We start from the raw sequence: 52454 nt of genomic DNA on the forward strand, positions 1-52454 counted from the left end.
AGTAGTTATCTACCAAGAGCTGAACATAACTGTAGTATAGTAAAAAAAAAAAAAGTGCCAGATACAACTGGATTCCTGTCCTCAAGTTATTTACTAGCTTTACTAATTTGAGCAGTTACTCATCTTTTCTGTTCTGCATTGGTAAAACTGTAACATCTACCCTGTGATCTGTGAAGATTAAATGAGTTAAGATCAGCAACATGGTGCCAAGTATTTAGCAGATAGTGAATAAATGTAGGTTCCTCTTTTTCAAAACTGCAGGAACAGATCCAGAGTAAAACATTTCATTGGCTATTTATTAAGCTGTATTTTTTGAGGATCTTTAGCCATAATTAGTGAAAAATCCAGTAAAGATGAAGTGCTAGAGGACAAGTCAAAATAGAAAGAAAAAATATGGATGCAAGTAAGGCTCTTAAAAGGGCCCCACACCAATGGTTCCCAGCATTTCAAAAGAGTGAGAGCAGTGACTCTCAGGACTCAAGGATTAATTACATCATGAAATAGCACACCTAATAAATGACAACACAGTGACTAACAATGAAATTCTTTTTTATCATTCTGGAGAAAGAAAACAGGGAAAAAGTCACACACATTAATAATCCATGATGCCAAGCTTTTGAAGAGTAAAAATCTCCCAGCTAGGAGGGATGTCTCCCTTAGTTTCTGTTTTATTAGTATGAATAAAAAGCACCTGCTCCTTCACCAATAAGTCTTGCACTCAGAAAGAACAGACCCAAGTGGGAGAACCATTTCAACTGTGAAGGGCTGAAGCCTCCTAACACAGTCACTGTTTTCTGCCGTCCATCTTCATCTCAGTGGTAACATGGACAATGACCAGGGGACCTGTGGCAGGGATCCCAGGGTGAAGCAGCAGCAGATGTCTATGAACAGTGTGGTGACAGTGGCTCACAGTCTCCGAACTCAGAGCTCTGCATGGTGGGCTTCTGCCTTCAACAATTCACTGGGTTTCATGAAGATGCCTTCCATGGCTTTCCAGTAGTTGTTCTGGCTTGGCTGAGCCATGCCATGCACCTCTTTTTGCCCACTGATGGGTCGACCATATTGTTCTCCTGTGACAGACAGCAGAACGTCGGTGGAAGAATGCTTGAACCGCACCTCACCATCCCTCACCCAGTAGGGCCCGTTACAGAGCACTGTCCAGTCATCCAGATAATCGCCTTCACCTTCTTCACCAAAAGCACTCACTTCCTGGAAGACACAGATGGTAGTAGCAACATTATCATGGCTAGCACATAGGCTTGGAAAGGGGAGGTAGGCAATAGGAAGAAAAATAAGACTACCCAAAAGTGAAAGGCTTTTGAGGGTGGTTTAAAAGTAACTAATTTAAACTGTGGGGAAAAAATAAGAAGACACAACGGACACAAAATTGGTTGTGATAAGACTATGGTCCAAATCACTAATTTTGCAAGTAACCCTTTATTTACCTTATATTTTCTATTATAGTCTTAAACTATTTTATAACTCTTGTTATTTGACTTTAAATATTCCTGCCTTATCTTTTAACTAGATTTTAAAAGACCTGGTGAGAAACAAGCTGGAGACAAGTAGACCCTGAATCTCGGCTCTATTCCTTCCTATGTAACTCCTTCAAGCCTTTACTTTCTCTTCTATAAAATGATAACATCACCTTACAAAATAATTATGATAATTAAGAAATATTGAGCAAATTATAGCAGATACTATCTTCCACTCCTAATCCCATTTAAATATTCAGTTTCTATCACAATAAAATAATTACTGATTCAGAAATATATAATTTAAATATATACTAATAACTATGTAATTTAAAATGATAAAAAGCGGTCATTTAGGAACAGTCTAAGACTAAAGGCAAAAAGAACTGCACATAATTAACAATTCTACTACTATACATGTATACTAGAATTGAACAAGTAGGTGAATGGAAGATAATGGAGCCAGGTATCTCACTGTTAGAGTGGGAATTTACAAAAATGTAAAGGGAGGAAGCTAGAATGATCTATGTGGTAATGGATTAGAATTGGAGACATCACTAAGAACGCATGTTTAACTTAATATACATACAGATGGTTACTTCACCTAAAGGAGGAGAAGCATAACTGCTCTCCCTCCAAGGAGCACACCCATGCTTCCCCCACCCCCCCAGGCACATTACTTTTCTCTCTCCTAAACATCAAGGGCCCTTCTTTTGCCTCTATAACTTGTTTCCTGAGCCTGTTTCTTCTACAGCTCACTTCTTCTACCTCTGTGACTTTCTAAATAAACTTTCTCTTACAGTTTGAAAAAATAAATAAAAAAGAAGCATAACTTCCCATTCTTAAATGTGGGCTGTGAAAAATAACTTCTTTGTATAGTATGGAAAGGAGGAAAATAAGAGTAATTTTACAGGAGAAACCTGCCAAATACTAATTCAGCCAGGTAATCAGTATCAACAGTCATAAATCACGTAGATAGTATGTATCCTTGTTATGATGTGATGAAAATGGCACTTTACCTCTGTGATCTTTCTCCCCAAAACCTTTACAAAGCCGGTCTAATCATAAGAAAAACATCAAATAAATTCCAATAGAGTAGAGAAGTACCCTATAATATACCTAACCAGCACTCTTCAAAACTGTCAAGGTCATAAAAACCAAGAAGAATCTGAGAACTGTCACAGCCAAGAGGAGCTGAAGGAAAAATGACAACTAAATGTAATGTGGTATCCTAGATAAGATCCTGGTACAAAAAAGGATAGTAGTAAAAACTAAGGAAATTGGAATGCCTATGGACTTTGGTTGATAACAATGTATCAATATTATCAATTAACGATAGCAAATCTACCATACTAATGTAAGATATTAATAGAGAAAACTGTGCACAGAGTGGGGTGGGAGGGAAGCAGTCATTACGGGGTTCCACACCCAAAAGCTAAAGGCTTAAAAAATGGCACAATACCTAATTCATTTTCCTAATGTGGTCAGTTGGCAACATTACAATAAGAATAATTCTTATTGCAAGTTTGGAAACCATTAGGTTTCTTTATTGTAGGATTTATCAAGAGGACATGATATGCTAACATATACCTATTCTATCTTTTCTCATTTCTTGATTTGATCTAGATATAAAGTCTCCATTTTGACCAGAAATAATTTCTTTCACAGGTATGAGACAAAGCCAATTCTCCAGGTCTGCACAAAAGAGAACATCTGCCCGGCCAGGAGTAGCTCAGTCGTTGCGCATCAACGTAAGATCCAGGAGGTCGCAGTTCGATTACCAGTCAGGGCACATGCCTGGGTTGCAGGCTCCATCCCCAGTCCAAGGGGTACAGGAGGCAGCCGGTCAATGATGACTCTCTCATCACTGCTGTTTCTCTCTCTCTCTCCCTTCCTCTCTTTGAAATCAATAAAGATATATTTAAAAAACAAAAAAGAGAACATCTACACCTGGAAAAGAAAGGACTAAGAACCAAGATATGAAACAACTCAACTGAGTAAAGCACAAAGCAGCAATGACCCATAGGATGTCACCTCACCTGGTTTCCAGAAAGAGGTGAGGTGAAGTGGTGACTATGGAGGTTTCGACCAGTGTTGACATGTGTCAGCCGAATGGGCTGGCCACATCTGATGGGTGTTCCCCTCTCACACACTGTGGAAGTCTTCCCCCGTATCCTCCAGTAACTATTGCTGTCATCCACAGAGGTTACACCTGTCACTGACTGCTGCCCACTACCTGCAGCCAAAAAAAGAAAAGAGGGTAAGTTCAACTGGACCCCTTTCTTTCCAATGGCCAATAATGTGCCCCATGTCATAAAATAGGCTTGGAGGGATAGGGAGAAAACCCTATGCTTGGTAATATTTTTTTCTTCTATAACACTAACATATATAAGAAATACTTAATGTATTTATATAGTGTTATATATGATAAACTATATTTAAGAGTGTACCGCCTGGCAGGTGTGGCTAAGTGGTTGAGCGTCAACCCATAAACCAAGAGGTTACTGGCTCAATTCCCCAGTCAGGGAACATGCCTGGGTTGCAGGCTTGATCCCCAGTAGGGGGTGTACAGGAGGCAGGCTATGGATGTGTTTCTCTCAGTTTCTATCTCTATCCCTCTCCCTTTCTCCCTCTAAAATCAACAACATTAAAAAAAAAAAAAAAGAGTAGACCGTATTGGGCCCTGGCCGGTGTAGCTCAGTGGTTGGAGCATCGGCCTGTGCACCAAAGGGTCACAGATTCGATTCCCAGTCAAGGGCACATACCTGGTTTGCAGGTTTGATCCCCAAGCCTGGTAAGGTGCAGGAGGCAACCAATTAACGTGTCTCTCTCACATTGATGTTTCACTCTCACGCACTCGCTGGCGCTCTCTCTTCCACTCTCTCTAAAAGCAATGGCAAACTATCCTCAGGTGAGAATTAACAACAACAAAAAAAGAGTGTGCCATATCAGAAAATTCAATAATTTGCATCAAAGGGCACTAAATAAATGAACACATGCAGGTTTTTTGAAGTACAAGCAGCATTTACTTATATATGCTAGCCTGGATAGCCCCTAGTACATGTCAGGTGTCTAATCATATAATTTTAACATGTTTGTAATATTATTCAATGTTTACTATGTATTACAATAAAAATTTTTTTAATCACATTTCACAATTAAAATGAGACTAGTTTTGCCCTGGTCAGCAGCTCAGTTGGTTGGAGCATTGTCCCATAAACCAAATGGTTGCAGGTTTGATTCCCTGTCAGGGCACATACCTAGGTTGTGAGTTTGCTCCCCAGTCAGGGTGAGTATGTGAAGCAACTGATCAATGTTTCTCTCTCACATCAATGTTCTCTCTCTATCCCTTCCTCTCTCTCTAAAATCAATTTAAAAAATCAATAAAAACATATCCTCAAGTCAGAATTTTTTAAAAATGAGACCAGTTTTTGCTGTCAACTTTAATCCAAACAGCCATACAACTCCTGAATTTTTTTAAGTCATCTATCAATATATTATAAAAGTATTGTTGAGTCATCTAAATTTGGTTAATACTGCCTAAAGTGGTATAATTCTGCAGGTTAAAAGGCACTGGGTTAAATATATAGCTACCCAGGCTTAAGAGAGAAAATATATATGTAATTGTTAGCTAGCTAATGTGTATTGAGCACTTACTACGTGTGAGATATAACCCAAGCCTTTTGATTGAATATTCTTATTTGATACATGCATCTATTTTCTGAGGTAGGTATTCTTTTTTTTTTTGAATCCTCACCCAAGGATATTTTTCCCATTGTTTTTTAGAGAGAGTGGGGGTGGAGCAGAGAAACATCAAAACATCAATGTGAGAGACACATATCAATTGGTTGCCTCCTACACACACCCTAACTGGGGCTGGGAATCGAACCTGCAACCCAGGTACGTGCCCTTGAGTGGGATTTGAATCCATGACCCTTTGCTGCATGGGCCAATGCTCTAACTACTGAGCCACACCAGCCAGTGCTGAAGTTGGTATTATTATTATTATTATCACTATTTTACACTGGAGTGTTAGAAAGGCTGAATAGTATGTCCAAAGTCACACAACTCCAAGAGACAGTGCTGGTATTTTGAATCTAGATGCCCTAACTCTAGAACTCATGTTCTTTTTTTTTTTTTTTTTTTTTAAATATATTGACTTCAGAGAGAGGGAGAGAGAGGGAGAGAGGGAGATAGAAACATCAATGATGAGAGAGTCATTGATCGGCTGCAGCCCACAACCTGGGCATGTGCCCTGACCGGGAATCGAACCCTGATCTCCTGGATCCTAGGTCGACGCTCAACCACTGAGTCATGCCCGGCTGGGCTACAACTGACATTCTTAACAATTCTATCACATGGCCTTCCATGAAGCTTTATTTTCTGTCAAATCCCCCAAATAGGCCACTCTTGCATATAAATACCACGGATATTCTCTTCCCTAGGCCTTATTCACTACACAATTCTTTAAAGGCACTCCCTATTTCCCATAAACTTTCTTCAGGTACTCTTGCCTATTCCTCCTACTTTTGCCTTCAAGTCTCTTGGCCCTGCCTTGACCACAGCCTTTATATGTGTGTGTGTGTGTACACACACACACACACACACACACACACACACAGTGATTTCAGAGAGAGGGAGAGGGAGAGAGAAACCTTGATGAGAGAAACATCAATTAGCTGCCTCCTGCACAACCCCCACTGGGGATCGAGCCACAACCTGGGTGGGTTATGTGCCCTGACATGGAATCGAACCAGCGACCTCCTGGTATGATGATCAACTAACTGAGCCACACCGGTCAGGCCTGACCACAGCCTTTTAATGACACTTCCCTTTTACCACTTAACACATTATGTCTTGTCCCAGTTATCTGGGTGAATGTTTGTAGCCAAGCTACCAGCTTCTCTCCATTGCTTCTTCCACTCAGCTCATGGTTTTTTACATCTTTAAAAATAAAAGCAAACCAACCTTTCCTCCTTACTTCTGGTTATTGCCTTACAGTTCTCTTGGTCCTTACTGCCCTGTTTCACTAAATCATGATCTATACTTTGTCTCCTTTTTCACTTTCTATTAAACTCTCCACTTCCTCTCCCATCCTTAAACCTTAGAATTACCCAGAGTTCTAGCCCTGGCCCTTATCCACCTTCATACTTGTTGGGGATCAGGACAAAAGCATTTATAAGTGCTTCAACAACTTTTCAAGTGATTCAAATTGACACCAAATTGAGAACTACAGCTCATCCTGGGCAATCTCATTACTCTACCCACATCTTTAACCACCACCTCTACAATGATGTTGAACAGATGCTCCTCAACTTATGACAGGGTTATGTCCTGATAAACCCAGTGTAAGTTGAAAATATCGTAAGTCGAAATGCATTTAATACCTAATCTACCAAACATCAGGGCTTAGCCTAGCTGGTTTCTACTGAATGCGTATTGCTTTCACACCATGGTAAAATCAAAAAATTTTTAAGTCGGGTACCATATGTACTTATCTCAGGCTCAGCACAGATCTCTCTTCTGAGCTCTAGACTGAACTTGGTTCTCAAATCTGGCTAGCCATCAGAAGCACCTGAAGAGCTTTCTAAACTTACAAGTTCCTGCTGGCAAGGCTCTGATTTAGTAGATCCAAAGTAGGAAACGAGATCAAATTTAAAAGTAATAAAGTGGACACATAGCAGGTGTTTGCTGAATGGTTGACCTAGGATTATTAAGACATCCCAACAATGACAACTCAGTTCCTTTCCAAGTCTAACTGGTCAAACAGGTTTTGAGACTCACGAACCACTGACTAGCCTCCACCTAAGAGAGCTCCTTCCTCTCTTAGCTATTAGTATCATCAGTCATCCAAGATAGAAACCTAGCAGTCATCTTAAATGGCTCTCTTCTCACTAGTACACTAACTTTTTTCTCTTTTTGTCTGTTTTGGTTTTCTTGTAACTGGCTGACTGACCACCATATCTCCTATATCAAGAATAACAATAGGCACATAGTAGGAGCTCATTAATGTATACTAAATGAACCTATAAATAATTGCTTAATTTTAAATGAACATGCAAACTAAGCATTTTAACTTCATTCAATAAAAAAACTCTCAGAAACAGTTTTCTCTCCAATTCCAGTGAGTGCTTTAGTTTAAATTCTTTACAAGAAGAATGGTTAAGGTTTGTACTTTTTTTTTTTTAATATCTTTACTGATTTCAGAGAGAGAAAAGGAGAGGAAGAGAGCGATAGAAACATCAATGATAAGAAAGTCATTGACTGGCTGCCTCCTGCACACACCCCCTTGGGGACTGAGCCCGCAATGCAGGCATGTGCCTTGATCAGGAATCAAACAGTGATCTCCTGGATCATAGGTCAATGCTCAACTGCTGAGCCACACCAGCCGGGCAATAAGGGTAAGGTTTGAATAAAAAGAGGCCAAAAGAAGAGTTGAAGATCAAGTGTCACTATGCAAAAGAGCTAGAACTAGAGGGTCAAAGGCAAAGAGTGAGCTCTTGGAATTCAAAACTTCAGAGATACAGCACTTATGTATATCTCTCCCACACTTGAGTAGTGCCAGCCCAGAGTATCGGAAAACAGACGTTGAACCTGGACAATTTGGATCGCACTCTGTCTGTCACTCACTATCTGCAAGGCTTTGAGTATGTGATTTATTTCTGAGTCTGTTTCCTCATCTTTAAAATGAGGATAACAGTAATCTCTATCTTGTAGGAATGATATAAATCTAGAAGAGTATATATGTAATGTATATACCTGGCACATAGTTCACCAGAATGAGGCTGGTATTATGATTAAGATGCCTTAGAACAATGCGGTATCACCTCACACTTGTCAGAATGGCTACTATCAATAAATCAACAAACAGCAACTGCTGGCGAGGATGTTGAGAAAAGGAAACCCTAGTACACTGCTGGTGGGTATGCAGACTGGTGCAGCCACTATGGAAAACAGTGTGGAGTTTCCTCAAAAAATTAAAAATGGAACTGCCTTTAGACCCAGTGACCCCACTTCTGGGAATAGATCCTAAGAATCCCAAAACACCAATTAGAAAGAATACATGCGCCTTTATGTTCATAGTAGCATTACTTACAATAGTGAAGATCTGTAAACAGCCCAAGTGCCTATCAGTAGATAAGTGGATAAAAAAGCTGTGGTACACAATGGAATACTACGCGGTTGTAAAAAAGAAGGAACTCTTACCCTTTGCGACAGCATGGATGGACCTGGAGATTATTATGCTAAGCGAAATAAGCCATCTAAGAAAGACAAATACCAGATGGTCTCACTAATATGTGGAATCTAATGAACAAAAACTGACCAACAAAGTAGAACTAGAGGCATGGATACAGGGAACAGACTGACAAATGTCAGAGGGGAGAACGGTGGAGGGGACTGGATAAAGGAAGGTGAAGAGATTAGCTAAAGGACATATATGCATAGCCCATGGACACAGACATTAGTATGGGGAGGGCCAAGGGAGACCGGGTGGGGGCTGGGTGGAGATGGGCAAACACGGGGGGAAATGGGGGACGTCTACAATAGTGTCGACAATAAAAAATTTAAATTAAAAAAAAAAAAAGGTGCCTTAGAACAACTCAATTCTCCGACTCCCTGCCTCCAGACCTCAAGAACCTCCCAGGGGCTCACCTAACCTTCCCAGGCCACACCCCTCAGCCTTTCTCCAGGCCCCGCCCCCTCCGGAGCCTACAAGGCCTTCCTAGCCCACCCGAACCCGGTTGGCAGTACCTGACCCATAGCGCACGTCGTGTGAATGCAGTCGCACGTTGTGGCGCGTATTGAGTAGCTTTACCACAGAACCGCATGTAACGACAGCCGGACTGGACGCTCCCACAGCACTCCACAAACCCCCAAACAACAGTAGCGATACCACAGCCATCCTGGCTGTGCCGCGGTGCCCTTAACCCACTAAGAAAACTCGGCCCCTCCCCGGAACCGGAAGCTACGAAAGGAACCAGAGAGAGGAGGAAATGAAGGAGCCCTAATTTGCTCTTTATGGTTCCTTTGGCTAGAGCGGCCTGAGGAACGGGCTAGGCCTGGTTACTTCCAATCCGCTAGCTCTGTTCCCGGGGCTCTGTTCTGAAAGCTGCCTTCCTGAACCGCTTCTGCCAGTTTTCGCTCTTTCTTGGTCAAACCCGGGGGAGCCGGGTGGGGAAGAGAGCAAGAAATGGCCCGCCCACTCCCAGTGACAGGGAGCCGGAAGTGACGTAGCACGTTGACGCAGCAGCGGCGGCGGTGGCGGCGGAGGGTCCGTGCGGTGGGTCCTTACTATCCCTTCCCAGTCTTGGTTTGACGACTCCATTTTCCTTGGTGGGGGCTTATCGCAACGGAGAAGCGGCGGACTTCAGGTAGGTGAAGTTCGGACTGGAAAGCGTGCTCCTCGAATGGGTCAGGTGGGGACCCAGGCTCCTAGGGCCTGGTCCCGTAAGGAAAAGGTATTGGGGAGTCGTATGCAGGAAGAACGGGGGCCCCTGGCCTTCCCAGCTCCATGAGGGAAAAGAAGAAGGAAAGCAGGGTAGTTACTGAGAGTCTCAAGGCTCTTCCGAACCCTGTGCCACCCAGAGTCCGTGAATTGGGCTGCCTGTTGGATCAACAGGCTTTTTCGGATACCGTCCTTCTGTCGTAGCTTCTGAAAACTGGGCCACACGAAAGCTCTGGAAATGGAATGGATCTGGGGCTTCTGAGACTGGATCAGGTGATTGAGTGGTTTGTTCTGAGGATGTGATACCTATGAAGCTTTCAGCAGCTCGACCATTAGGCTAGAGAGCTATGCCACATTCCATCTTTCCATACTGTTGAATAGTAAACTTAGACCTTTTTGTAGGTTGCTAGCTGCATCCACAAACACCTACCACAAACATCAGAATGGGCTATTAAGTTAAAACTGTTTTCTTGCAGTTTCTGCCTTCCTCTCCAGGCACTTCCCTGAACCAGCTGGAGTAGTTCATTTTCCTTGGTTGTTGCAAGAACTTATACTTATTTTTCTTTAAAAGGAGGCCTAAGCTTTCCGAAAATAATGCCCATGGAAATTCACTGCAATATCAGAAATAATAAGGGAGTATTAAGGTACACCATTGCTGTTAATAAACTTGGAGAGTATAAACAATTTTGGATTTGATTAATTTCTTGGGGGGAGCAGCTAGTTCCACTGTTTATCTGAAAGTTACCAGTTTTTAAGTCTTCATTGTATTGATTACAAAAGTAGGATTGCTTCCCCCATCAGTGCCCTTTTCCATAACTTCTGCCCCTTCAACCAGTACAAGCCCATTCTTACTCAGTTGGTTCACCTGGCTACTAGATTCAATTAGCATAGCATTGTTGCTCCCAAAGCAGTTTAAACCTCATCAAGAGATTAAGTCACATCAGGAACTGCAGTCTAGCAAGGCTCAGTCACATTTTATAGTTCTCCCTCAGTAGATGTTGACAAGTAAGGAAGCCTACCAAATATGGTGGAAACATACGGTCTTCGGAGGCAAATAAATTTGCTCTTGCTCCCATGTTCTTGGTGTCAATAATGGCACCACAATCAGAATCCTGTGTGTATAATCCTTAGATTTTTCCTCTGTTATTCCCAATAAAATCAATCACCAAATCCTGTAAAAATCACCTCTCTATAAAAATCTGTTCCCATCAACATACAAATTATGTTCTTTCTGATACTCCTCTTTTCTGCCTCCAACTACTATCCTACTTTTTTTTATTTCCCTTAATAGCCAGATTTCTACCTGTGCCATCTTTCTTGGCTTTTATTCAGTTTTTACGCTATACCAATCTGGTTTCTCTTCTGACCACACTGTTAAAATTGCTCTTATCAAGGTCACCAGTAAATATCCCAAACCTAACATGACAAAAAGAAAATTTTTGTTTTCCAGTCATTCCAAACCTGGTCTTCCCTGTATCACTTAGTACTGGCATCCACATGGTTACCAAAGCCAGACCTCTGAGAATCACCTTTGACCCTTCTCCCTTACTACCTCCATCCCCAAGTCTTCTAGTAAATCCTATCATGTCTATCTCCGGAGTATGTTTCATATCTGTCTTCTGTTCTTCATCTTCACTGCAACCACCCTGTTCCCAGCCACCATCATCTTTTGCCTGGACTTTACAAGAGTGTCCTCAGTTTTCCTTGCTTCCACTCAGATCCCCTTCTGATCTGTTTTCCATGTTGCAGGATCAGGTCAGATGAGATCATGTTTAAAATGTTTAAAATGCTCTAATGCCTTTCCATGGCCTTCATAGCCCCACTTGAGAAGGCCTCTCCCTCACATTTTGCTGCCTTTGCTGCTCTCTGGTCACACTAGCCTTAGGACACCATATGCCTGGTTCTTTCCTGTCTTTGCTACCAGGAGCCTCTTCCCAGGCTTTGCATACCACATCCTACCCATTCTTGGTATCTCAATCTAAACTCACCTTCTCAGAGGTGAGGGTGTTTATTTCCTTCCTAGCACTTATAACGGTCTATATAATTTGTCGTATTTTTCTCCTACACCAGAATATAGGTATCTGAGGGGCAGGAACTTTGTCTTGCACATGTCTGACATGCAGTAGGCACTCATTAAATATTTGTTGAATTGGCAAGTAAATCAGTTTTGTTTAAAACCCCTCAGGGGCTTCCCAGCACTTTTCAAATAGAGTCCAGAATCTTAACTTATCCTACCAAGACACTTATGACGTCACCTCGAACTCACTATGAACCTTTCTTTCTCTTCCTAAAGTAGCCATCACTGTTCCTGCCACAGCATATCCTGGGCTTGGTGCTGGGAGTGCTCTTCTCCAACACCACCACTCCTGGAACCACCTCCAAAGGAGCCAGCTCCTCCGCTTAGCTAGTTCCTCCTCAGTCTTAAAGTCTTTATTTAAAGTCACTTCCTCAAACCATGTTAAAACCCTCTATTACAGGCTCCCGTGGTACCTTTGTTATTAATTCTTTAAAGACCTCTACTTCTAAAACCTTTTTTTAATTTATTGATTTTAGAGGGAGAGAGGAAGAGGAGGAAGAGGGAGAGAAACATGGATTGTTCTCATCTGTGCATTCATTGATTGACCCTTCCTTGTGTGTGCCCTGACTGGGGATCGAATCAGCAACCTTGGCGTGTCAGGTGACACGCTAACCAACTGAGCTGTATGGCCAGGGCAGAAGATTGGAAGTCACAAAACTAACTCTCTTGGGGCAACTTAGATCATTCCCATTCATTATAGCTTGTCTATATCTGCTTTTGTGCTACAGTGGTAGGTCTGCCCTCTGTAATTTGCCAACCCCTGTGCTAGAGCAGGAACTGTAGTACTGTACATGTTTCCCAACTGTGGTACAAGGCTCAGTAGCTGTTACTCCCTCCTTGTGTGGCAGGGATTCTGAATCTGGTTACATATTTCAGTTGTTTCTGCTCTTCTCTTGCCCTTTTCTTGTTCCCCAAGGAAACTTGGTAAGTTTACTTAATAATTACTTATTATGTTAACCATTACTAGCAATAGTGCTTTCTGTACCCTGGCATTAAAAAGATTCTGAAATTAATTCTTATAAATATGGTGTGTGTACATGTTAAGATGATTATAGGTAGAAATAACCTCTTCTCTATTTTAACATCTTGATTTGGTGTAATTGGGATTTTTCATAACAGAGTTCTGAATCCCAAACTTGAAAGAACTTTGTATTACATGACTGAATACTTTTATTTATTAAACTTTTACATTTTTGGGTTCCAAATTGGGTAGTCATTCATGAAAATCTTTGAAATAGTCCTAGGCCCTCATTCATAAAATACAGAATGTCTTACCCTGGCCAGTGTGACTCAGTGGGTTGAAGCATCGTCCCATACACAGAAAGGTTGTGGGTTCCATTCACGGTCAGGGCATATACCTAGGTTGCAGAGTCAATCCCCAGTCAGGGTACTTATGGGAGACAACTGATCTCTCTTTCTCTCACATACCGGTATTTCTCTCTCTCTCTCTCCCCCCCCTTCTTCCTCTCCCCCCTCCTCTCTCTAAAATCAATAAACATATCCTTGGGTGAGGATTAAAAAAATACGGAATATCTTGTGGCTTAAACTCCACACCAAACTCCTGGGGCTATTCCCCAGGCCACTAGGCCCTTTCAGACCTAAGCCTTTGCTCATGTTGCCCTTTTCCAGACTATCTTCTTAACTCCTCTCAATTCAGGCATCACCTTTTCTGAGGCATTTCCTGACCTCCCTCTTCATATTACTCTCATAGTCTTGGTATATAACTGCCATATAACATTATGTTTTGTCATAACTTTATAAGTGTTTTGAGATAGGTTGTGAACTCCAGGGTAAAAAGTGTACTTTACTCATTTTTATATACGTAAATCCCAGGACAGAGCTTGGCCCTAAAAAAAAAGTAAATGTTAATTGAAGCTGCCAGTGGAGGGAATTAACAGACACATCTTTTTGCTCTGGTCTACTTTTAATTGTCTCCTACATCATCTTGTTCAAAGGGAGGGACTGCTGAGGGCCTCCCCTGTGGCAATCTGATCCCAACTCCATTCCTGTTCCAGAGAATGTTATGGTAACTGCCAGCCTATCCCTTTGAGCAACTGTGCTTCTGCCTGCAAAAACCTCCCTTCACCACCCCACTCCCCTTATGGACCTGTTTCAGTAGCAAATTTAACTTACAGTCTGAATATGGGGGAAATTCAAGAGCATAAGTACTAAATACAAAATCCAAACTATATCAGGCTCATCTCAGGTATCATATAGTAATAATAGGCATATACTAATAAGTAGTGTTTGTTCTGGAATAGTTGCCAACCTCAGCCTGCAGTGCTGCAGCAGCACCTTCTGCACATCTAGCTCCTGCAATTTGCAGCAAGTCAGGATTGTGTCTGGCACACCTCTTTTAACTGGAAGTCTTGGCAGTGAACTAGATTGGAGGCCTTCCCCAGCTATAGCACAGCATGTACTTTATTGCTAACGTAGGGAATGTGGAAAGCTGCATGCAGCACAGAGTATCAGCTACCCCCCTGATAGAAGAAAGCTGTTTTCATCAGGTAGGTTTTCTGTTTCACTCTGTTGAGTAGGCTGTAGGGCATCTGGTCTGCAGGAGCTAGCTTTTAATGTGAAGATGTTGAGGCCTTACAAGATTGAATTTGTGGGTCCGATAGCCTAATTAAAGCAAACTATGTGTGGAGGCTGCTGTACCCAAATCTATTTTTAATGGCTCAGTTCAGGGCTGAGGGGAAGCAATCTCAAAATTAAAATTAAAGCACCAGGTTTAATTGGCAGAAATTTTAGATATTCACTTTTGGCAGTAGTCTAGCTGTATGACCTTAAGGATACAGATTTTGGCGGGGTAAGAGCATAAATCTAACCCCAAGGCTTCCTATACCTTGCAGGTCCTATACAAAGGTCTAGTATAGTGGCTCTCAAACTTTTTGATCTCGGAACCCCTTTTTATGCTTCAAAATAATTTAAGACTCCAAAGAAATTTTGTTTATGAGTTATATCTATTGATGTTTATGAGATTTATATAGATGTTTACTGGATTAGAAATGAAAATGCGAAATACTCATGTAAGGCCATTGCAAAAAAAGTAGTCATTTTGCAATATACAAGTATATCAAATCAACACTTATACACCTTAAACTTATATACTGTTATTTGTCAATTATATCACATTAAAGAAAATAATAAGCCCACTACCTTTAAACATAAATCTTTTAATAATCTTCAGAACAAAAAAGTATAGTGAGAAGAGTGGCATTGTTTTACTTTCTGTTTGCTTGTTTGTTTTTAATATTTTTAATGTCTGCCTTAATAGAATAGCTGAATTTCTCATATTTGCTTCTACATTCAGTCTGTTGTGATACGACATGTCATTTAACCTCTGGAAAACACCGCTGTACACTCTTGAGAGAAGGGAGGGGGTGGTCCCCAGACTACATTGGAAACTACTAGTACAGTAGAAACAACTGACTTTGGAGTCAGACAGATCTTAACTCAGATTTCAGCTCTTAGAGTTTTTAATTGTGTTGCCTTTGAACAAGTGACTTCATCTCTCTGAGCCTATTTCCTCTGTTGAATGGAGAGAGAAGTGTGCTGTAACTCATAGGACAGTGTAGGGGTTAATAGGTATCTGTTAAGTGTATAGAACTTGGTGGGTGTGTGATAAACATTATTCCTTGGGGAACTTTTTTTTAAATTGCTTAAAGTACCCCAGAAAGACCTTTATTAGTTTTGGTTGGTTTTTGTGTGACTGTTATGGGTTGGTTTGTTTTCCAATTCTCTTCCTATGCCTGCTCTCTTCAAATGTCATAATACATAATTATTTTATGGTCCTTATTTGTTTTCATCTCTCTCTCATACTAGAAGTCAACTTCTTGAGAACAAACAATCCTGTTTCTCTTCAAATCCCCAGCTCCTAGCAGACTGTATGTTCATGGTAGGCATTCAATAAAGTTTGAAAAAAATGGCATCTGAAGCCTCAACCTAAAATTGAACATAAGACTATATGATTGCCCCTCCCTTTCTACCAGAACTCCATACCTTTAGTTTTGTTTCCTATAGCTTAGTTAATCTTAAGTTAATTGGTTATGGTATCAGTTGATATCAGTAGGGTAATTTTCTGGAGAATTAGAGCCACAGAACTTAAAGCTCCTCCGAGAGCTTAGATCACTTCACGCAACTCTTACCCACCCTCCTGTTCTCTCCCTTCCCACTGCCATTTTACTGGGAAGATGGCAACAATATGAAAAAAGAAGTACAATTTAACAGATATTTAGCAGTGCATGTTTTGTGCCGAGCACAAAGAAAGATACAGCTTATCTGGCACAGAATCACAAAGTATCTTGTGGTGCCTCTCAAACTGTCATTTATGTTTTCATGATTTTTAATAGCCCTTTAATAGGAGATGGTCTCTAACTTCCATAAGCTTATAGTGTAAGTGGGGAAAGTAGATATTTATACAATGGACTATAATTCAGAACAGGGTGAGGAGTGATGCTGAGTTTATCAGCAGCCAGCTTCAGGATTCCAGAAAGGAATCTTGATGTTATGATTTGTGTGATATATGCTGTTTTTGAAAGTCCTACTCAAGCCCAGCTGGGCGTGGCTCAGTGGTTGAGCATCGACCTAGGATCCAGGAGATCGGGGTTCAATTCCCAGTCAGGGCATGGGCTGCAGCCGATCAATGACTCTCTCATCATTGAGGTTTCTATCTCTCTCTCCCTCTCCCTTCCTCTCTCTCTAAAAAATCAATAAAAATATATTTAAAAAAAAAAGAAAAAAAGAAAAGTCCTACACAAGGCCCAGGAAGCTCCATATTCTGGTCCTGGCATTCTCCACTTCCATTTCCAGGCTTCAGATGAGTCTGAAATCAGGGACATAGACAGCAGAGTTGGGATTGGTTGGTACAAAATGACAGGATGCTAAGGAAAATTGGGCCTGGGATTCAGACTCAAACTTAGTTAACATTTATTGAAACAGTAAACTAGGTTCTTTCCCCTATCTCATGTAATATCCTCAACTACCCTGCAAAGAAGGTAGGGCTATTGCCATTTTCCAGGTGTAGAAATTGATATTCAGACACATTCAAACATTTGCTTAGGTTTATATACCTGGTACATGATGGGACCAGGATTTGATCTCTACCCTTAAGCTTAGCAATCTTTGCATTTAACTCTGTTTCCTTTATTTGGTAAGCTCTGTAAGTCTTTTTCAAAGTGTTGTGGGTTTTGTTGTTGTTTTCCTGGGGGAAGGGGTGGTAAGTGATAAAAATAGAGTTATGATTCTCATGTTTCTAAAGAGGCCCCCTCTCCACCCAAATGCTCCCAACCAGTACTCAACAAGTGGGCTCAAGTTCATGAAATGTTTAATTTGTTGAAAAGTATTTTTCTTTTGCCTCTGCCAATAGCCAGATATAGTGTATATGAAAGTGCCTGTCATTAAGTTGGCACTTACTGTTTTATAAACTTCTTGATGAGCGAGTCACATAATCTCAATACTACCATATCCCTACCTTTATAATTATTTCTACACGAATTTCTTTCCTCATCTGCCCATTCCTGCCCCCAAATGGTAAGTGAGATAAAGCTTTTGGGGAACCAAGATGGTATGTATAGAGAGAAGTCCAGTATAATCACCTTTTTAAAGGTACACATGAGAGGAGCAACCATGGAAGGAACGGAAAATAGAAGAAATGGAGCCATCTGAGTCTTACTCTTTCCCCCCCAGGTGGAATTGATTGAGTGGGCAGAGCAGTGGCATGTGGCTGAAAGTCCGTTTGTGGGAAGGTTTAAGGGCCCTCTGTAAAGTAACCTGTCATTTTTTAATCACCATCTCCCTTCTCTAGTCTTCAGGCAGGCTGTGAAAAGCTGCAGCGATGTCTGATTTTGTGGAAAGTGAGGCCGAGGAGTCAGAGGAAGAGTACAACGATGAAGGCGAGGTGGTACCCCGAGTCACCAAGAAATTTGTGGAAGAGGAGGATGACGGTGAGGATTCCCCAGCCTCAAGCTTCTACCCACTATTGCTAAGCTTTGGATAGTTGGATTCTTGCTGATGAGAGGCTCAGGCTAAGCACAGAAGTTATCACACATGAGGTACCAGCTTGAGAATTTTCAGTCATTCATAGAAAATATTTACTGAGTATCTACTGTATGCCAGGCATTGTTCCTAGAACTAAAAATACAAAATAAAGACCCAGGTATCATGGAGTTTACATTAAGGGGAGAGGACAAATAGTAAATAAATACATATGTAATGTTTCCCTCTTTTAGACACCTACTAGTATTGGTATTTATGCACCCAGTTTCCTATTTCTCTCTCCAAACCCAATCATTAGGGTCATCAGAATAGAACCATCAGCCCGGCTGGGCGTGGCTCAGCAGTTGAGCATCGGCCTAGGATCCAGGAGATCACGGTTCGATTCCTGGTCAGGGCACATGCCTGGGTTGCGGGCTTGATCCCCAGTCGGGGGCGTGCAGGAGGCAGCCCATCAATGACTCTCTCGTCATTGGTGTTTCTATCTCTCCCTTCCTCTCTCTGAAATCAATAAAGATATATTTTTAAAAAACACACTGAAATCTAGAGTTTAAAAAAAAAAAAGAATAGAACCATGAGATGGCTTTTATAGAAGGAAAGGGAAATGTAAGTTTCATCAAGAGAATCATGGATGAAAGAAGGAATATAGCTGCCGAGTTTATAAACTGAGAGGAAAGCAAAGATTATTTGGTGGCGGTAAAACCTCTAGTAAAGAGTCAAAGTAATTAGGAGGAAGATCATCTTGCCTGAAGACAGATGGTGAATACAAAAGAGAGAATTCTTTCCAGATGCTTCGGTTCTAAGTCAGTGGTCATGTTTTTACATGTTTAGATGAGGCAGAAGAGTTCGTTTGGCACCCAGGTTATTAGGTTCAAAGCAGATGGAGAAACACAGTTAAGCAGGTGGTCCTGCCCCACCTCCAGAGTGTTTTCCAAACTCTGTGCCTCAAACATGCATATTTTCCAGATGAGGAGGAAGAGGAGGAGAACCCAGATGACCAGGATGAACAAGGCAACCTGAAAGGCTTTATCAATGACGATGAAGACGAAGGGGAGGAGGATGAGGGTAGCGACTCCGGTGATTCGGAAGATGACGTCGGTCACAAGAAGAGAAAACGCAGTGAGTAGTAGTCTCCTCGGGTGAAGTGAGGCCAGGGTGGAAGCTGCAGTGGAGAAGGGGCCTCCCTGTCACCATGGGTAACATTTTGTTTCCTCCAGCATCTTTTGATGACCGCCTGGAGGATGATGATTTTGACCTCATTGAGGAGAATTTGGGTGTCAAAGTCAAAAGAGGAGTAAGTGTCGTTCTTTGTCTCTATCCCTGGGGGAGAAGGAAGAAGCCCTTGAAATTCGATGACTCCTGGGGAAGGGGGCACATCCAGAACAGTTTGGGGAACATCAGGGAAGAGAAAGTTGCTTACTATCACTGTGCTGTGGAGCCTAGATTAATATGTGAGATTTGGGTACCTGTTAGAAAACGGCTTGTCAGCATTTCAAGGGTAGGCTTTCAGGCTGAAAGTACCACTTAATGTGTTCTCTCCCATCTCCCTTGGTCAGCATAACTGGTGGGAAAATGTGAGTGAGACTGGAGAGCAGGCATCCTTATGCAATCCCCTCAGACCTTGATGAAGCAGGTTTTCCCACCCCTAGCAAAAATACCGACGTGTCAAAAAAATGTCAGATGATGAGGATGACGACGAGGAGGAGTATGGCAAGGAGGAACATGAAAAAGAGGCCATTGCAGAGGAAATCTTCCAGGATGGCGAAGGGGAAGATGGTCAGGAGGCTGTGGAGGCCCCCATGGCCCCTGCAGAGGAAGAAGAGGAAGATGATGAAGAGTCAGGTATGTGGCGTCAGGCAAGGAGGCCAATGTTCGGGTGAGTGTTGGGATTTCCTAGCCCGTAGGAATAGGGTGGGAAACCGGTTATCAGCTACAGGCCCCCAGCATTTGACCCAAAAAAGTTCTTTTTTAGGAGCCTCCTCTTCTCACTTGCCACTCATATAATAGGAACTAAAGCTACCTAGCCCTGGCTCATCTTCTGCCTCTGAGCACTAACCCCTCCTTTCCTACCCAGACATTGACGACTTCATTGTGGATGATGATGGACAGCCTCTGAAGAAACCTAAGTGGCGGAAAAAGCTTCCTGGATACACAGATGCGTGAGTGGGGTCTGATACGAGGTGGGGATGGTGGCATCTGCGTGACCCTAGTCATGAAGGTCAGAGACCTCTGCCAAAAATGGGACATTCCCAGTTCTCAGCCATTTTGCTTTCCTGCCTCAAATATCCTTTGCTAGGCAGGATATTTCAGCCTGCTTCCAGAAGGCCTGAGAGCTCCCTCTGCAACACTAGAAATACTATGGGATCGGGGTGGGCAAGGCTCCAATCTCTCTCTTCAACCTGTAGCTCCATGTTTATTCATTTATATATTGGCCTTCTAAATATAACTTTGTTGAAAGAAAAGTTTTGCTCTAAGGGAATAATGCCTTAGAAGACACATCCACTGAGCTGGATATGAACCCATTTGCCCTGTTGCTATTTGATCTGTGAGTAGCATTTGTCAAAGATGGGCTTTTTATCCTTCATAAATAATATCCCTAGAAATATCCCCCAGCTAAGCCTTTATTCCACAGTGAGTATGCTTTTTTATTTGCTCTCTTAACCTTCTTAGTTCCCTTGGGGCAAGTAAAGGTTCAATGCAGGGGCTGCATTTCTCTCCTCGTACCAGAACCTAGGCCAACACCTCTTGCTCTCACCCACAGGGCCCTGCAAGAAGCCCAGGAGATTTTTGGTGTGGACTTTGACTATGACGAATTTGAAAAATACAATGAGTATGATGAAGAACTGGAAGAAGAGTATGAGTATGAGGACGATGAGGCTGAGGGTGAGATCCGAGTGCGTCCCAAGAAGACCACCAAGAAACGTGTGAGCCGGAGGAGCATCTTTGAGATGTATGAGCCCAGCGAGCTGGAAAGCAGTCACCTCACAGATCAGGACAATGAAATCCGAGCCACCGACCTGCCTGAGAGGTTCCAGGTAAGAAACCACCAGCCTCTGTCCTAATGATCCGTCATCACCTGCTCTGAGCCTCTTTGCTGCAAAGGTTGTAGCAGAGAAACACTAACAACAATCTGATAGTGGATTGTATCTAGGAAATTAGCTTTGAATCCCATCTGACTAAGAGGTACGGGGAGTCCAGCTCTTAGAGGAGGGAAGATAGACTCTTGTGCTGCTTATGGCTCTTGAAATGCCACTTTCTCTTTAGTAAGATACGAAGTACCTACTTCTTGCCAGGATGACACTCTTCTGGGTATTGGAAATGTGTGCCTGCGGGGTACATGTTTTTGTCCGGAGTGGTGTATGTTTTTCCTACATGGGATAGGAAATAAAAGTTAGCCTCACTCTGTTGTCTTATCCCTTGCAGCTCCGCTCTATCCCAGTCAAAGGGGCTGAAGATGATGAACTAGAAGAAGAAGCTGACTGGATCTATAGGAATGCTTTTGCCACACCAACTATTTCTCTGCAGGTACCTCCCCAAAAGATCCTTATGTTTGACATGAACCATAAGTTGAGAAGCTCTTCCTCCCCTGCCCCAAACGTCTGTGTGCCTAGTGCAGAATTGTGTGTGTGTGCGCTCATATGCTCACAAGTGTCTGAGAGAAAATTTTCTAGGTTTCATCTGACAGGGTTATCCTGTAACACGAAGCAGTTTCATGTGGTGAGACAAGGCAAGTAACAATGTTGTTGTTGTTTCTTTTTTCTTCCTACTGTAGGAAAGCTGTGATTACTTGGACAGAGGGCAGCCAACTAGCAGCTTTAGTCGAAAAGGGCCCAGCACAATTCAGAAGATTAAAGAGGCCCTGGGCTTCATGCGAAATCAGCATTTTGAGGTAGCATCTCAAGCTTTAGTGGCCCATTCCAGTGGTTAGAAATTCAGTTAGGGGACAAGGGGAAAGATAACCCCCCTTTTCCTGTCCTCAGCAGTGGTCCCTAGACTCAAGAAGTGTGAGGACTAAAGGAGACCCCAGTGATTAAGAGAACAATGCTACCCCCTGTGCAGTATTTTTTTCCCTTGGGGTGGGAGAGCCTGCACCCTGGATGGGCCTGTGGGGGAGGCCAAACTCCCAAATGGATACATTTTCTGGAGCTGTCAATCCCTTTGGCAAATGGAATCCATACAGACGTTTCCCCTCTGGTTGACTGTAGTCTCCTTGCCACCCTAGGTGCCTTTTATTGCCTTCTATCGGAAAGAGTACGTGGAGCCTGAGTTGCACATCAATGACCTGTGGAGGGTGTGGCAGTGGGATGAAAAGGTAATGTGGATCCATGCTCCTCAAGGGGTTGAGGGCTGGATTGGTTACCACCACTACCAGGGCTCAACCTCTCTCAGCAGCCTAAACCCTCACCAGGCCTGTCAAGTTTCCCCAGGGTCTCCTGGTAAGGAACAGAACAGCCTTGGGACTCCAAGGCTGAACACCAGCCCTTACTGCTGCTCTATCCTGTCCTAGTGGACCCAGTTGAGGATCCGCAAAGAGAACCTAACGCGGTTGTTTGAGAAGATGCAGGCTTATCAGTACGAGCAAATCTCTGCTGACCCTGACAAACCTCTAGCTGATGGAATCCGGGCTCTGGACACCACCGACATGGAGAGGTAGCATTTGCAGGGTTTATTGCATGACAGGGAGCCCTTGGATTAGAGGCAGGCCCCCCCAGAAGAGCATAACCTTGCAAAATTATCAGCACGTGTATATTAAGTTACATGGGAAACCAAATTATATCCAGAAAGTAGTTTGGTGGGCCAGGAATCGGGGGTGTGAAAGGGGACCAGCTGACTGTAGTGGCCAGCACTGTGAATCGGGAGGAGGGACAAAGACTATCTCAAGGACTCCGAACTTTGCTGTGGACGTGCTGCCTTGTCTTCCTCTCCCTTTTTGTTTTCACCTTTGACAGCCACCAACCACCATTTGTTTACATGTTCATCCTTTAAGGTACATCAGTTGTGCCCTGGCCCAGTAGCTCAGTTGGTTGGAGCATCGTCCCGTACACCAAAAGGTTACGGGTTCGATTCCCAGTCAGGGCACATACCAGCGTTGCAGGTTCAATTCCCAGTCGGGGCACGTACGGAAGGCAACCAATTGATCTCTCTTTCTCCCCCTTCCCCTCCCTCCCTCCCTTCCTCCCTCCCCCGTCCTATCTCCCTCCCTCTCTCTCCCCCTTCCTCTCTCTCTAAAGTTAATAAAAAAACATATCCTTAGGTGAGGGCTGGAAAAAAAAGGTACATTGGTTGTAATTAAGTCATGGTCTGGACCATTGTGTGTCTATAATAATTGAGAATACTAGTTGGGATCTTGCCTAATGGGTATTGCACCTCTTATAGCAGAACTGGGGTATACTCTTCTTTGGTGACTATCGAGGTCTTATGTCCCTTCCCTCCAGGCTCAAGGATGTACAGTCAATGGATGAGCTGAAAGATGTCTACAGTCATTTCCTGCTTTATTATGGTCGTGATATCCCCAAGATGCAGAATGCTGCCAAGGCTAACCGCAAGAAGCTGAAGCGTGTAAGGGAAGAGGGAGATGAAGAAGGTGAGTACTGAGAAAGAAATCCCAGCAAGCTTGATGGCCATGGCATCTCCAAGGATGCCCTTGGCTGAGTGTCATTTGGGGTTTCTCTGTGTGTCAGATCCTTGGGAGTGATTGGAAACTGGAGCACTAACTCCTTTTTCCCTCCCAGGTGAAGGTGAGGAGGCAGAAGATGAGGAGCAGAGGGGGCCAGAGCTCAAACAGGCTTCCCGTCGAGACATGTACACCATCTGCCAGAGCGCTGGCCTAGGTAAAAGCTAGCTGTTATGACCTGGGCATTCCAGCCTTGAGCAAGGGGAGTTCCCTGATAGTCACTGGTGGGTAGAAAGAGGACTTAAGAAACATGTGAGCGAATCACCAATCCTGTTCTGAACACTTGCTCCCATGTGCCACACTCACCCCACAGTAATGATCCAGCCTCTCCCCAATTTCCTGAAGGAATTTGAAACTCACATGGTTAAAGGGAGACAGTCCATCCTCTCTTTGTGAAGTTCTTTTATTAATGTATAGCTTCCACCTTAGTTCTGAGCCCAGGAGTTAACATAGAAAATTTCTATTTCTTCTGCCTCATCCCATCAGATCTTTAGTCAGGTTTTTTTTTCATTGCTCTTTATAAGACATTCTAGTCCTGCTCATTCATGACACCTTTAAAGTTTAGTGCAGAGAATTGCTGCTGTTTACTCTAAGAGTCAAGAGCTCAGCTGTTACCTTATGTCTCACTCCCCTGTTTACTTTAGATGGCCTGGCTAAAAAGTTTGGGCTTACTCCTGAGCAGTTTGGAGAAAACCTCCGGGACAGCTACCAGCGGCACGAGACAGAGCAGTTTCCTGCAGAGCCCTTGGAGCTGGCCAAGGATTATGTTTGCAGGTAGGCTTGCAACAGGTGGCTGGCAAGAGGAGAGGCCTGAGGCCAAAGACACCCACATCCTGAGCTCCTCCATTTTTTCTACAGCCAGTTCCCTACACCAGAAGCTGTGCTGGAAGGTGCCCGCTACATGGTAGCCCTGCAGATTGCCCGAGAGCCTCTTGTCCGGCAGGTGCTGAGGCAGACTTTTCAGGAGAGAGCCAAGCTAAATATAACTCCCACCAAGAAGGGTAGAAAGGTGAGCTCTGGGTAAAGGGCTTTAATCCATCATGTGGCCCAGCTCTCTGATTGAGCTGAATTTCTTGTAGCTCAGCTGTATGCCTGGGAGCAGAGAGGCAGTCTTTTCTCACAGGGTCCAGTCAGCCTATCTTTAGGCTGATGATTCTCTCTTGACGACGTCTACAGGATGTGGATGAGGCCCACTACGCTTACTCCTTCAAGTACCTAAAGAACAAGCCTGTTAAGGAACTGAGAGATGACCAGTTTCTCAAGATATGCCTGGCTGAAGATGAAGGGCTGCTCACCATTGACATCAGCATAGATATGAAGGGGGTGGAAGGGTAAGCAAAGCTCTGGGGTAGGGCTCTTGGGGAGGGCTTGGTGATGAGTCTATTGAAGGAAGAGGTCCCTCAGAAATATGAACCCAGCCGTGGCTGGGAAGGTCAGTTGGTTAGAGTGTCATCCCAACACGCCAAGGTTGCAGGTTTGATCCCTGGTCAGGGCACATACAAGAAGCAACTGATAAAGGCATAAATAAGCGAAACAACAAGTCATTGTTTCTCTCGCTCTATCCCTTTCTCTCTTCTAGAAAATCAATAAGTAAAAATTAAAGAAAAAGAAAAAAAATGTTAACCACAATTTCAGAATTGAGCAAGCCATTGTCCCTGGCTCGCTTGCAGTTTCGTGTACATTTGGGCATCACATTTTCTCCATCCCTAACAACACAGTGTTGTTTCTTCTTAGCTATGGCAATGATCAGACATACTTTGAAGAGATCAAACAGTTCTACTACCGAGATGAGTTCAGCCACCAAGTACAGGAGTGGAACCGACAGCGCACTATGGCCATCGAGCGAGCATTGCAGCAGTTCCTCTACGTGCAGATGGCCAAAGAACTCAAGAACAAGCTGATGGTTGAAGCCAAAGAATATGTCATAAAGGTGAGAAGAAAAACTCATGATCTTTAGTTCTGTGATTTCACCAAATGAGCTGAGAGTGAAGAAATCCCTTGCCCTGGCCGGTGTGGCACGGTTAGTGCTCTGTAAAGTTGTGAGTTCAATTCCTGGTCAGGGCACACGCCTGGGTTGCAGTTTCTGTCCCCGGGCACATGTGGGAGGTGGTCGAAGGATGTGTCTCTCTCATGTCGATGTTTGTCTCTCTCTCTTCCTCCCACCTCAAAAAAAAAGAAACCCCTTATTAGTAGCTAATGGAGAAACACTGGTGGCAGGCAGAGCATAAGATGAGAGGCCTCAGGCCACTGCAAGACCTCCCCACTTGAGGAGCCTGTTTCCCCCCACCCTCCAATCCAAACATTCTTTGTTTATATTGCTGTCCTCTGTGTAGTCAACAGTTTCCAAAAGCAAGGTGTGCCTTCTTGTTGTAAGCCTGCCAAGTGCTAGGAACATGCGCATACAAATACAACCTTTGCACATGTGTGCCTGCATCTGTTTCCTTAGCACACTTGGTGAGTTCCTGATGGCTATAATGTCTGGTGTGTCTTCTCCACAGGCATGTAGTCGAAAGCTCTACAACTGGTTGAGGGTGGCACCCTACCGGCCAGATCAACAGGTAGAGGAAGACGATGACTTCATGGATGAGAACCAAGGAAAGGGCATCCGAGTGCTAGGCATTGCTTTCTCCTCTGCCAGGTAACTGCCTGTTCCTGCCCATCTGCCATCACCCTTACCTGTGCTCCTAATCTTATTCTTCTCTTATTCATGTCTTCATATTGCCAATTATCACACAGTTCTTTTTCTGTCTGGCTGACAGAGATCACCCTGTGTTCTGCGCCTTGGTCAATGGTGAAGGAGAAGTGACAGACTTTCTCCGGCTGCCCCATTTTACCAAACGACGAACTGCATGGAGAGAGGAAGAACGGGAAAGAAAGGCGAGTGGCTGGGGCAGGTTACCAAGTTTACATCTTGAGTACATCCTATAATTCAGTGGGGATAAATGTTTATGGTCCAAGCAACATTCCATGCAAGACCCTGATTATCTCTGACCTGGTTGCTTACCCCGCAAGTCCTGGGACAAGTCTCACTTCCATAGGCAGTAGATGGCACTGAAGTTCTGGTGCAGAATTTACTTCTGGCTTGAGGCCAATTCCTAAGCCTTGTGTGCTTGGGAGCTGCCCTTACTGCCTCTGTTCTTACAGCATCTGGGTCAGCCTGTTCCAGGAGCTGAAAGCCAGAGGCATTAGGCCAACCTTTTCCCTACTTTAGTCTTTCAGTGTCTGTTTTTCTAAAGAAAAGAATTTGAATTCATCTCGTGTATGCTTCTGATTTTTTCAACCTAATGGTATCTTCTAATTTTGTTAAGAGTGCCCATTTTAAAAAGTAATTTTTAACAACTTTAAAAAAAACAAAAAACCTCTTGCAGTGCAGATGAGAATAGTCCTGACTGCCAGGCAGTGGTTTATGTTAAGACAGAGCCAAGTATTTTTGGTAAACCACCACCCAAGTATAAGCCAGAGTAGAATAACCTTAGAAAATATTAACAGATGTATAATATTCCAACCAGAGATCCTATAGCCCCTTGTTTTGTGTTCCAGCTAGACAACATATGATATGTCATTATTCTCTGGTCTTGTAAGGTCTTGAGCAACTTATGGAGAGAGAACTTCCTAAAACCTCCCTATCTTCAGAGCCATTCAACTCCAATTTTCTTTCAATCCAGGCTCAAGACATTGAAACGCTGAAGAAATTTCTTCTGAACAAAAAGCCTCATGTGGTGACAGTTGCAGGAGAGAATAGGTAGGGGGGCACCAGGGAATTGGGCCAGTCCTGGTTTAAAGTCATTCATCTTTTATTGTTGAATCTGGCATGTGCCTGTGTAGATCCTTGATACTGTCACCGTCCCAAGGGGGTATCCCTGGGGATTTTTGTACTTTGTCTTCAAAGCTCTCTCCCCGCCCCGTTCACCCACCCCTTATCCGAGCCGTAAGACTGTCCATCCATGAGAAACTGTGCAGAAATAGCCCTGACCAACACCCCTCATCTCTCCAGGGATGCCCAGATGTTGATTGAGGATGTGAAGCGCATTGTACATGAGCTGGACCAGGGCCAACAGCTTTCCTCTATTGGGGTGGAGCTGGTTGACAACGAGTTGGCCATTCTTTATATGAACAGCAAGAAGTCAGAGGTAATGCTAGAGCCCTACCCTTAGGACCTGGACAACCAAGAGCTATCAATCCCAGAGTGATTTAATAGGAAAACAAAGGTTTATCGGGGCTCTTACCCATGAGAGGCTTTCCATTTTGTCAGTCCTGGTTCAGACTGGGAACCCCAGAGATTAAATTGGTCCCAGGAAAAACAGTCCCAGAAGAGAAGAGAAAGTGACTTAAAAGCCAGAATGGTTTGGATTTTCTCTTGTTGTTGGAGCTGAGACTTTATGGCCCTGCTGACCTTTGTGTAACTCCAGGCAGAGTTCCGGGATTATCCTCCAGTGCTGAGACAAGCCGTCTCCCTGGCTCGGCGCATCCAGGACCCTCTTATTGAATTTGCCCAGGTGTGCAGCTCTGATGAAGACATCCTGTGTCTCAAGTTTCACCCTTTGCAGGTGAGTAGGATTTGATAGGCAGGCATAGGTGGGAAGAATTGCACAGTAACCTTATCCCTGCATGCTATATATCGACAGGAGCATGTGGTGAAAGAGGAACTTCTCAACGCCTTGTACTGTGAATTTATCAACCGAGTCAATGAGGTTGGGGTCGATGTCAACCGTGCCATTGCCCATCCTTATAGCCAGGCCTTAATCCAGTATGTGTGTGGCCTGGGACCTCGAAAAGGGACCCATCTTCTAAAGGTAGGATTGGGTTGAATCAGAAAATAGGAAAAGTTCTCATATCCTTGAGCCTTTATACTATGAAAGTATGATTTGACAGGAAGACCAAGTTCAGAGGGGTAAAGGAACTTGTCCAGAGTCATCCAGCTAGTGAGAGAGAGTCAGAGTCAGACTTCAGACCAGGTGCCCACAGCTATGCTCTTCACTACTTTACTATAGCGTCTCATGGAAAAGATAGCCGTAAGCCATGATTGAAACAAATGGAGGAAGGTAAGAGCATACTAGACACAAGCCTCAGAATAGTGGGCTTTTTCCCAATGGGAAGCAAAAGGATTTCAGAGAGAGGCATGCAGGGAGATTCAAAAGTATTAGTAATATGTATTTATTTTAAGGTGAGTGGTGGGTACTTGAGTATATGTTTTATCATTAACTTTTAAGCCATATATTAGTTATATATTATCTTTGGTGGGTATAACATAGTTCATTAAAATACTATCTCTCCTGGGAGCATGCCCACACCTGCCTTCCCTCTCAGGCGTGCATCTCCTAAACTCTAAGGATCTCCACTCGACTTGCAACCAGGGGAGCAATGGGCAGTGGCAGCTCATCGTGGGCTAACCCCCAAACCTGTCTTCAAGGCCTCCTTTTTTCTTGACTTTCCAGTTAGCCAAAGCAGTCCACCTAGGCCCATTTTGTTCCTATAACATTTCTAGGGAGCCAAAGCAGCCCTGCCTGGGCTCTCTCCTATTGCTTCTTTTGTCCTAAACCCTTCCTTATCCCACTGTCCACAGCTTTACTAAACATACTCTCAAAATAAAATAACTTTTTAATAGCAGGCAGTATTGTATAGTGCTCAGATAGTAGGGCATAGGGACAGAATTCCTACCATGGAGGGTTTCCCAGAAACCTAAAAGCAGGCTGGGAGGTGGGGCCTGCCCACTGCTCTGGCTCACTCCAGGCCTTTCCCCTAGATCCTGAAGCAGAACAACACCAGGCTCGAGAGCCGGACCCAGCTGGTTACCATGTGTCACATGGGTCCCAAAGTCTTCATGAATTGTGCTGGCTTCCTCAAGATCGACACAGCCTCCCTGGGGGACAGGTGATGCCCTCTGCCTGGATAAACCAGGAGGAATTCCCTTGGGCTTTGTTTTGGGGCTTCAGGGGATTAGGACTGCCAAAGGGCCACCAAGCTATTTAAATTAGGAAATGTTTTAAAACAAAGGTGAGGAACCTTTATTCAGCCAAGAGCCTCTGACCTATGGAAAAGATCGGTTCAATAATGTGAAGCTTTTTTGTGAGAGAAACATAAGAACCAACTTAGTTTATAAATTAAGAATGGAAAACATACAATTTCACTCATTAAACGCATTTATTGTTACTATGGTATATCATGGCTTATAAGGGTGGGAATAGCAGAGGCACTGGAAAAGGAGTGTGGGGGTATGAGGAAGTAAGAAAGGGGGAGAGAAATTTAGTATGTTTTGAGATGATGTTATTGAGAGAAAGTTCTATTCACTTGGACTTTGGACTTCACTATTGACCTCTTCCTCTCCAGAAGTTATCAACTCAGTCTTTGGAGGATCTTTTCCACGGGCACATAGCTCCTCATTCAGTAATGGAAATCAGTGGGGAAATAGGCTCAAGTTCTAAAACTTCATTTTCCACCCAGCTTTGCTGTAACACTCCAAGAATAACATAGGTCCATGTGAGTGCACGGGCAAGACCAGCCTGGGAAGGCTTTATGGGGGAAAATAGCTGTCAGCAAATTCTCAAAGGTCTTTTCCCCCTTCTTGCTTTATCTTATTAAAAGACTTACATAAGTTCATTATATAAAATTCAACATATAGAAATATTATGCAGAAAGTGGAAGTCCCCCATAATCCCACCCCCCAGAGATAACTACTATAACAATTTGATGTATACTGCAACTTTTCTAAATTTTATTTTTGCGATGCATTTACTAACTACCCATTTACTGCAAAAATGGGATCATATGGTTCATAGTGTTTTGCAGTGCATTTTTCACGTATCAATGTATCATGGCCATTTTTCCATGTCAGCACACATAGATCTACCTCATTCTTTTTAATGGCTATATAGTATTCCATCGTATGGAGGTACCCTTATTTGTTTAACCAGTTCCCCATTGGTGGACATTTGGACTGTTATTAGAAGCTTCTCGTTATATATCCTGCCCCTTTTCTGCCTTTCCTTTAGCACTGACTCATATATCGAAGTCCTTGATGGTTCTCGAGTCCATCCTGAGACCTATGAATGGGCCAGGAAGATGGCAGTGGATGCTCTGGAATATGATGAATCAGCTGAAGATGCCAATCCTGCAGGAGCCCTTGAAGAGATCTTGGAAAACCCAGAGCGACTCAAGGACCTGGACCTGGATGCCTTCGCAGAAGAACTGGAGAGGCAGGTGGGTGACAGTGTAGAAAGCCTGGCGTAAAAACTATCCCAAGTGGCCTAGTTAGGAGATGACTCGGGCAGCAAGTCTCCAGGTGAACCCCTAATACTATTAGTGTGAGAGACTTGATTTTCCCTTCTCCGTCCCCATGCCATGCTGGATTACTCAAAAAGTTTTTAGTCTGCTTGTTAAGGAGCCAAGGCCACTACACTTGGGGGGGGAGCTACGTAGTAGATTTTCTTGCTAGGCCCTCCTCCTCCTTTCCAACAGTGCAGCTTCGTGTTTGTCCGTTTTATACATTGGGGTTCTGTGAAGACCTTTTATTATAGATTAGTGTTTCATGGGTAAGAAAAAGTTTGAAAACCTTCTTTAGTTCATCTTCGGGGAAAAGAAGCAAAGGAACCACCTGGCCTACTGCTTTCATTTAAAGGCTCAGGGCTTGGGTTGGGAAGCAGTTGCAAGGCTCTTCTTAATGGGCTTCTTCCCCAGGGATATGGTGATAAACACATCACCCTGTATGACATTCGGGCAGAGCTGAGCTGTCGGTATAAGGACCTCCGGACAGCCTACCGCTCCCCCAACACAGAGGAAATCTTCAATATGTTAACCAAAGAAACACCAGAGACCTTCTACATTGGTAAATTGTGGGTCTGTTTGTTTGTTTGTTTGTTTGTTTAAATATATCTTTATTGATTTCTGAGAGAGGAAAGGAGAGAGAGAGAGAGAAACATCAATGATGAGTCATTGCTCAGCTGCCTCCTGCACGGCCCCCCTGGCGAGTCCCCAACCCAGGCATGTGCCCTGACTGGGAATAGAACCGAGATCTGAATCACAGGTCGATATTCTACCACTGAGCCTCACCCACCATGCTATGGGTCTTTTTTTAGATGGAAGAAGATAAGTAGGGGTGGGGAGGATGCACTTACTATATACATTTAAACCAAGCAGTGATTTAAACAGAATGGGGTAGGTTTTTATTATACCAGGGGAGCTTTTTAAAAGATTATAGAGCCTTGCCCTGGCCGTTGTGGCTCAGTTGCTTCAGCATCGTACCATACACCAAAAGGACACTGGTTTGATTCCCAGTCAAGGCACAGGGTGAGTTGTGGACTAGATCCCCTGTAGGGGGCATGCGGGGAGGCAGCCAATCGATGTTTCTCTCTCTCCCTTTCTCTAAAAAAAATCAATAAAAACTTATTTTTAAAAAAGATTATAGAGCCCTGTACTGGGAGTCAAAGCTGAGTTCAAGGTCAAATTATGTTTTTAACCCACTGTGGAATCTTCATGAATTCACTTTTATAGGCCCCATTTTCCCATGTCATCAAATCAGGAAGATCTCCCTTCTCAAAGATGCAAGGGAAATTGCTATAAGACATGTTCTGTCACTAAAAAGTTGGTGAGAAGAAGCCGCCTCTCCAGTTCTCTCAGCCTGTACTCCCTGTTCTTCCCTTCCCTATTGTCCCCCCTTCCTCCAGGAAAGCTCATCATCTGCAACGTCACTGGCATTGCCCACAGGCGTCCACAGGGTGAGAGCTATGACCAGGCAATCCGAAACGATGAGACGGGACTATGGCAGTGCCCCTTCTGTCAGCAGGACAATTTCCCTGAACTAAGTGAGGTATGTGCTGCAGTGTTACTGTGGTCACTGAGTTTCCTTGAGTGAATGGTCTCAGTGCCCTCAAAAGGAGTAGGGAAAGGGGGTATTTGATAGTGCGCTGCCAGATGAATACACAAAGAAGGCAGAGAACTAGAACACATGCAGGCCTAACGTGAAGTCCCTCCGTATGCTAGTCAGAAATGATCTACGTGCTTGCTTCTGCTCTGGCTCAGCCCTTAATCCTTGTTTCTTTTCTCATTCTCTGGGCATCTGGCTCAACCAGGCTAGAGATATGAGGACATGCAATTCTTACCTGCAGGGTAGGCACAATGTCTGTGTGCTAGTTAGAAGGTATCTGTAGGCTCACTTCAACTTTGTTCTCCAAACACATTTTAATTTTTCCCACATTCTTCTAGACATCATCTGCCTTTCTCATGGTCAGAACTCATTAAAGCCACCCTGAAAGCTTTTTCTGGATCGTCAAATGTTAGGCAGATTATAAAAGATAATTTCTCCACTTTGCCAAATAAAAGAAGCTGGTGGGATTTGTCCAGAATATATAGAATGCCAAGGGGCAGCTGGCTTACGAGTTCTGAGGAGACTGACATTGATGTTTCTCATGCCCCCTAGGTGAGAACAAAGTGGGAGGGAGGGACCTCCATTTCAACTAGAAGAACAAATAGATTAACATAAAAGATTGATTTGATAGCCAGTGATGCCAAACATGAGTTATGAGTCAAAGAACATTAAGGATGTTCACATTGTATGTTGATAGGTGGCTAAATCATTGTTTTCAGACCATGATACCAGGTGTCAACATTAAAATAAATTACAACACCCTTGGCAGCTGTTTTCTGAACGTGTCATCTCCAGAATGTTAATGATCAAGCTTCTCTCCTGATGTCCTCTTTAGGTCTGGAACCACTTTGACAGCGGTTCATGCCCAGGCCAGGCCATTGGTGTCAAAACACGGCTAGACAATGGTGTAACAGGCTTCATCCCCACCAAATTCCTCAGTGACAAAGTGGTAAAGCGGCCAGAGGAGCGAGTGAAGGTAGGTGAATGACCGGGCTAAGGCATCAGTTTTCAGCTACCTAAATTGGGCTCTTGCTAACATTGGGCTGTCACCACCAGAAGTTAGGCTCTGTTCCCAGTGGCTGCTGGTGGGGAGAGAGTTTCAGGGGGATTTATAACTAGTTGAAAGAAGCCAGGGCAAGAAGCATCTGAATGCTTTTGTTCACTGCCTTGTGAAACTTCATCAAGTTGCCAGGCCTTTGGGAGAGGGCTCTCTCTTCCTGTGTGGGAAGCTGTGATTTAGTCCAGGGGGCAGGAAGCAGGGCCCAGCAATAAATGCTGGAAACACAAAGGCCAAGTTCCCTTTCTGTTCTCATATTCTCCTGCCATTAATTATGTATATACACTCTAGGTACTGGCACTTTACATTTATATATGTTGTTTCTAATCTCATCACCTGATGGGAAAGGAAATAGTACCTTCTCTTTTCAGAGACATTCAAGTGCCTTTTTGCCTTTTCCAGGATTACTCAGTTTGTAACATGGCAGGTCCTGGATCTGCCAAATTCTCTGATTCTATGTGTTGTGAACCCCGAGGACTGTAGACTTAGGAAGACTGGCAGATACTCTTTGTTCCTAATAAATGAAGCTAGAGAGATTTTCAAAAGGAGAGCTGTGCAAAGTGATTGGCTTTTGCCACTGTTTAGACCAGGGGTGGGGAACCTTTTTTTTGCCAAGAGCCACTTGGATATTTATAACATCATTCAAGGGCCATACAAAATTATCAACTTAAAAATTATGAAAAAAGCCCCTATATTTATTGAATTTCAAGTCCCGCCTGTGGTTGCCTTGGCAGGGCCAGACCAAATGATTTCTTGGGCCAGATGTTCCCCACCTCTGGTTTAGACAGGCTGAATTAAGTCAAGGGTAAAGTATAAAAAACAGCTGTTATTTTCCTTCCCCTCCAAAAAGGGCAGCCAGACTTTGATTACCTCCTAGGAGCAGTAACCAGGCAACTTTATGGGGAATGGGAATAGTGCTAGTGACAGTATAGGTCCCAGTAGACTCCAGGTAGTTTTCCTGCCTAGAGTAGGAGACTTCTATAAGATACAGCCTGTAGTCTGCAGACCAGACTCAACCCTGAACACTTCATCTTTCTGCCTGGACTTTGGTTTACTCAGATGTAAAATAGGGCATTGGGCTAGATCATCTTTGTCCCTTCCAGCTCAAATGTTCTGTGGATCTAGGTGGGAATGACTGTTCACTGCCGCATCATGAAGATTGACATCGAAAAATTTAGCGCAGACCTGACCTGTCGCACCTCAGACCTCATGGACAGGAACAACGAGTGGAAACTGCCCAAGGACACCTACTATGACTTTGATGCTGAAGCAGCAGACCACAAGCAGGAGGAGGACATGAAGCGGAAACAGCAGCGGACCAGTGAGTGTGCCCACCACCACGCCTGTGCACCCCAGGTCTTGGCAGCTCTCCCTCTGTAGGATGCACTTGCTGATGGCAGTTTCTCTGCTCAGCCTCCCGGTGGGAGTGCTCAGCTTTGAGGTACTGAGGCCCAGAGGCATCAAAAGGGAGTCATTGGCCAGAAACCAGGGTCTTCTTGGGTCACATTTCTTTTGCTAATGCAGTGTCACTTTTTTTTAAAATGTTTTTATTGATTTTAGAGAGAGGAAGGGAGAGGGAGAGAGAGAGGGAAACATCAGTGATGAGAGAGAGTCATTGATTGGCTGCTTCCTACACGCCCCCTAACTGGGGATCGAGCTTGCAACCTGAGTATGTGCCCTGACCAGGAATTGAACCGTGATCTCCTGGATCGTAGGTTGATGCACAACCTCTGAGCCATGCTGGCCAGGCTGTATTGTGACTCTTAAAGCTTCATTCTGTCAGTACCCTAGGAACCCAGGTGAACACATCTTGCACATCAAAGAATCCAGGCCCAGAGAGGGTGAAAGAGTGTCAGAATTCAATAGTGTGTCAGAAATTAAGCCACAGTTGTCCCATTGCTATTGGTCCCCAGTTCCATCACCTGATCTGTACTTCTTTCCTGTCCCCATCAGCATATATCAAGCGGGTGATTGCACACCCATCCTTCCATAATATAAATTTCAAGCAAGCAGAAAAGATGATGGAGACCATGGACCAGGGTGATGTGATCATCCGACCAAGCAGCAAGGGTGAAAATCACCTGACAGTGACCTGGAAGGTCAGCGATGGCATCTACCAGCACGTGGATGTGCGGGAAGAGGGCAAGGAAAATGCCTTCAGCCTGGGAGCCACCCTGTGGATCAACAGTGAGGTGAGAGCAAGCCCCCACTCACTTCCCATCCTCACTCCTAGCTTCAGAAACAAGCTATTTCTGGCCGCTTCACCTGTAATTAGTAACTTGTATGCATTACATGTATTTTAGCTACACAGAACACCAAATAGGAGGTTGGTTGTGAAATGAGTCATTTGATACTGATTTTTTGTATTTGCTCCTCCTTCCCTGTCCTCCAAATTTTAAAATACACTACCTAAAGAAAGCCAGTGGAAGAAGAGAAAATACACACGCAGGCACACATACTTATACACACACACATCAAGTTTCTCTGTCCTGTTTTCAATGGAGTGAAATATCATGAAGTTCCCTGTTGTTCCTAAGCACCAGGGGAGAATCAGAGTTATGATTTAAATGATTTTGTGCCTCGTAATCTTTAAATTTGAGCACAACTCAAACGGATGGATAAATTGAAGGGGCTTTGCAGTGGAGTAAGGCTATAGCAGAGCTGGGAAGTCCACCTCCTCCCATGAGTTTTATTCTGAGTAGATTTGATAAAGGGGGAGTCTCAGCTCTGGATATGATACTTGGGGCCTTTACCTTCTCCCCGCAGGAATTTGAAGACTTGGATGAGATTGTTGCCCGCTATGTCCAGCCCATGGCATCCTTTGCCCGGGACCTTCTGAACCACAAGTATTATCAGGACTGCAGCGGTGGGGACCGTAAGGTGAGCCCAGGGCCCCTTGAGGGATGACACCGCCCAGTCACTTAAGGATGTATGATTTCCCTTCAGTGTAGGGGTCCCTCAGCTGGTGAAGAAGGTGTACACGTATGCGCCAGACATTGTGTACCAAGGATGCTGCTATCCCAACCTCTCCCCCTCATTCTACCCCCAGAAATTAGAGGAGCTGCTCATCAAAACTAAGAAGGAGAAGCCCACCTTCATCCCTTATTTCATCTGTGCCTGCAAGGAACTGCCCGGCAAGTTCCTACTGGGATACCAGCCCCGGGGTAAACCCAGGTGAGCACTGGTGCTGAGAAGGTGCTGCCGCTGGGGTCCACAGACAGGCTAGTAAGGGAGTTGCCCTGGAGCAGTACTCTCTCTGGTTCTGCCTAACTGCCTTTCTCCTTTTATCTGTTTAGAGTAGAGGTGGAGGTTGGAGGTGGGGTAAGAGGATGATGACTTAGAGGCAAAAGGCAAAGATTCAGTAAGAAAGATACTTTTCTTAACCCTGTAAATTTAAAGAGTTCCCTATGCCTCTCCTTCCCCTCCCAAGGAGTGATCGAAACCATCAGATGCTCTATCCACCTGACTGGCAAAGATGGGAGCCAACACACTGGTCTCTCCTTTTCACTGTCTGTTTCATCCTCGTCAGAGCTTTCTGCACATGGGGACTAGCTGTTGCTATAGTGTGCTGACTTCTCCCCACACAGAAGGGGTGGGTCAGGAGAGCATCTCTTCTTCCTACCATTGACCTGCTCTGCTTCCTTTCTGTATGACTAACAGGCTGGCCTCCATAGGTGTTGTTTTATCTGGGACCCTCTTATGCTCACGCTGAATTGGACAAAGTCTAGTTTCCTTAGGTCTGCTTTCTTTGTGTTCGTTACCCAGACTGATAATTATACGAGCCTTTTCTCTGCTCCCATCCTCCCTTTGGCCCTTAGCCGAGGCCTATGTATTTCTGCTCTGATCCTTATGCCTGCACATGATGCACAGCATAGACAGTGTTAGTAAGGGACTTAGCGGCCAGATGACAAGAAGCTCTAGTCTCTGGACCCTCTATCATCTTGGGCACATCTGGAATATTATGCTCATATCTGAGAAGCCTTTTCTGACTCACCATCAATCTTCCAGAGGTTTGCAGCCAGGGCTCTGGGGGGGTTGGAAACTGTCCCATGAGGAACAGTTGAGCAAACAGGACCTTTAACCAGGAGCAGAGGCAACGTGATAGTTTCTTGTGGAAAGGAGCACAGACTCCTTTGGTGCCGAAGAAACACTTGAGGAGATGACTTAGGAAGCAGGTTTCAGTTTAATGTAAATGAGAACTCTGTCATACTTAGCATTGTCTGTTGACAGCTGTCCTTTATTGAGCACACCTCTATTTTAGGTGTTAGGTGGTAAGTGCTTTACATGTACTGTCTCATTTTGTCTTCGCTCCCACCCTGTAGGTTTAAGTGCTGTTACCCTCATTTTATAAATGAGGCTGAGATTCGTGTTTAGTAACTTTGGACAGCCATATAGGTGATGAGTGGCAGAACTAGAACTGGGTATGAACCCAAAGCCCACCCTCTTATCCATACTCTGGTCTGCAAAGTGTTGAATAAAGGCAGACTAACCACCTTCCAGAAGCGCTTCCAGATTCCAGTTTATGGGGAGTTGTGTTTTGCTGCCTTGGGAGACCCCTTCCAACCCTGACTCTCTCTGACCTCAGCTTCACCCACACCTACAGGGTGCTGCCATCATAGTGTGGCCCAGGATGGTGGCCCAGACCCCAGCAAGTCTTCCTCTGGCAGCCTATACATGCACACCAGGGGCTACTGACTCCTGGCCTTGACTGTACTCTGCTATGCACACCTCCCCTCCCCAGAGTCAGGGTCAGGGACTGGCTCTATCTACTCTTTGTGTGTTTTTTTAAAGTATATTTTTATTGATTTTAGAGAGGAAGGGAGAGTGAGAGATAGCAACATCAATGATGAGAATCATCAGTCGGCTGCTTCCTGCATGCCCCCTGCTGGGGAACAAGCCCGAAACCCAGGCATGTTCCCTGACTGGGAATCAAACTGGGACTTCCTCCTGGTGCGTAGGTCGATGCTCAACCGCCTAATCACACTGGCCAGGCTTTCATCTCTTCTTTCCCCTAGCAACCAATGTGGCTACTTTACATGGTGGAGATCTATTCTGGCCGCTTTCTCACAGCTGGCCCCAAGTGGTATCTGATGCATATTTCCTTCCAAAATCCCAGGATAGAGTATGTAACGGTGACTCCAGAAGGATTCCGGTACCGGGGCCAAATCTTCCCAACTGTGAATGGACTTTTCAGATGGTTTAAGGATCATTACCAGGATCCTGTACCAGGTGAGTTACGCTCTCTGACTTCTGGGCTGTGGTTGGAGGGACACCTAGGCTTTGAACCAAGGTATCACTAACTAGCCTTCTGTGGAAGGGGGTGAGGTACAGGCTGTCACTGCATCTCTCTTACTCCTACTCCAACCTCCTTAGCATCAGGAAGTTCCTGCATATACTTGCCTATGTAGCTTCCTTTTTTCTTGTACCTTTTTCAGTCCCCTGAATTATAAAACCAGAAACATAACTGACTCTCCCTATTTTTTATAGGAATCACCCCCAGTAGCAGCAGCAGGACCCGAACACCTGCTTCTATCAATGCTACCCCAGCTAACATCAACCTTGCAGGTAAGGAGCTCACATCTAGGACTGTGACTCAGAGCGATAAAGCTGGGACTTTCACCTCTAATGTGCCCATCTTCCACCACTTTGTGCTTACAGATCTGACACGAGCCGTGAATGCCCTGCCCCAGAACATGACCTCACAGATGTTCAGTGCCATTGCTGCTGTGACAGGCCAAGGACAGAACCCAAATGCCACCCCAGCCCAGTGGGCCTCTAGCCAGTATGGCTACGGCGGCAGTGGAGGGGGCAGCAGCGCTTACCATGTACGTGGCTTGGAGAGGAAGCTCTCTGTGGAGGGTGGGGAAGAGTGAAAGGAGACAGTCATCCTTTACCAACCTATGTCCATGGACTGGCCATTGGCAGTGTCCACTGTTACATGCACAGATGGGCCTTAGGAACTGAACCCAACAGATATTCCTTTTCCGTAGGCCCATTTCAAGGGAAAGGGAGTAAGAGAAGGTCTGACCTTTCTACAGACTCCTTTGAGATCTTTAAAATCCTCAGGCCACTAGAAACCACAGGTGGTCAGGACCCAGAGGCCCTATTGTTGTGTCTGGTCCCACCCCATTGGCCTCCCTGCTGCTCAGGAGGAGGTCATCAGGAAAGCTCTGTGCTGTCCCCAAATTTCTAACTTTCCAGAAATTCATAGGAAGGCTAAATATGCCCCAAATCCATCCCCATTTAACTGTTCACCCTTCTTCAGGTGTTCCCAACGCCAGCCCAACAGCCAGTGGCCACACCACTAATGACCCCCAGCTACTCTTACACGACCCCGAGCCAGCCTATCACCACACCACAGTACCACCAGCTACAGGCTAGCACCACCCCACAGTCTGCCCAGGCCCAGCCCCAGCCCTCCTCCAGCTCTCGGCAACGGCAGCAGCAGCCAAAGTAAGTATATGAATGGTGGCATGGAGCAGGTTATTAGTAGGGGCAGGTGCTATCAGGCCAAAGGGCTTAGCATAGGCAAGTGCTCTGGATCTTCTGAGAGCCATTACCCAGGTGATACTTCCATGAGGACAGCTTTTTGGGAGGTGAAAGAAGAGGGCAGTGTGGCAGTTGGCCACGGCTACTGCCCATAGGTATAAGGTCCATTTCTGCAAGGGTATATGTTCACCAGTGACTGGCGGGAAGGCTTCCTTCTAGTGATCACGTCTCTGAAGAGTTCAATCTAAAAGGCCCCTTCTTCTCCCTCCCAGGTCCAACAGCCACGCAGCCATCGACTGGGGGAAGATGGCAGAGCAGTGGCTTCAGGAGAAGGAGGCAGAGCGGCGGAAACAGAAGCAGCGGCTGACACCTCGACCATCCCCCAGCCCTATGATCGAAAGCACCCCCATGTCTATTGCTGGCGATGCCACCCCACTCTTGGACGAGATGGATCGGTAGGGGGCCTGCTCCTAGGACTCTGGTTACCTCTGAGGCTAGGAGAGGCCTGCCTCATTCCCTGCCCCTCCTTTTCTGTCCATAAAGTGGCGTGAATTGACGTTCTCCTTTGGTGGTCAGCCTGGATGGGTGACAGGCTGAATGGCCTTGCGAACTTGAGCTCAGTGTACGCTAGGCGACAATTCTCCCATTCCAGGCCCTCACCGACCACCTCTCCTGGGACCAGGCTGGGAAGGGAGTGTGGCAGGGAGGAAGAAGAGGAAGATGAGAATGAGAGTGGAACAGTTTTGTACTCTACTCCCCTACAAGCCATTTTGAGCTGCTGCCCTTACCTGACTCTGGGCTGTGACCGGGCAGCAAGCTCAGCACATGAGTCTCCCCAGCTCTCATGGGGAGACAGATGCTATTTATTCAGTTTGGGGCAGGAGGGAAAGAAGGGGAAGTATTTCTGACCTTGATGCCAACAACTTCGGTGGCTATTAAAGCAGGATTGCAGGGGACATAGGGTTGCAGTGCTAACCTGCCTAGGCCCCTCCTGGCCACCCTCACCCACCTGCTGCCACCGCTGCTTCCTGCCTGTCATTTGAATAAACAGTGTTTCTACAGAGCACTTGGCAAAACCTCTCTCCCCCTCTCTGGCTCTTGTGGGGTGGCTTTCAGTGTTTGGGGCTCTGAGGGCTCCTCGACTCCTCCAGGCCATCAGAGGCAGTGACTCAGAAAAGCAGGCAGCTTCTGCAACAGATTGCCTGGTATCACATTCCTGTCCCACCTCCCAGCCCTGTGACCTTGAGTGCACTCCTGTTATCTCTAAACCAGCTTATCTGTAAACTAGAGATGGTGATACCCGTCTCATCAGGGCATCTGTGAGGACAGATACAGTGTGAAGTGCTTGGCCCAATGCTTGGGACCTCATAAGGCCTCAGTAAGTGTTAGCTGCTATTATTTCCACTCACAAACAGCCACTGCCATCCACTGTGCCTACTACAAATGGTCCCCAACTTAACAATGGTTTAATTTTTTTCCACTTTACTATGGTTTAAAAGCTATATACATTCAGTAGAAACTGTACTTCCAATTTTGAATTTTACTCTTTTCCCAGGCCAGCAATATGCAGTAGGATACTCTTTGTGATGCTGGGCAGCAGCAGCAACAAGCCAAAGCTCCCTGGCAGGCACACAATCACCAGGGTAAACAACACACTCTGCAGTGTGCTCATCTTGTTAGATGCTTTTGCCCAACTGTAGGCCAATATAAGTGTTCTGAGCACATTTAAAGTAGACTGGACTAAGTTGTGGTGTTTGGGTGTGTGAAATGCATTTTCACCTAAGGATGTTTCCAACTTAAAGTGGGTTTATCAGGACGTAAACCAATCATAAGTTGAGAAGCACCTGTGGACTTCTTTGGCACATTTGAGAAAGGCCACAAGTAAATCTGGGTGTCTCACCTTGAGCCCCTGCCCCCTCTCCCTTTTGCCAGCTGGGCCTTAGTCTCGGACAGTATTTCTACACCAGCCAAGTGTGTCTGACCCAGGGTGGGCCCTGTACTTACCTGCTACACACATAGACTGGCCTTGGAAAAGTGAGCTGGGCTGTTGCAGGGCAGTCCAGTCCCCTCACTGCCTTTTATTCTGGACTCCTGATCTCCCTGTGTTTCTTCGCAAGGGTTTTGTCTCATAGCTCTCTGAGTCGGGGCTGGGAAAGTGAGACTTTCCCATTTCCTTTCCTCTGCTTGACACTCAGCAGAGAAGTCAAAAAGACCACTGCTGCCCAAAGTTAGTGAGTTCCCTTCCTTGCTTTCTTTAAAATGTTTGTATTGATTTTATTCATTTTTTAAATATACCTTTATTGATTTCAGAGAGAGGAAGGGAGAGGGAGAGAGAGAGAAACATCAATGATAAAAGAGTAATTTATCGGCTGCCTCCTGCACACCCCCAACAGGATGAAACCGGTAACCTGGGCATGTGCCCCAACTGGGAATCAAACCGTGATCTCCCGGATCCTAGGTTGATGCCCAGCTGCTGAGCTATGCCCAGCAGAGCTGTATTGATTTTAGAGGGAGAGGGGGAGAGAGCAAAATATCTATTGGCTGCCTCCTACATGCCCCCCAGTGGGGAATCAAGCCCAGAATCCAGGCATATGCCCTGACCAGGGATCAAACTGGTGACCTCGGTGCATGAGATGACATTAACCAACTGAGCCACACAGGCCAGGGCCCTTCCTTGCTTTTCTTGAAGATATCTGGCTTTTGGCAAGAGTGAGGGGGAAAGGGAGAAGGGCTGGCCTTCTGTGGAGAACTCAGTTCAGTTCCCTTTAGCACAAAAGGTCTAGAAGGGCCCAGCTGGGCATAGCTAAGCGGTTAAGCATTGACCTAGGATCCAGGAGATCGTGGTTCGATTCCCAGTCAGGGCACATGCCCAGGTTACGGGCTCAATCCCCAGTCAGGGGTGTGCAGGACGCAGCCAATCAATGACACTCTCATTGATATTTCTATCGCTCTCTCCCCCTTTCCCTTCCTCTCTCTGAAATCAATAAAGATATATTTTTTAAAAAGTCTAGGTCCTAGTAGAAGTAGGACCACCCAGCTGGTAAGACCATGTTCCCTTTGGTGCTACCAGCACCTTCTCCAGGGCCACTTAAAGGAGGGTTAGGGCAGGCATAGTGGCAGAGGTTAAAAGGTTGTTTATTAGGGGTATCATTACAGACAGTCTAGCCTGTCTCAGAGTGGATTTAACACAGACCAGTCTCCCAGTAGATGAGAAGCCTCCTTCCCTCCCCACCCAGATGTGCTCTTCTGCTCTGGGCCTAGGATGTTACAGAGAAACCAGCTGTTACAGTGCCCCTCCCCTGCCCTCCCACCTACCTTCCCATGGACTTCCTCTTGAAAGATGAACTGCCCTTTAGAAACCCCTGCAGCCCCCTAGCCCCTTTGCTCCAGCTATGCCCAGAGCCCACCCCCTTCCCCCAGAAGTAGCCAAGTTGAAGGGGGAGAGAACAGCAGGGGATCAGCTACAGGCTTGATGGCATTTATTCTTCACCCTGTCCTCAACTGAGATTGGGGTTTGATACTGGGGGAGATTTCCTCTTGTTGACCTTCTTGATTGGAGAGGGCTTTGCCCCAGGTTTCTTGGCCTGGACGGTGTTCTTCTCTCTCTTTTTGGGCGATGAAGACTCCACAATATCCTCGCTGGAAGGCTCCTCCCGCCTGGGGTCATTGAAACTGTCCTCACTCTCCAGGTCTTCCTGGCTGTCTGGGCTGGACTCTGACATCCTGGGCAACTCCCTTGGGCTTATTGATCTGGTCAAGTCTGGAGGTGAAGATGCCGATTTAACTGGGCTTTTCTTTTTAGTCAACTTGCCCTTCTTGACTTTTTTCTTCAGCTTTGCCTTCTCGTCTGTCTCCTCCTCCTTATCTTTCTCTTTTTCCTTTTTCTTCTTGACCTTCTTGATAACCTTGCTGCCCTGGGACTTCCCTGTGGGACTCTCAGAGCGCCAGATGGTAATGGGAGCCGCAGAGTCAGGGGTGCCCGTGATGGTGCCCATTCCTATGCCTGTGTCAGTAGGTGTGGTGGCGGTAGGCCCCACCTGGGTCGGGATGGGAGGCTTGCTTTCTTCCTCCTCCTCCTCTTCTTCATTTAGGTCATCTGCTCTACACTCATGGTGGATGGGATGGTGGATCACTGCCACAGAGACAGGCCTGTAGCTTTTGCACCTGGGAGGGAGGAGGACAGGGAAAGAAGGTTGACAGAGAGTGAGGGCCAATGCCCCATAGTGCCCCCATCAGCCTGCCAGCACTCACCAGCCATACCAGAACCGCTCCACACACTCTTCCTCTGGGATGAGCGCAAAGCAAGGGGTCTGGATGATGTTGAAACAGGTTGAGCTCACATCTCGGGAACAGGTTGGGCCTACATCTTGGGAGCTGCTGCTATTTGTCGTCTCTGAGCAGTCCTTCACCCTGCCACATGGAACTCAGCCTGGCTCCCACGCCTCCCGGACTCCCCAGGGGCCCAGAGCCAGAAGCCTGAAGAACAGTGGGCTTTCCCATTAGTAACTCCAGGCTCAGCCCAGGCTGCCAAAAGACCTCCTCCCCATTGCTCTTGGAGGAGAGCCAGGTTTACAAAGCTGGGGCTGGGCTGGCAGCACCTAGTCAAAGCTAAAGGAGGGAACCGCAGTGAAAGTGTGGACCTGGCTCTGCCCAGGACTCTCCTGGGCTGTGGATCTCCTGAGGAGGGGGTGTCCTTACCTAGAATCACAGTCGCAGTGGCTGACAGAGTGCAGGTGCAGGTTGTGGTGACCACAGTCAGGCGCGAAGGGGTGGATGATATGACCAGTGCACTGCTTGTGTTTCCAGTAGCACCTGTCAGTGTCCTTGAAATCACCTAAGGGGTAGGAGTGTGGGTCATACAGGGCCGCAGCAGCAGCACATCTGTGGGTTTCCTCGCACAGCTCAGTCCACAGGCTTCACCAAATTTACCTGCCACCCCCACCCCCACTTCTGCCAAGCTGTTTCTACTTCATAGTAATAATTCAGCCCAGTAGTAACTCCAGGTCTCAGCACTCGGCTTTCCCCAATCCACTGCATGAATCTGCCTGCCCTCTGCACACTCCCAGAAAAATGTCTCCAAGGTCCTCACCAAATCCCCCTTGTTGTCCTGTGACACCTGCCCCTTCCCCTCCCCTGCCTTCCATGGGAGCCTGTCCTCCTGGGGCCCTCCACTGACTCCTGCTGATCTCTCACCCAGCTGCTGGGAGTTGTCAGCTACCTCGCTCCACAGGGTGCCTAGTAGGGGACGGCCCTCTTGCCATGGCAGACTGTGGAGTGCTGCTTAAGAGTCCCCAGCAACTGAGCCAGCAACAGCATTTTCAGTTCCTATGCTTGCCCTGCATAGGCCTAGGAGGACTTCATCCGACCCCTCACAGCCTCTCAAGCCATTCCTGCCTCAAGGCCTGCTTCATCATGGTAGCTTAAGCCAGGAGGAGAGCTAAGACCTAACCTACCACACACCATGCCCCTTGGCTTCTCCTCCTGACTCTGGTCCTTCCCTTTTCCCTCCTCTCTCCTCCTCTAAGCCCTGTCTCTCTTCATACACTTTTCTCACTTCTCTCCCCTTTCCCATGCTCACTCTTGATTCTTTCCCTTTTTTTTAAATCCTCACCTGAGGATATTTTTTCCATTGCTTTTTAGAGAGAGAGAGAACATCGATTGGTTGCCTCCGCACGCATCCCAACCAGGGCTGGGGATTGAGCGTGCAACTGAGGTATGTGCCGTTGGTCGGAATCAATCCCAGGACCCTTCAGTCCTCGGGCCGACACTCTAACCACTGAGGGAAACTGGCTAGGGCTTTCCCTGCTCTTTAGTCATCAAATTCCCACTCCTCCATTCTCTCGCCCCAGTCCTCAGAGCCACAGACTTGAACAACCCACTCCCAGCCTGAGTCCTTCTACCCCTTGTAGTTAGCACACATACCATGTCCCCTTTCCCAGTGCACAGAGAAGCTGCTGGGGTGAGAATTTGGGATTAGGGGAAAGCCCTGGAGAAAGATTCCCACCTCTTTTACTCAACTGAATCTAAGTCCTAGACACACTGCCTCACCTCTGACTCAGATGTCTAAGGCTCCAGTCTACCAATGGGTCTCCCCTCCAGCCACCCTCTAAAAGGTAAGCCCCTGAAGTGACCTCATGTACCCAGGATCTCACACACCAGGGCAGAGAGGACAAGGCACCTTCCTGCAGGTTCCCCCTGGACTCTGGCTCCACCCACCTTGGGAAGAGAAGTGGGCAAGCACCAGTGACTTCCATGGCAGTCTGGCTTGGGGTGCTATGGCTGGCTAACCCTCCAAACAGGCCAGGAGGGTTGCACCTTTATCCAGCCCCTACAAGGTGTGGAACTGAGGCAAGACCTCATATAACCCAGGCTGGGGGGCTGTTAGTCCATGTGGCCTTAAAATACTTGAGAGATGAGTATACATCAGCTTGGTCTGAGCCTTGTCCCCACATTCTTCCCTTCCCCCTACCAGGCTGTGAGGGTCCCAGGTCCCCCATACACCCTTGACCCATTTGGTAGCCTCTGTTTCTGCTTCCTCTCGTCTTGCTCTTCATGAGCATGTGAGGTAGGACCTGGAATGCCAACACCTCCTCAGCTTTCTTCAGCACTAATGAATTGGGGCAAAGGGCAGCATAGTGGCAAGTGTCCTAAACCTGAGTTAGATAGGTCTGAGTCCAAGTGTTGGCTGTCACTAGCTGGGTGACTAAGAACCAGTTACTTCACTTCTCTGAGCCTTCATTTTCTTGCCCACAAAATGGGGATGGTGGTAATACCTATTTTGCAGGGTTGTTGGGAGGACTCAGTTCACATGTCAAAGATACTTGTGCACCATAAAATGTTATATAAAGGGTGACTGTGGTCTCCAGAAAGGGGCCCTCCCTGGCATGAGTAGGGGATGGGGTAGGGGTGGGCAGCAGGGTAACCCCTTCAGGACCAACACTTCCCTCCCTCCTGCCTACCACCAGGTGTCAGCTTTCCCAAGTTATAGGGGTAGTGGGGACCCCTGGGGCCAGAGATTGCCCTGGACCCACCTTCAGAGGACAAGGTAGATGCATCAGTGCTAGACGCCACACCAGCCAGCAGATGTCCTCTTTCCCAGCTGGGTAGCCTGTTTACATCTGAGAGAGAACAGAGTAGCAGCAGCAGCATCCCCTCCCCATGCCATTCATTCATCAAACATTTTCTGAGATACCCCAGGTGTCAGGCCCCAGCTGCATCCAAGATTCAGAGATTTTAATCACACACAAAAATAGGCCCTGCTTTCAAGGGGCTGGGAGAGGGTTTGAGAGAAGCGCAGGGGAGGTGTGTGGAACAGTTCATGACAGTGGTGTGATGCAGACACTGATACAGAGGGAAATGGGAGGAGGCCTGTGGAAGCAGAAAACAAAGACACCTACTAAGATGGTGGGGGTGTAGGATGAGATTAGGAAAGTCTTCTTGGAAGAAGCATAACAGGTGCTGAATCTGGAGAAATAATAGGAGTGAGCCAGTCTAGGCAAGGAGGGACAGTTCCAGGAGTTGTCACAGTGTGTGTGGAGCCAGGTCAGAAGTTGTCTCCCAGCAGAGCTCCAAGTGGGACAGTAGCTGCACCAACAACCACTGGGTGGAGTCTAAACTTTTCTTCCCACAATTAATTTTGTCCTTTGGGGCATCAGGGGCTGAGTTCTGGTTAAGGAAAGGAAGCTGATTCCTTGGGGACTTCAGCTGGGCCTTCAGTGGCATCTTTCTACAGTTCCTTGGTCAGCTCCTCTTTTCCACAGCACAGTAAGGACTCAAATTTTATTGAATGTTTGAATAAAACTTCAAACATTTTCCTGGAAACTCCTAACCTGCTGCTGTTCCTCTCAGCAGCCTTATCTGTGGCTGCTCCCACCCTCACCAGCTCTCCTCCAACCTGGGGAAGTGTCCCTCCTTCCTCCTGCCCAAAGCTCCTGAAATCTAGGTCCCAGCCAGAATTCTCACCTTCTCCTTTAATGGTTGGTTTTTCCCCTACAAGCTGTGAACACCTTTAAACAAGCACTCTACGAACCCTGTTTCTCCCTCTACATTGCATATCCCACCCCTCTTCCTTTTCAATCCAAGTTTATTCACTCATTTAACAGACATATCGGATAGCTTTACTAGACACCAGTGAAGGAAGCACAGTCCCTACCTTCAGTGAGCTCAGAATCTTCACCTCTGTCTCTATTCCAGTGACCTACACATGGCAGCCACCCCAGCCCCTCTATCAGATTAGCCCAGTCAAAGGCTATCAACAATTTCCCAAAAGCCAAACCCAGAGGCCTTCTCTTCATCTTGTCTCACTTGACCCTGTTAACCAGTCAATTTCTTTCTTCTGTATGCTCTGTTCCATTGGCTTCCATGCAGACCTATCTCATTCCGCTACTCCTCATCTGACTAGCTCTTCAGTTCTTTTGTAACTCCTCTGCTATACCCCTTAAATTGATGATTACCAGGGTTCTATCTCTGCTTTCCTCAGAATACTTTGCAAGCTTGTCTTGGATAATGTCATCCACCTCCATGGTTTCAGCTTCCACCAGTAAAATGACATAAATCTGGGTAGGTCTCCAATCCAGGCTGCTCTCCTGAGCATGTAGCCAATATCCTCTTGGATGTTCCCAAACATGTTAGACCAACATGTCCCACATGAACCTACCATCTTCTCCCTAACTTCCATGAACCACCCCTCCTATATCTTCCATTTCAGAGAGCAACAAACACCACAGCTAGAAATCTAGGAGTCACCCTTTCCCTTACTTCTATACCAACTGGATGACCAAGTCTTGTGCCTATCTGCTCCCACATCTGCCTCTGCCTTGGTTCACACCCTCATTATCTCTGACCAAGACAACTGCAGTAGCCTCCTGCCTGGGCTCCTCCAACCTGGGGAAGTGTCCCTCCTTCCTCTTGCCCAAAGCACCTGAGTTCTAGGTCCCAGCCAGAATTCTCACTACCCTCATCCAGTCTCACTACCTGTGTCTCACTACCCTCATCCAATCCTCACAATGCAGCCAAACTGAGTTTTCTAGAATGGAAACTGGTCCACCATGTTCCTCTTCTTTAATAGCATTCTACTGCCTTCAGGATGATGTCCATTTCATGCCCCCACCCCAGGACCAGGGACCTGGTTCCTTTATCAGTTATCAGTTCCTCCCATTCATCCACCCCTTCTCTCTTGCCTCCCACTACCCAGAAATGCCTGCTTATCTTGGAAAGAACAATGCTATCCAAGTAGAATAGGTCACACACATGTCTTGTGCCCCTTTACCCTGCCAGGGTACCTCATGTATTTATAGAAATTTGAGAACAAGACCCATATTTCATCTGTTTCTTTTTCTACAGATCCTGGGAAATGGAAAGTACTCAGTAAGCCCTGGCTGGATAGTTCAGTTGGTTAGAGCATCATCCCTATATGCCAAGGTTCTGGTTTCGATCCTCAGTCAGGGCACATATAAGAGTCAACCAATAAATGCATAAATAAGCAGAACAACAAATCGATGTTTCTCTCTCACATCGATATTTCTCTCCCCTCCTCTCTCTAAAATAAAATCAATAAACATATCCTCAGTGAGGATTTAAAAAAAAAAAAAGTACTCAATAAATGTTGGTTGATTGAATAAATACATGAGTAGAATAGAATAAACTCCCTACTGGAGCCACAGAGAAGCTATGGCAGTGGAGATTCTGCCTAGGGTTCACACTTGGAGACTTTTCTGAGGAAAGAGAATTGACCCAAGAAGAGCTTCTTCACAGTGTCAGGCACTGTGCTGAGCATTTTTTAAAAAAATATGTCTTTATTGATTTCAGAGAGAGGAAGGGAGAGAGAGAAACATCAATGATGAGTCATTGATGGCCTGCCTCCTGCACGCTCCCTACTGGGGGATCGAGCCCAAAACCTGGGCATGTACCCTGACCTGGAATCTTAGGTTGATGCTCAACCACTGAGCCACGCTAGTGAGATTGTGCTGAGCTTTTAAAATATGCCTTTGAGTCTAGATGCCCACCACAGCCCATTCTATGGATGAAGCCACAGAGACTTAGAATAAGTAACTTATCCAAAGACACAAGTTAATAGATGGCAGAGTAGGATCCGACCCAGTCTTCCTGGCTCCATAGTCTGTGGTCTTTCAGCCGTTTATGTGGGATTCCTATCCAAAACCTGTCCTGCCAGATGTCACTCCCTACTACACCTGCTCAACTCTAACACAGCCAATTCCTCATCCTCTGGTTTTACCCAATGCTCACTCCCACAGCCTCGCTTATCCAGCCTGGACCTCAAGTTAGTCCAGAGGGCCCTGAGCCAGGGTCAGGATTCAAACTGCTTTAGCCAACTCCACTTTCCTTGCTCTCTCTAGAGTCACCAAGAAAAAGGTCTATATGCAGCCCCAATAAGCCCCGACAATCATAAATGTTTGCCAAGGGGTGCGATTTAGTAACTCCTCAAATCTGAGGGAGTCTGCTCCCTAGTTTCACAGACAGACGAGGGAGCTCCGACTGAAGAAGCAGTCCAGAGCTCCTGCAGCAGAAGTGGTTGAGGTTAGACACGGGGGGTGGGGGGTAGTTGAGGGGGGACTTCATAATGAATGGAGAGAGTGAGAGCTTGAAAGGAAGAGGGAGGCTTGTGGTCTATTTCTCGGTAGGACATTAATCAGGGCGCAGGGGCCTAACTCAAAACTCACAGGTGATGCTCATTTGTACAGAATTTTCCCAGCCCTGCGGACGAGGAGCTCCCCCCGCCCTTGCAGCACAGGCGATGGGGTTCCAGGTTGGACACCGGAGTGGATGAATGAGGAAGGGGAGGAGGGAAGGTGGGAAGAGAAAGAAAGGGAGGGAAAAACCGAGGAAGGGAAGGAGGGAAGAAGAGCAGCAAGGCAGGCGCGGTGTGCACGCGTCTCCTTGGAAATGACGCCCTGGCCCCGCCCACATCTGTAGGTGATTGTGATGTCACACGTGGAACATCCAGACTCCTTCTTGCCCTCAAAGTCAATAGAACCGCCCGCCCAAGCCCCGGAGACAGGGTGGACGCTGGACCCTGGGCTCCAGCCAGGCCCCGCACTAATCAGGCGACCGCCCGGGCCGGGGCTGCTGCACAGCGACGCCTCGCAGCCGTACAAACAGGAGTTTCAGCTCTCGCTCCAGCCAGACTGCCCCAGTCAAACCCGGAGGTTATTCTCCAGGACCCCAGTCCTCCATCATTGGTCCGCGGCTCGACGTGAGCCCGCCCCCAGGCTCTAACTCCGCCCCAGCCCAGCCCCTGGCCCCGCCTCCTTGGTCAGGCTCACAGGTGCTACGGCCTCCTCCGGGCCCACAAGCCAGCCCTCCAGCCTTGGCCGCGGGTCGGAGCCCTCCCCAAACCTTCGGCCCCGCCCTCTCCTTACCACTGCTGCTCGCATCCCAGACGTTGACCTTGTCCTCAGTCTTTTTCTTAGTCCACCTTTCAAACTTCATTGTCGTCCTGACCCACATCGCTCTCGGCTCGGTTCTTCCTCTCTACAAGCCTCTTCCACTCAGAAGTCCGACCCTGAACCTCAGCTTGGCCGAGCCAACCGTAAACCCCAATCTCAGCTTCGCCCCCTTCGAGCCCTCAACTCTGCCTCATGCTTGCCCAACCCCTCCCCCCACCTCCCCCCGTCCCGTTCTAAGCTGCGTTGTCTTCTCAGCGCAGGTCTAAGCTTCAGCCGCGCTCTTCATCCGGGGCACCCCGGCGCCTCCCAGGCTCTTCCCTCTTTGTTCCACGTTAACTTGAGTACCTCATCTTTACCTCAGGCCTGTACCTTAGCTCAGCCGCTCAGGCGCATCCCTAATGCCTCTCCAGATCTAGCCCCAACTCTTAAGTCTAACGCGCCCTCCGCCTTTAGCCCCGCCCCCAGCCCCGCCCCATCGTTCTCTCGGCCTCACGCGGCTGCCCGCTCCCGGCCCCTCCCAATCGCTTCTGAACTGAGCCCCGGCCCTTAGCCCCGCCCCCAATCGACACCGGAACCTCCCCCTCCGGCCCTTAGCCCCGCCCCCAATCGACACCGGAACCTCCCCCTCCGGCGTGGGGAGCGATGCCTCCGGCCTCCACCCCGCCATCCTGGCTCTTCTGAGGTTGCTCCTGCCCTGGCAGAAGGCCAGGCTCCCCTCTCTCTCAGCCTGCAGGCTCCTGGGAAGAGGACTTGAGGTCCCTCCCAGCCCCCCTGTGGCGCCCACCCCCCAAAGCCTCTTACCAGCACTCCCTTCTAGCCCCACTGGGGCACCCAGAGAAATACTGCCCAATAAAGATGTTAACATAAGGCATGGTCTTTCTTGGTCAATTTTTCCCAAAAGTTATAATAGTTAAGGTTTTTTTTTAAGAGTTTTGTGTTGGTGCTTTATCTTATTTCAGTCAGGCAACCTTATGTGT

The 52454-nt window shown here is 46.2% G+C and overlaps 3 protein-coding genes across 8 annotated transcripts; 1 reads left to right on the top strand and 2 right to left on the bottom strand.

Annotated features, from left to right (window-relative positions):
- Positions 1-532: 532 nt before the first annotated feature.
- Positions 533-9451, bottom strand: SDF2 (stromal cell derived factor 2). The gene is made up of 3 exons (XM_081116101.1): positions 9228-9451; positions 3515-3711; positions 533-1209 (listed from the first exon to the last, which is right to left on the bottom strand). Exons 1-3 carry the CDS (start codon positions 9376-9378, stop codon positions 922-924), a joined length of 636 nt encoding a protein of 211 aa, XP_080972227.1. The 5' UTR covers positions 9379-9451; the 3' UTR covers positions 533-921.
- SUPT6H (SPT6 homolog, histone chaperone and transcription elongation factor) lies at positions 9431-41803 on the top strand. Of its 3 annotated transcripts, XR_013997385.1 has the most exons (38): positions 9431-9847; positions 17805-17943; positions 18959-19111; positions 19210-19286; positions 19642-19834; positions 20067-20151; positions 20754-21027; positions 21416-21517; positions 21765-21881; positions 22215-22304; positions 22500-22642; positions 23428-23576; positions 23725-23823; positions 24311-24440; positions 24525-24675; positions 24843-24997; positions 25401-25596; positions 26165-26304; positions 26426-26543; positions 27332-27408; positions 27661-27796; positions 28076-28213; positions 28292-28459; positions 29410-29537; positions 30656-30863; positions 31341-31488; positions 32327-32469; positions 33362-33502; positions 34709-34904; positions 35537-35775; positions 36350-36463; positions 36633-36757; positions 38700-38812; positions 39071-39148; positions 39242-39408; positions 39849-40036; positions 40345-40836; positions 40886-41134. XR_013997385.1 is itself a non-coding variant. In XM_081116099.1 (37 exons), the coding sequence occupies exons 2-37, from the start codon at positions 17835-17837 to the stop codon at positions 40529-40531; spliced, it is 5175 nt and encodes a 1724-aa protein (XP_080972225.1). In that variant the 5' UTR covers positions 9431-9847; positions 17805-17834; the 3' UTR covers positions 40532-41803. The 3 variants fall into 3 exon arrangements, 2 of the variants coding, with proteins under 2 accessions (XP_080972225.1, XP_080972226.1); XM_081116099.1 differs by having other exon boundaries at positions 40345-41803; XM_081116100.1 differs by lacking the exon at positions 9431-9847 and having other exon boundaries at positions 17801-17943; positions 40345-41803.
- A 1383-nt stretch (positions 41804-43186) lies between these two features.
- PROCA1 (protein interacting with cyclin A1) lies at positions 43187-52006 on the bottom strand. 4 transcript variants are annotated; one of them, XM_081162193.1, is made up of 6 exons: positions 51451-51916; positions 47104-47190; positions 45952-46026; positions 44771-44906; positions 44324-44482; positions 43187-44236 (listed from the first exon to the last, which is right to left on the bottom strand). In XM_081162193.1, the coding sequence occupies exons 1-6, from the start codon at positions 51536-51538 to the stop codon at positions 43570-43572; spliced, it is 1212 nt and encodes a 403-aa protein (XP_081018319.1). In that variant the 5' UTR covers positions 51539-51916; the 3' UTR covers positions 43187-43569. The 4 variants fall into 4 exon arrangements, with proteins under 4 accessions (XP_081018319.1, XP_081018316.1, XP_081018317.1 ...); XM_081162190.1 differs by lacking the exon at positions 45952-46026 and having other exon boundaries at positions 51451-51937; XM_081162191.1 differs by lacking the exons at positions 44324-44482; positions 45952-46026 and having other exon boundaries at positions 51451-52006.
- Positions 52007-52454: the final 448 nt, after the last annotated feature.

The sequence above is a fragment of the Miniopterus schreibersii genome (assembly GCF_964146895.1).
Source record: "Miniopterus schreibersii genome assembly, chromosome: 16".
NCBI lineage: Eukaryota > Metazoa > Chordata > Mammalia > Chiroptera > Miniopteridae > Miniopterus > Miniopterus schreibersii.

Coding starts and splice junctions, on each gene's coding strand:
- SDF2 (XM_081116101.1), bottom strand. CDS start 9,378: ATGGCTGTGGTATCGCTACTGTTGTTTGGGGGTTTGTGGAGTGCTGTG. Junction 3,712..9,227: donor CGACGTGCGCTATGGGTCAG/GTACTGCCAACC, acceptor TTTTGGCTGCAG/GTAGTGGGCAGCAGTCAGTG. Junction 1,210..3,514: donor CACCTCTTTCTGGAAACCAG/GTGAGGTGACAT, acceptor TGTGTCTTCCAG/GAAGTGAGTGCTTTTGGTGA.
- SUPT6H (XM_081116099.1), top strand. CDS start 17,835: ATGTCTGATTTTGTGGAAAGTGAGGCCGAGGAGTCAGAGGAAGAGTAC. Junction 27,409..27,660: donor ACAGTTGCAGGAGAGAATAG/GTAGGGGGGCAC, acceptor TCATCTCTCCAG/GGATGCCCAGATGTTGATTG. Junction 28,214..28,291: donor TCAAGTTTCACCCTTTGCAG/GTGAGTAGGATT, acceptor ATATATCGACAG/GAGCATGTGGTGAAAGAGGA.
- PROCA1 (XM_081162193.1), bottom strand. CDS start 51,538: ATGTGGGTCAGGACGACAATGAAGTTTGAAAGGTGGACTAAGAAAAAG. Junction 44,907..45,951: donor TAGAAGGACTCAGGCTGGGA/GTGGGTTGTTCA, acceptor CCTACCCCTTAG/GTGATTTCAAGGACACTGAC. Junction 44,237..44,323: donor GAGCGGTTCTGGTATGGCTG/GTGAGTGCTGGC, acceptor CCTCCCTCCCAG/GTGCAAAAGCTACAGGCCTG.